At 36.8% G+C, this 72,089-nt stretch overlaps 3 protein-coding genes across 8 annotated transcripts in view; 1 reads left to right on the top strand and 2 right to left on the bottom strand.

Moving 5' to 3' along the window:
• Nucleotides 1–22,549, top strand: part of slc25a37 (solute carrier family 25 member 37) — a 22,950-nt gene extending 401 nt beyond the window's left edge. Inside the window, exons 2-6 of one of the 5 annotated variants that reach the window (XR_014028946.1) lie at nucleotides 14,758–14,986; nucleotides 16,271–16,327; nucleotides 17,609–18,186; nucleotides 18,289–18,347; nucleotides 21,803–22,430. Coding sequence is in view for 1 of the 5 variants with exons in the window: in XM_081349084.1 (XP_081205210.1) it covers nucleotides 14,758–14,986; nucleotides 16,271–16,327; nucleotides 17,609–18,156 (834 nt within the window). In the remaining 4 variants the exon portion in view is untranslated. Of the gene's footprint in view, nucleotides 1–14,757; nucleotides 14,987–16,270; nucleotides 16,328–17,608; nucleotides 19,515–21,277 lie in introns of those variants that run through there. The other 4 variants (XR_014028947.1, XR_014028945.1, XR_014028948.1 and 1 more) reach the window with 4 other exon arrangements.
• Nucleotides 22,550–45,110: 22,561 nt separating this feature from the next.
• nkx3-1 (NK3 homeobox 1) lies at nucleotides 45,111–46,285 on the bottom strand. The gene is made up of 2 exons (XM_081348969.1): nucleotides 46,100–46,285; nucleotides 45,111–45,692 (listed from the first exon to the last, which is right to left on the bottom strand). The coding sequence occupies exons 1-2, from the start codon at nucleotides 46,197–46,199 to the stop codon at nucleotides 45,247–45,249; spliced, it is 546 nt and encodes a 181-aa protein (XP_081205095.1). The 5' UTR covers nucleotides 46,200–46,285; the 3' UTR covers nucleotides 45,111–45,246.
• A 20,132-nt stretch (nucleotides 46,286–66,417) lies between these two features.
• Nucleotides 66,418–71,745, bottom strand: nkx2.7 (NK2 transcription factor related 7). 2 transcript variants are annotated; one of them, XM_081348961.1, is made up of 2 exons: nucleotides 68,655–71,745; nucleotides 66,418–67,523 (listed from the first exon to the last, which is right to left on the bottom strand). In XM_081348961.1, the coding sequence occupies exons 1-2, from the start codon at nucleotides 68,989–68,991 to the stop codon at nucleotides 67,015–67,017; spliced, it is 846 nt and encodes a 281-aa protein (XP_081205087.1). In that variant the 5' UTR covers nucleotides 68,992–71,745; the 3' UTR covers nucleotides 66,418–67,014. The 2 variants fall into 2 exon arrangements, with proteins under 2 accessions (XP_081205087.1, XP_081205088.1); XM_081348962.1 differs by having other exon boundaries at nucleotides 68,673–71,745.
• Between the last annotated feature and the right edge of the window lie 344 nt (nucleotides 71,746–72,089).

Raw genomic sequence — 72,089 nt, 5'->3', positions numbered from 1 at the left:
AAGCGTACTTCTCAAACAAAAGTTAGAGTAGACCAGCATGGCAAACCTCTTGATGACTCAAACCTTCTCAAATCGTCTCAAAACAACAAACCAAGTTAAACCAGCACAGTCGGCCATGCTTTTTGCTGTGAGAATGACCACTTTACTACATTTCAGCAGTGAAAAGTTGCCTTTAGCATCAGTTGTTGTGTGTGCTTCACTGACAGCTGCTCTAATGACCTTCACTGATGTCTCTCTCTAAACTCAGGCTTTTCCAGTGTCAGGTAATGCACATGCTTAGAGCTTAGAGAATACAAATACTGTGTGTGCTACTATTGTGTTCAAACTCTCACAATAAAAGCTGCAAGTCATGCTCCTAATGCATTAATTCATGCATGAGTCATCTTTATCAACCTAGTAGAGACATTCCTTGTGAAAACAAGTGTGCTTGATTGTATCGTTTACTTCACAATAATAGTTTACTTCAAATCTTAAAAGTCACTCGCTGCCTTAAATTAAGTACAATCAAGTTGGATGTTTAAATAATTTCAACTTAAATCACATTAAACTTATACAAATAGTTGAAACTTGTATAACTTAAAAAGTTGAAAATTGCTTAACTTTGATGAGTTAAAGCAATGTAAAAACTTTTGCTGTCATAATTCTTTGCAGAGTATATAATTGTACTGAAATAAAAGGCTAATTAAAGAGAGTACACTTTAATGACTGTTTAAGTAGCCTACATTTTTAAAAAGTGCACTTTGTAATAGTGTTACATTAAAAGTTTTACCCTAAAGTACATTTTAAATCTTTATGTTTTGATAATCTTTTATTGTGCTTTAAAGAACGCAGTTTTAACTGTAGTGTGTTTTTCGATATTATATGTACAGTTCGTGTATTTTAAATGTACTACTAAATTGCAAATTCATAATTACAAATGTGTATTTTTTATACGTGTATACAAATAAGTGTATTTTAGTTTATTATAAATGCTTGTCGGTAAATTAACAATAGATGAAATTACATTTACAGATCTACTTCAACTAATTGTGTTTAATAATTCAAACTATAGTGCTTTTTCATTTAATTGCATGCAGTTAGGTGTCTGAAAACATTACATTCAACATTACTAGTAAGTTTTAGAAGTATGCTAAAGTGCACTTCCCCAAAGCCTTACCCTTGAGTAATCTGGGTGTATGTGGGTCACGACCATAATGCTGCTAGTTTATGGGCCTTTGCTGCGGCGTAAACTCACAACCTGTTAGTTAGCAGCCGCGAACTTTGAGCACTAGGCCACGGCGTCCTTGAAAAGAGGAAATTGATTTTAACTTAAAGGGATAGTTCACCCAAAAATACAAATTCTCTCATCATTTACTCGCCCTCAAATTGTTCTAAATGTGAATGAGTTTCTTTCTTCTGCTGAACACAAAAGAAGATATTTTGAAGAATACTGGTAATCAAATTCCATAGTATGAAAATAAAAAATACTATGGAAGTCAATGGGGACCAGAAACTGTTCGGACTTTCTTCAAAATATCTTCTTTTGTGTTCAGCCGAAGATAGGAACTCATACAGGTTCGGAACAACTTGAGGTTGAGTCAATGATGATAGAATTTTTATTTTGGGGGAATTGGTATTTTTGGGTTATTTTAGTTGTCCGGTCCGATTCATTATTTCATAGAGTTCTTTTTGAGAAACGAAAGGTGATCTTTGTTTCTCCCTTGTTGTGCATATTTCATCAGAGGTGACATTGTCGTCTCATGATGATGAGTGGAAATGCCAGGGTGTGTGTGTGTGTGTGTGTGTGAGTGCAGCGCTAATCTTCAGACTAGCCTCGGTCCGGCTTTAAATCAACAGTTCATTCAAACGCAAGCCTGCCAAGCCAGCTAGTTCACTGAACAAAACAGTCCTTTGCTTCCAGTTCTTTATTGTAGGTATTCTAGCCCTATCTCTTCACAAACTGGTACTTTGGGTACAAAAAGTGTCCTAACTTAGTCTTTTTGGGAAACTTGCGAGTGAAAGTGATCTGTCACGGTGCCAGATTGCTCTCTGCATCTATTCTGTGGGACTTGCGTAGGCTATTGTCATTGTTTCCTTAGTGGCTGCCAGATTTCACTTGCTCGCTCTACGCGACTGAGAGCCGCATACGGGTACGTGTCTGGAGAGCACATAGTCACAGAGACGCTTCTGATGCCTAACAAACCAGAGGCCCTGGACTTCACCTGGAAGGGATTTCTGCGCTGTAATTGGTTTGTGTGTTCATGGGTGTGTGTTAGCCCACGACAGACGCAGAGAAAGAAACTCGGTTAGAGATCACAGAGGGAGACGCCATTAGTAGGACAAAGGGTGAATCTTTCTCATGATGATGATTATGAATATAAGGAAATTATTATTTGTGACATTTAAGAAATTTAAGACATGAAATCAAAACTGACCAATTTTTCGTTATCAATTGTCCTTGTTTTCATTGTAAATAATTATTGCATGCTATTTAAAAAAACGAACAAAAATCTTTTATCATAATGATGTCTCTGCATCTGAAATAACCCCTCTCTTCATTTGATGTAACCGTCCTAAACCATATGGGCAATGAAAAATGTGATGTTTTTATAATAACAAATAATAAAAAATGACCAATTCAAATAAATGCATCCAAACTTTTCAACTTAACCTATAATTAATAAATTTTTTGGCTAAAGTATTCAAATATGTATTTCATACATACAATAATGCACCTCTACAATAATTAGCATGTTTTTAAAATTAAAATTATTTATATATATATATATATATATATATATATATATATATATATATATATATATATATATATATATATATATATATATATATATATATATATATATATATATATATATATATATATATATACACACACATACATAGTATATTTGTTTATGGTTAATTCAGGTTGTAAAATGTCATGTGGTGCAACTCTCCCAAACTTATGACATTTATAAATTGAAAATTCATGACTTAGAAAGCTATATTTAAAGCACTTTTCTTTTTTTTTCTTTTTTATGATTATGATGTGTACATTTGTATGTATTCGAGGTAGGGCTACTAAAATACTATCACAATTTTTATTGTAAATCGCATAGACGGATGTCTGTAACTGTTGGCAGCATCTCGCGAATGACACGGTGCTCTAAAAAACAAAAATCATTTATCATAATGATGTCTCTGCATATGAAATAACCCCTCTCTTCATTTGATGTAACCGTCCTAAACCATATGGGCAATGAAAAATGTAATGTTTTTAAAAAAATTATAAAAAATGACCAATTCAAATAAATGCATCACAACTTTTCAACTTAGCCTATAATTACCTATGAATTTTTGGCTAAAGTATTCAAATATGCATTTCATACATACGATAATGCACCTCTACAATAATTAGCATGTTTTTAATTTCTAAATTAAAATTATTTTTGATGTTTATAAATATATGTTTATGGTTAATTAAGGTTGTAAAATGTCATGTGGTGCAACTCTCCCAAACTTATGATATTTATAAATAAAAAATTCATGATTTTTGAAAATTCAAATTAAGGCATCCAAACTTTTCAACTTAGCCTATAATTACCAATGAATTATTTGGCTAAAGTATACAAATATGTATTTCATACACACAATAATGCACCTCTACAATAATTAGCATGTTTTTAATTTCTAAATTAAAATTATTTTTGATGTTTATAAATATATGTTTATGGTTAATTAAGGTTGTAAAATGTCATGTGGTGCAACTCTCCCAAACTTATGATATTTATAAATAAAAAATTCATGATTTTTGAAAATTCAAATTAAGGCATCCAAACTTTTCAACTTAGCCTATAATTACCAATGAATTATTTGGCTAAAGTATACAAATATGTATTTCATACACACAATAATGCACCTCTACAATAATTAGCATGTTTTTAATTAAAAAAAAATATATATATATATATTTTTGATGTACATATATATTTGTTTATGGTTAATTAAGGTTGTAAAATGTCATGTGGTGCAACTCTCCCAAACTTATGACATTTTATAGATTAAAAATTCATGATATTTGAAAATTCATGACTTTGAAAGCTATATTTAAAGCACTTTTATTTATTTTTGTATGTATTCGAGGTAGGGCTACTAAAATACTATCACGATTTTTATCGCAATTTGCGTAAATCGTGTAGACTGATGTCTTTAACTGTTGGCAGCATCTCGCGAATGACACGGTGTTCTACGCGGCGCTCAAAGTAAAAAGTTTTACACAAAAGTTTTGCCACAGTGATAGTTTGACCGGTCTTACAAATTGCATGGCTCTATGATGCATCATCTCTCCTTTATCCAAAATATTCCCAAACTACGGATGTTGATTATTTTTAGGCCAAGTCCTTATCCTGCGGCCTGCGCTGAATTCCCCTTCCCTGTTCCTGTGCTTTCGTCCATGTCGTCACGGTAAACCCGCTCTGTTCGGTTCTCACGCTTGATTTCGGTGCGCTGCTTTCAGATTTCACATCGTCTAGAAATTGCTCATGCTCACATCACGATTTTATTACCATTTTGATTAATCGCTCGGCCCTAATTCGAGGTGCGAATGAATATGTTATTACCTTTAACGTTTAATTTAATTGTTATACCACATGACATTTTAAGAGTAATTGAATTTAAATTTTCTTTAAAACAAAGAGTGCTTTTCTAGGAAACTGGCACACTTTGAAAAAATCTTTCCTTCCTTTTAGAAAATTCTTCCTTCTCTTCACCGTATACACTTTAATGTGTCATTGACCCCAATACTCTCATATCATAGACTGTTTATTGAGTCAATAAAATCTCGTTTAATGTTCTTTTGCTCAAATATACAGCACTTGAGTTGTTGCATGTCTTCATTTTTAAAAGAGGAATTAAATAAATTTTGAGATCATTATGAAAGTAGGTTATATTCCTCTAACACTCCTAACAGAAGATTAAGACGTTTAATGATTCATGTGACAGGCCTGTAAATCATTTGTCAAACATCCAGAAAGCGATTAAGCGTACAATACTTCCTCTAGCTTTTGTCTGTTGAAAGGGAACAAGGGACACCGAGATTTAGGCCCATATTAGCGATGGAAATGTTGATTAGTGACTGATTATTTTTTTTATTTGCTATTTTAAAGCTGACAAGTATGTTTTGAATACAAACTTAAATGTGATGTTGAAACAATTACCAAAACATGTTGCAATTCAGTGACTGGAGCACATGTTTGTAGTAACTCGGGCTGTTTTAGTGTTGCAATGATTCAGGCTTTGCAGTCAAACTGGAATTTCCAATGTGTGAGAGATTCTGGGGGACTTGCCAGCGTTACGAGGGTTGTCGCTTCCTAGAAGCACCTCTGAGGAGTGTTTCAGGACATGACATGCTTTTCCAAACATGACCTTTACTCACACACACACAGTCCTTGTGTATGTCTGATCAGTCACACTCTTAGGAAATAAGAATGGTGCACATAATGCATATTTTTCATAGTTTGAAATGAGGCGTCTCTCTCTCTCTCACTTCATTAAAGGCTGGCCATTTAAATCCTTATTCGGGACGATTTGCCCCATTTTGATCACTTCTGTCGACTTCAGTGCTTATATCCGAACTATAAACTTTTATCTTCTGTGATAATATGAATAAAAAATGTAGCCCAATTCCACAGGAAAACCACAGACTTGGCAACACGGTTTCTCTGGATCACCGGCAGCGCGAAACACATATTTGAATGTTTTGGCATGATTTTGTCCAAGGTTTATTAGGTATATTATTATCATTGTCATTTAGGAACAAGATCGAGTGGGTGTTTGAATCGAGATCACGATCGTCAAGATCATACATTTTCAACATGTTGGATATTTGCGATTTGAGATCGCTGCGGCCCCGATGTTCTCCCGAGCAGATTCATTCACTGCTAACACTCATCACACCACAGGAAAATCAGACAAGATTATCTATAGAACCATCAAGTTTATCGGGACTTTACCTAGGATTGTCAGAAGGGAAGAATTGGGCCCAAAATTGACCGGATTAGCCACTTTCACACTCCCTGATTTCTGGCTTCCGGAATGGCCCACGCCGGGTAAAAGCTTTTCCGGTTACAGCGATAGCCGAGCCTAGTAAGAACCAGATCGGGAATCGAAGTCTTCATATGAATTAAATATCATGAAAATGATTAGGAATGCACGATATATCGGCCGATGTATGTTCATTTTTAATGTTATCGTTATCGGCCCGATAAGAAAATTTGCCTGATGTATTAAAGCCAATAAATAATGGATTATTTCCTTCGGCTGAGACACTTCACTGTTCGCCATGATGGTTTTGAATTGCTTGAAAAATATGATTGGAATCACTTTAAAAAGGAAAATACAGTAAAGTGCAAAATTAGCAGTGCAAGTCCGTCATAAAGGCCACATACAATTTTAATGAGAACATTACAATTGTGTGATTGGGACATGACTTTTAATGGTGAGACTTTTGTTTTTGTAATCAGACTCTCAAAATGTATTTACAAATTTCGAATACCATGTAATGTAGTCTTTAACACCCACTTAAATGTGTCGTTAATCTGTAGTTTTTCCTTCACATTTAATCACTGAATGAATGACACTCTCTGCAAGACCTCGTGTTGTGAATGTGATGCATGTCCAGTAAGAGGCAGAGCGTGATTCAGAGAGATGCAGCAATACTAGAGAAACCGGAGGAATGACGGTGTTTTCCTCTCTAGACACTGACCCAAAATACACACATTACAACAATGCAAATGAACCACTTCTTTGTCCATCTTACGCACAACACAAGCTTTGTGCTCTTGTGTAAAGATTAAAAAAGGTTATTGTTTACATTGAAGTGTTGAGTTAACTGTCAGGCCTCCAGACTAATAGCATTGGTGCCACAATCTTCTATATATTGTTTTTTATCTATTACATTTTTATGATTGTATTGAATTAATACATGCAATTGCCAATAATATTGCATATTTTTTATCCCCATATGTGATCTCACATTTAATATTTTAATTTAGAGTTTTCAATCAGAGTTTATAGGCACCTGTTGGAATATTTTAAGGCAAATTAAAACAGCATTTATTTCTTATTTATTTTTTGCAATTAAATATCAGTAGAACCAAAGGACTTTTACATGGCTAACTAATAGCTCGGCCCATAACTCCGACTTTAAAGCTCTTGATTCTACCTTGTACTTGCTCTTTTGAATATCTTCCATAGTTCTTGCATATTATCCATAGTATAACTGTAGCAATTGTTTTGAAAAGTAGTATTGCAAACGTATAGAAAGATGATACAAATGTATTTCTGTAATAACATGTATTTGTATCCCCTTGCTCCACATGGATATTATATGCCATGTAATATATTATAATGTGTGCATGACCAGGGTACAAAACAATTAAGTTAAACTTTTTAATCAGAAGTTTTGGGTCAGTAACATTTTTGTAAATTAATATCTATAAAATCACTTATACTCACCAAGGCTTCATTTATTTGATTAAAAATACAGTGAACATTATTTTAGATATTATGTAGCTTATTAGCCATTATTATTTTTCCAATTTAAATGGTATATGGCCGATTTGCATATTCAATTATAATTTATATTTCCTGTATTTGGAAGTACAATGACTACAAATAAAACATGATTCAATTTCAATGACATGTGAAAGCTGATTTGAATGTTCAGCCTGACGGTGTTAATCAGTGTAGAACGGACCGACAGACGGGCGTGTGTGTGTGTGTGTGTGTGTGTGTGTGTGTGTGTGTGTGTGTGTGTGTGTGTGTGTGTGTGTGTGTGTGTGTGTGTGTGTGTGGTGTGTGTGGTGTGTGTGGTGTGTGTGGTGTGTGTGGTGTGTGTGGTGTGTGTGTGTGGTGTGTGTGGTGTGTGTGTGTGGTGTGTGTGTGTGTGTGTGTGGTGTGTGTGTGTGTGTGTGTGTGTCACTCCCCATGGGTGGGCCGGGGCAGAGGTCGTAATCTCACACATCCAGAAGGGTGTGAATGTACTAGAGTGTCTATTGCATTTGGGCTAGGTTGATTAACAGGCAGTTATGTGCACACTTACGGTACATAGGCCTACTCACATTCCTGTCGAGACTGTCACCTCACTGTTACAACAACAGGCGTTTGAGTTTAGCAGTTCAGTTTAAGCTTTCATATAATTTCAATTAATTACAGCTGCATAAAGCCAATAGAGAGACGCTTTGAATCGCTGCGTTTTCATTAGCCTACCTTCAAATTGCTCAAACTGAAATTGCGAATTGAAAATACACCCAATGGAAACATGCCAATTTCACAAAAAAAGTTTTCATGCTCGCATGAGGCGGTTTATCAGGCAATCCGGAAAAATGCAATGGAAACGTTTTTTCCGCATTGACAGGTCACCTGCTGTACGTAAAAGTCGACTATTCTTTAAAGATGACACGGTGTGTTTGGACAGAAGACGAGACAGAGTTCTTCATTAAAGTTACTCATAAAAGACAAAAGTTTGACGGGAATTCTGGATTCTAAACAACAAAGAAATGCCACAATTTCTCAAGATGGGAGGGAGAAATATGAGCCATTAATGCTGTGATAACACGCCTACGTCTTGATTTTTGGAAGGACTTATTGCGAGAGGAATAAAATTACATTTTAGTCGCATAACATCAGTCAATGGAAACGCCGTCATTTCCCAATAGTTTTTTTCAACATTTAGAAAATATCACAAAAGTTTTTCGCAAATCTGTAATGGAAACACGGCTAATGATGCAAGAAAAACATTTCGGTATCCCAGTAGCGGTGTAACGGTACACAGAAGTCACGATTCGATACGGGTTCGGTACAGTAGGAAAGATGGTCACACTTTAGTTTAGGGTCCAAATCTCACTATTGACTAACTTTTAACTATGACTTTTGCCTCAATAAACTCCTAATTACTGCTTAAAAATACCTTAGTTTAGGTATTTGGTGGATTAAGGGATGTTGAATATTATGTAGAATAAGGCATTAAAGGGTTAATTCACCTAAAAAATGAAAATTCTGTCAGTAATTACTCACCCTCATGTTGTTCCAACCCCGTAAGACCTTCGTTCATCTTCGGAACACAAATTAAGATATTTTTGATTAAATCTGAGAGCTGATCACTCCTCCATAGGCTTCTAAGTGATTGAAACTTGCTGGCCCGGAAAAGTTATTAAAGAGATCGTTAATATAGTCCAAGTGACTCCAGTGGCTCAATCTTCGCTCAATCAGTTGCTCAAGCGACGAGAATACTTTTTGTGCGCAAAAACAAACAAAAATAACGACTTTATTCTACTATTCATTTCCTTCTCTCTAGGCCTCGAGTTAGTTTACGTTGTGTTTTTGCGTAGCGCGTCTGTGTTGCACGTCATCACGTAGGCTCACTATTGGTTGACGCTTGTCATGTGATGCGTGATGATGTGCAACACAGACGCGCTACGCAAAAACACTACGTAAACTAACTCGAGGCCTTGAGAGAAGGAAATGAATAGTAGAATAATGTTGTTATTTTTGTTTGTTTTTGCTCACAAAACGTATTCTCGTCGCTTGATAAACTTAAGATTGAGCCACTGTAGTCACTTGGACTATATTAACGATCTCTTTAATAACTTTTCTGGGCCAGCAAGTTTCAATCACTTAGAAGTCTATGGAGGAGTGATCAGCTCTCAGATTTCATCAAAAATATCTTAATTTGTGTTCCGAAGATGAACGAAGGTCTTACGGGGTTGGAACAACATGAGGGTGAGTAATTACTGACAGAATTTTCATTTTTGGGTGAACCAACCCTTTAATATATGCTTTTATAAGTACTAATAAACACCAATATCCTAGTAATATGCATGTTATTGAGAATTGGACCATAAACTAAAGTGTTACTGGAAAAAGCAACAAATCCCCAAAGTTAGGTTTCTTTTCATTTATTTTGAACGGACAGCTAGTGCACTAGCGGCATTAAGTTCCCCTGAGGTAGTTGGTACAGTACAGCCTCCTCTAGTGTGTTTAAACACTCCAAGCTTAAGCTCAACCCTCCTATACTTAATCTTACGAGTTCCGCTCTGTTTCGTGCGCAGCCTTTCAAAGTATTCTTTGCCTAACGCTCCAGTAGTTTGAAAAGAGCTGGGTCAAATGCCATGCCAGGCTTGCCAGCTCGCCCTCGTTGCTCCGGCTGCCCAGCCGGCTTTAGTCCTGTTCCAGTTAACTGGGATTGTGACGGGGCCAGTTTTTCCACCTCCCTGCTAATCTGAAGCATCCTAACTCACCAAGACAAGTCTAACTGCTCAGCTGATTTCCTACATATCTGTACTGGTTTTGTTTCTCACATCACTCTGCCTTTATTTCATGTTCATATGTAATAATAAGTGGGAAAATGTACAATGAGTACATCCGTCATTGCTTTGTTTTGTGGACATACAGGAGTGTATTTGATCATGCCTTAATGTGCTATTTCGCTGCTGAAGTCGTGATTATTAGCTTGTCGTGTTCAAGTGCTTTGTTGTCTTGAGAGGGGTTCATGTCCAATTTCCGACTAGGAAACTCAAATTTATGTTTGTTTTGTCTCTGAGGAAGTGTAACCCATTGAGGTTTGGAGTTTCAAACGTATATTTTCATGGCGTTTTGTGTCTTTCTTGACTTAATTTGAGGAAACTACTCTGGCTCAGTGTTTTCTGTGGCATGTTAAGCTGTTCTTCTGCTTTTCATTCGCTAAAGCCCTCCAGAATGCACTCTTATTCCTAAAATAGATTTGTTTTTAACAACATTGCTCAGATTTCTTTTACAGAATCGTTTGAAATGGATCAGAATTTTCCACACAACACATCTAGGTTAATATTTTCCAGGAGATGTCTGTTATCCAGCTAGCTGTCGTGGTTTGATGACGGGGGTTTATATTGAGTAGTTTTGGGTTAATTAAAACTTGGGTGTTTGTATAGTTCTCTTGTTAAAGAAGAGCTAATGGAAAAGCTTTTGATTAGCTGTAATAACATCTTGCTCAAGGTAAGCTGTAACCGGTCTCACCGGTGTGTCTAGGGTTTAAGTTTAAGTGGTAGATTTGGATGGATAATGAGGAAAAATGTACTATATATAGACCTACTTCAATGACTCTGTCACTTCATCATGCATCATATGTGCGTTGCAGTCTAGCTGTCCTTTTTTGCCTAAAATATTTCAGAGGATATATATTGCAGTTGTATAGCGAAATTTGCTCACAAGCTGTATATTAGGGGTGTAACAGTTCAAATTACTCACGGTTCGGTTTTTATCACGGTTTCGGTACGGTTCGGTATGTTCAGGGTAAAAAAAGGACTACTGTCAAATAAAAATAAAGAAAATAAGAACAAATAATCAAACTACAAACAAAAGCACAAATACTAGGCTATAGAGCAAAGATAGAAATAAAATAAACAGTGCTTTTCAGCTTTTTCAGATTGTTGTAACAGTAGTTTTCAGGTACAGAAATTGAATGAAGTAATCAAATGCGAACATTACATATAATCTTCAGGGCCTGAATTTCATTTTGGAAATTGGGGGGGAAATCCCCCCTTAGGTGATTCTTATGGGGGGGGGGGATTTTTAATTTGAGGGGGGAGTTTTAGACTTTTTTTTTAATTACATTTATCTCGCCTAAATGTATGCTTACTCATTGCATTTTTACCATGGGGTCATTTTGTTCTTAAGAATTTACACAACTCAAGGTAGCTTGATTTCAATCTTTGAATTAAATTGAAAAAAGTAGCACAAATAAATAGCCTACAATAGAATAAAGATACCAATAAAGAGAAAAAAAGAGAAGTTTTTGCTTAGGTCTAAAACTAGTTTTCAGAAATACTACAGAGACTGAATAAAGTAATCAAATGTAAAATAACACTGGGTAGTATTTTAGTCCTGACTAAATTAAATAAATAGGCTATTAATCCTGATTCCTTAAAATGAAAGCTATGTTTTGTTGTTTTGACAAACAAATGAATGACAGACACGATACGGCTGCTGTCCCTTTAAGAGCTAGTGCACGGATCCTGTTTTGATTATACAGTCACATGCGCTTTATGCTTATTCAAGACATAACCGACTGTGTTTAGAGGATACTCAAGACCGAAATTGACATAATTTTCTTATGTTTTTGACTGTTAAAGCGATATAATCCACGAAAAATAACTTTTGTGACCCGCGAGCTGTATGTGAGGCGGCTTTACTCTATGTATGTGTGCAGAGAAAAACTATCTCTCAGACAGCGCGCAAGTACCGAAGAGTTTAAAATCGCGTGAATGTTTAAACTGGTGAGACTTAAAAAGACGTGCAAATGGTAAACTTTAGTTACTCATGATGCAATGCTGGCCCGATTATGCAAGTGACAATTCCGTCTATCCCGAGTCCGACTCCCGAAATGCGAGAGAGTATTATCGCCGCCTGCTGCGCGCTTAACGATTACCTTGTGCAACCCATTTAGAGAGACGAGAGATAAAAGACGCAGCGCCGCTGAATGTGAAATTGCGTCTCGCAGACAGATTTAAAATGACTGATTTGATTTTATAATCTGTGTGGATTCATTTACTAATACAACCAACATGCTGAAGTGAATCAATGTTTGCGGGAATTTCCCGCATTATAAATGGGAGACCTGCGGGAATGATAAAAAATATGCGCAATACCCGCAATCCCGCACTGAAATTCAAGCCCTGATCTTCATTGTATAAATTAGATATAGATTAATCATTATTTAAGTTTCAAAAGCTATGCAGTCAAGAGCAGTGAGTGATTTCCTTGTCTCTTGTTGTTTTATTAACATTAAAAACACAGACCGCAGGAATATTAGGTTGCTGTCACTTTAAGAGATAATGCACAGATCCAGTACACTGATACTGATACACATGTTGTCTTTCTCGACTGTTTACGTTCACTTAAGACATAACCTCCTATGTTTGCTAGGATCCTTGCCAAGACGGACATGTTGACATAATTTTTGTGTGAATTTGTCCGTTCAAGCGCAAGACTTGAAAGATAACTCAATATTTGCTCGCTGTCTGATGCACGGCTTTCTGTGCGCGTGCTTCAGATGAGTGCGCTTGAATGATTAAATTTGCAAGTCTTAAATTAGTTTAGTTTAAACACAGATAGCATAAGTGTTAGGGCTAGATTTTAAAATCGTTTTTTTTATTACAGAATCGATATTAATTCAAATTAAATTGCTTTATTTTGTCCTTGCTTATAGACGAGGTTGACAGACGTTAGCTACTTTCGTTTCAACTGAGGATGAAATGTGTCATTATTTTTGAGTTGTGAGTGACGTAATATCCCTTTCAAGTGGACACGTGAAAGCAACGTGAGACTGAACACACTGAAAAGCCCTCGAGCTACTCATATGCTGAGAGAGAGATAAGACAACAGAGCTGCACGATTCATCTTGAAAAGACTGCGATCTCGATTCAAACACCCACGCGATCTTCCATTTCGTCTGTCTATTAAACCTTTGACAAAATCATATCGCAACATTCAAAGCTGACCAGAGAGAGTAGTCATGAAACGGCAGTCTTTTCAACCTCATAGTATCATTATTTCTGTGATGCAATAGTTCAAATTATCATAGAAGTGCTGGGATAAAAGTTTAAAGTTCAAATATAAACACTGATGTCTACGATAGCGTTCAAAATAGAGTAAATCAGCTTTTGATAGAACTTGGTGCTTAAAATAACACATTTATCGATTACATTTTCATCACTAGGTGGCGACAAGTGACTGTTAAAAATGTATTTATTGAATCATTTATTATAGAGAATGTAGTACTGTATGATGCTGCTTCTGAAATAAGTCAGAAAGATGTGATGAACTGTTTTTATGACTCATCTTATACATCATGTTCAGTCAAGTGAATGATTTAACTTTTCCCCATGGTCTAGTGAAAAAAAAGGTCTAGTTGTTCATGTTTTTTGATCATCGGTGTTGTAATGTATTGAGAAGCCAGAATGATTATCCACCGACAGAAACATACATTAGCCGATCAGATTTAAGATGAACCGTGGTGCGAGGTTTTTTGTTTTTACACTGTGAACCGTTACACCCCTACTATATATTGTATCTGATTTGTGAATTGTACAGATAAATGAGCTATAATCAATAAATTTATTAAACTTCATTATTCATTAGTCAATTTTTCTGAATCAAAATTAATTTTTAAATTAATTACTTAAAAGTGTGTGACGCCTATACTCCCTCCAGAAGTATGGGTGGCACTAAACTGTGTGGTAATGTTAAACATGATGTTGCTCGTCTCTTCATGTCTGAGCGGGCGTTTTTTGGGCACAATAAACGGCAGTGTGTGTATCAGGCTTTATTCTGATAGTCAAAAGTCTGGCTCAGCTAAACTATGTGTGTTATGATGATTTGTGCCAATTCATTCACATTAAACAAAGCATGTTTTTATAGCGTTGTTTAATGTTGGGTAAGCAGAAAGATGGACGGCTTCTATCTTTGTCTACGTATTGTTGGTATTTCCTTCCATTTTTGTTAACAAATTTTGTTTCTGTCACGAAATATCTATTTTTGGGTGTCTCTGTAAATTATCTTTTTGTAAAACATTATGATATCAGATTTTTTTTAGATCAGAAGTCAGAATAGAAGAAACGGGAACCGATCTTTATGATTAGGTCTTGTTCCTGTTTGTAAATATATTTGTTTCTTTGCATATCAAATATTATTCCTTTTATGGTTGATTATCCTAATATCCTACTCTCTTTCTGTTCATAGACACGTATGCAGAGTTTACAGCCGAACCCAAATGCCCAGTACCGCAGCGTGTACGGAGCGCTGAAGAGGATTGTGCGGACTGAGGGCCTCCTTCGGCCCTTGAGGGGCCTCAATATCACTGTACTGGGGGCCGGTCCCGCACACGCGCTCTATTTCGCCTGCTACGAGCGAATCAAACGCAGCCTTAGTGACGTCATACAGAACGGCGGCAACAGCCACATTGCTAACGGTAGGAGAAGCGCTTCGTTTCCTGAAGTCTTTATGAGTGTCCATTAGGGATAATTGGTATTTTTGGGTTATTACAATACTCCAAGACATATGGTTAACAAAAATGTACTGTTGATTACAATGCTAAATTTGATATTACATAGTGTGTGTAAATGAATAGGCTTGGACTTGGTGCTGGAAACCCAACGCACAGGACAATAGAGACACCAGAATAACAATATTCATGGAGCTGAAAATACTGAATTATTGTAGATGAAAATGCGTGCACTCTGTCACTGACTAGATATATTTAAAATAATGTTGGCCAAATAATATTTGGCATTATCAGGACCACAAATATTCCCCTATTGAATTATTATACAGTATATTCAACATTATATAGTAGTTTATTGTTGACACTAAAATAGGGGTGTAACAATATATTGTGTCACAATATAGCGCAATACAAAAATGCAACAATATGTATCGTGGATAGTTCACCCAAAATAAAAATTACCCTGTGAGAAAAAATTGAAGTTTTCAGAGTCAGTACTACATTAAACTACAATATATTATGTTGTATATGATGTATAATAATGGGTGAATATTATGGGTCCTGATAATGCTTATGTTATAAGTCTTATGTTATCAGTAAAAGTGGCCTACATTATTTTAAATATATCTAGCCAGTGACAGAGTGCAAGCATATTCGTCTAAAATAATTCTGTATTTTCAGGTTCAGAATCATGAATATATTTATACTGGTGTCACCATTGTCCAAGCCTATTCATTTACACCCGCAATGTTATATCAAATTTAGCATTTAATCAACAGTACATTTTTTCTTAATCTTTTATTATATGTCTTGGAGTATCGCAATAATATCATATCGTGAGTTCAGTATCGTGATATGTATCGAATCGTGAAATTAGGGTATCGTTACACCCCTACACTAAAACTCTGAAAACTTGAATTTTTTCTCACACAGTAATGTTTATTTTGGGGCGAACTATACACAATATATATTGTCACTATCCACGATACATATTGTTGCATTTTTGTATTGCAATATATTGTGACATGATAACCTCTGTCCATTGAATGTCTATAGATTTCTGACTTTAGAACCAAAGAGCAAGGGATCGAGGGTTTATAATTCGAAAGGCTCAGGTCAGGGTTGTTTTTGGGAAATGAAAGGGAAAGTAGAGTGCTATCTTGTCTGGGGAAAAGAGACATGAGTTTCTGTTCTAGTTTTTCCACATGTTGTCACTTGATATGGTGAATTTTCTTCTCTTCTCCACTTCAGGTGTGGCAGGGAGTGTTGCTACTGTCCTCCATGATGGAATCATGAACCCAGCAGAAGGTATTCTTCTTCCACTGTCAATACCGTCAATAATAAATCTTATATTTTTGGTACTGTTATGAGCAGGACTTGACATTAACTTATTTGCTGTCCAGCAACTGTGGCTCCTGGTTTTCCAAAGTCACTAGCCACTCAGCAGCATTTTCACTGGCCACAATTTTGACATCGATACCATGGGGGAAAACTGCCATATAGAATTGGTTTAATATTATCTCATAATTTGGCAGAAGCTATATTAGACGGCTGTCACTTTAAGACCTGACGCACGGATCCATTATACTGTTACACATGCAGTTTTCTTTCTCAACTGTTAACGTTCACTTGAAACATAACTGACTGTGTTTACGTGAATCCTCGCCAAGATCAGCATTTTACACTCTCTTGAATTATATAGTTGGGTAATTATATTGTATATAATTTGCGGGTATCAGGAAACCACTATCAATATGCGCGTTATTGAAATCGCTTTTGATTGCGTGCTCGTTTTTTACTTTCACTTTCCAATTCACGATCACACGTAAGCCACTCACACTTGTATTGTAGTCTCACTTGTATTGTTCGTGGTCAAAAATTAGCACATTGGAAATTAATTGGAGACAATTTTCATCTAGTGGAAGCGTTTAGTACCAAATATATTTTTATTGAAAGCTAATTTTTTGAGATATCAACCTCAAATTTGGAAGACAGTTTGTTTAAATCTAAACAAGCTGCTATGGCTTTGATTTTCTCACAGTTTTAGAGTGAACTAGATATTTTATATAATAATTGAAAATGGTATTTTTGTGCATTTTTCATAACAATAAATGTAAAAAAAAGACCATACTGAAGTCTGTGCTCCAAAGCACTCAAGATTTATAACAATTTAATTTCAGGTCCATGCTCAAAAAAGTGAAGAAATGGATTATAACTACTGCATAAGTATAATTTAGTTCCATAAAATCCAATTAAAAACACAAAATATTAAATAAAAAAAACTCTATCGAACTAAAATAGTACAATCATTTCGTTAAAATAAAAAAAGCTGTCATTTTTGACTGACAAGCACCCAGTACCAGAGAGGAGTTAAGATATTAAATGATTAAATTGAACAAAACTAACTTTTTATCCACACTCGTACTCCTAAATACATTTTACACGTCACACACATCTATAGTTTACTAGTTATAACACATGAATGCTTGGTGTATTATTAACCATGGTTCATAACAGTTGGCATAGACTGCATTCTTCAGAGAGTTACATGAGTGTTTCGTTTATATACGTCTTTTTCTTCTCTGTTAGTGGTGAAGCAGAGGATGCAGATGTATAACTCTCCGTACCGAAGCCTGTACGACTGCGTGCTGACGATCAGCCGTAAGGAAGGACTGGCCGCCTTCTACCGCAGCTACAGCACTCAGCTGACCATGAACATCCCCTTCCAGGCCGTTCACTTCATCACGTACGAGTTCATGCAGGAACATTTCAACCCAGAGCGCCAGTACCGGCCCGAAACGCACATCGTGTCGGGAGCGGCGGCCGGAGCCGTGTCCGCTGCCATTACCACTCCTCTAGACGTGTGTAAGACGCTGCTGAACACGCAGGAGAACGTGGCGCTCAGCTCCGCGCATGTTAGCGGGCATCTCTCGGGGATGGTCAACGCGCTCAGGACAGTTTACCGGCTGGGAGGCGTTCCTGCGTTCTTTAAAGGCATCCAAGCTCGGGTCATTTATCAGATGCCGTCTACGGCCATCGCCTGGTCCGTCTACGAGTTCTTCAAGTACTTTCTGACCCAACACGAGCCACACATCCAGGAACTGGGGAGGAACACTCACAAGGCCAGTCCCACATGAGGCCCGACCCGGCCGATCCAAAGAGCGAGTGTGAGGATCATGTTGGAAGAGAGAGGGGGAATGTAGAGAAATGCAGTAGACACTCCAGTCTCGAACCTTTTAATTTATTGGAAGAGTTTAATGTTGTTACAGGAATGTATGGACGCTGCACACTACAGAACGTTTCTGTTAAACGTGACTGAAACGGAAAGGTAAAGATGTGTAGATGTCCTTTTGTATTCTCACCCACATTACATATTTATGATTGAGCGTGATGGTGTATGGATGCGCATCTATATTCATGTATGCGCTCATACTGTCTTCTCAAAACAAGTCCATTTGGACTTTATTGGCTCTTCTGGACTTTTCCATTTTTTAGGGGTTCAGGAGAGTTTAATTTTTATTTTAATTATTTTTAATAATTGAAGGCATTTCTAAATTTTGCTGCGCAATAATCAGACCAATTTTTATTTTTGTTTTTATTGCCTAATCATCTATAAAAGCTGCCTGGGTTTCAAACTTTTTTAAATTGGACACACTGCTCTTTTAAAAACCTTAATGTGATTATTAAGAACATCTTTATGTACTAGTCAGGGAAGATGGCATATTAAATTTGACTGAAATAAATCAAGGCTATTAGGAATGGAAGTACAGTTGGCAATTTTGGCCGCTATAATTTTTACAACATGAACAACAAACATTTAATTTACCCTGAAAAAGTCAGTTTTATTCATTTAGATGATCCAAATGTGATTTTATACTTTACATTTTTAAGAATTTGATTTCCAAAGAATGAATTGGATGCTAATTTAATTAAATCGCCTGATTTCATCACACTAAAGCACTTGGGATTTCTGAAACGTATAAGGATTCCTCTGCTAATGCATTCTGAATTACTTTTACTTTAGCAGTGAAAGTTGATTTTTTTTTTTCGTGTGATAACTTTTTCTTTTGTTGTTTTATGACATAATTGCCATCAATATATTTATATACATTGATATTTATATAGAATTTGAGACATGATCTATGCAGAGGGTTTCGCAGCTTTGGAAGGTCTTCAGCTTGTAAGACTAAAGCTAAAGCTGCAGTTGAAATCACAATTCCTTAATGAATTACAGATAAGGTTTCATAGCTGTTTTCCTCCCCTGGTGATCCATGTCAGTCTGGGACCAGGTTTATTCTGTTTCTTTTGTGTTCCGTCTCTGTGAATCTGGAGACTTATCAGAATAGAGCTTACCTTTTTTGCCAGAAATAGACCTTTACTCAGAGTAGATGTTATGAAACGCAAACAGGGTTGATATTAAGACATTGAAGGCGCAGGTTCTGCATATCGGGCCTCCATGAAATTCGTAATTAAAGATTTAAAGGGATAGTTCACCTATAAAATGTCCTCATTTACTCACCCTCATGTCGTTCCAAACCCAGAAGTCTTTCGTTCATCTTCGAAACACAAATAAAGATTTTTTTTGTCCATCCGTTGAAAGTCCACACAACCAACATTTTCTGGCTACAAAAACATCATAAAGACATCATCAAACTCTTCTGAAGATGCACAATCGCTTTATATGATGAACAGATTTAATTTGGGCACGTCAGGTCATATTTGATTAGAAGATTTGGATTAAAATGTTTGATTCACATGGATCACTTTTACAATGTCTTTATGAACTTCATGAAGCTTGAAGATTTGGGTTGTGCGGACTTTCAATGGAGGGACAAAAAAACGAAACTATTAGGGGTTGAACTACTTCAGGTTGTTTTAAAGTCGACATTTATGTGATCAAAGCAGAGTCGGCGTCTACTAGTCGCTGATGGCGTCATGAACAAATAAGATGAACCTCGATTTGAGACTCGAACGCGGGTTGCCTTGTGCACAGCTATGGCATATGACAGCGCTACATAACAGCTTTTTTTATTAGTTCTTTTGCCTTTGGGTCATTATATTTCCCCCAGATTTCTGCTCGTCCTAAATCAGATACAGATAAAGTAGCACAGTAAAGGTTACATTTAAATGAATGCATTGGTGAGAGAACGATTGTGTGTGAATTAATTCTCCCTGGCAGCGTCTCTCTACTAATAGTGAAGCTTTGAGTTTTAGTTACGATGAAATATATGCTAGAACTTTTCAGTTTCTAACCTATATTATTGATAAATCACAGAACAGTGATGACAATACATTTCTGTGAATGTTTCTGTGTGCGATCTGCACGTGATTTGTGCGCTTTTGTGTATGTGTGCGTAATGTAGAAGCAGTTTAGAATGACGATTAACTTTCCTGTACAATAAGCTGTCTAAAACGCGCATTCACGCGATGAATTGAGCATCCAGATGTTATAATCAAACAAATCTTGTGGAGCGCTCTCTGAATATACATTTATTTGTCATTTTAACTTAAACAGAGTGTAAAAGTGGACTTCAAAGATTTCTTATCCTGTAGCGCCCTCTATAGGCCACGATCAGCGACTAGTCGAGGTCAAGCTTACAGCTCATAGCAGAGCATTAAAGTCGACTAGCCGTTCAACCCCTATGGTTAGAATATGGGTGAATAAATGACAGAATTAAATTGTTTGGGGGTAAACTAACTTTTTAAAAAATTAAAAAAAAATTGTAAGACTTTGCTAATTTCTTTTTACACGCATTTGTTCTGCTTGAATTTCCTGAGTGAGGCCCAATATGTTGGTTTAATAGTTTTCGTTCCTGGCAAATGACATATAGCACATGCTCTTAAAGGGATAGTTCACCCAAATATTAAAATTGTCATCATTTGCCAACTTGTATGAGGTTCTTTCTTTTGTTGAACACACAACATATTTTGAAGAATGTCGGTAATCAAACAGTTGACGGTAGCCAACTAGTAGTTTTTTCCTACTATAGAAGTCAACGGCTACCGTTCACTGTCTAGCTTCCAACATTCTTCAAAATATCTTTTGTGTTCATCAGAAGAATGAAACTCACACAGGTTTGGAACAACTTGAGGGCGAGTAAATGATGACAGAGTTTACATTTTCTGGTGTACTATCCCTTTAAGGGCGTTGCACTGGAATCACGCACAATAATCAAGCAAGTGAAGGAATAGATTTGTAAATAGTGTATAGTATTTGTAAGAGTTCTTCATTTTGAATATATTTGATTTGACTTTTAGCTCTTGACTGAGATGACGTCCTGTTATTGGAGCCACAGATGAAACGCACACCAAAAGCCCCTTCAGCCTTAGATATCACAGCGCCAGTGCTTTATTTTGCACATCACCAAACATTTGCAAAGGACTGTCCACATCTCTGTAACCTGTGCGGCGTACGGGACGGTGTGTGTGAGAGTGTTTCTGCTCTTCTAGCTGTGTGGTCTGTGCCTTTCCTGTGTCCTCTCTCACTTCCGGTTCCCTTGGACTTTTGTCCTTCTGTTTGTTTCAGCTCAGGAGGATTGGACATTCCTTAATGCCGGTCCAATGAGAGTTTTGTTTGTTTGCCTTTGATTAAATGCTTATTGGTTTAGTGCTTCATTTGCTTGTGTGTTTCCAGACCACTATTTTTAACTATAGCATCTAGGAACCAAAGAAATTGACTCATTCACTCACAACATTACCATTACAGTATAGCTTTATATATGACTAACTGTTGGAGGTGTTGAGATTGTGATGTGTTTTAGGTTTTCCTTTTCTTGTTTTTAGGATGCGTAGTCGGTTCATTACGACTGAGAAGATGGATGTGCTCATATTAGTCATAATGGGCCTGTTTGGCCTTTTATTTGATTGACCAAGGACAAATTTCCGTTACCCTTTGGCTGGCTCCATGTTGTACGGTGGAAACCCCATGGGTTTGTTTCCTCTGGGACCAGCATTTTTGAATGCTTCGTATCTGTAATTGCTCTGCAAACTAGCTGTTTTAAAATACACATTGTATTTGACTCAGTATTTCATTTCCCTCATGTTAAAAGTTTTGCATTTGGGTGGAATATTAATAACATTCCGTTGGTTTTGTGTATGTTGATCTCGCCTGATCATCACTACGTATACCATGCATTGAGAAAACAGATGTACCGATGTCATATCCTGATATTTGCCACATTAATTGTGCTGCAGTATTGCTCAATATGCAACATAAACGCATTCATGTCCCGGCCGCTTTGTGCGCACATTGCAGAAGAAGTGGGAGGATTTTTGATAAAGATAGTGCCATCTAGTGTACGCAAGTTTGTTTTTTACTGCAATGAAAATGAAAAATGTAGAAACTGATTGGTGGAAATGCTGCTACAGTTTGGAACACTGGAGCTGAAATAAAATGCACAATGATCAAATGATGTAAATGCGTCTTTTTAAGTAAAACGAAGTTTGAACCATTGTATGAATGTATTGCTATGTGTGAGTTGATTGGAAGGCTCATTTTATGTCCTGTTAATAAAAAATAATTAAATTCAGAAACAAAATGAATTTAAATAGACTATATGCAACACGTTATTATTAATATCTTATTTTTTTCTATTTGAATGAAATAGTTATTTGGCTGAAGTTCATTTTAAAATTCAATTTCTATATTTAAAAAATATATAGTTAAACTATTATAACCTGTGGACATGTCCACAGTGCACTTATGACATGATTTTATGGTAGGTGATGCTGTCATTTGTTGAAACTTTTTTTATTTATTTTTATTAATATAATTTTATAAAATAAGTCAATGCATTAATCCTTACCCTGATTCACTATGATATGCCTATTATATTTTAGACCTGTTTTGGGATGGTTTTCGCGCACATGCGTCACTCGCCCGTATGTCTCCATATCCGTAAATAGAGAAAAGATGCTCCGGCTACTTTTGAAGTTTCTGGTGTCCAGTGGCAGAGGTTTGTCACAACTAGCAAGAAATTAAGGTTGACATGGAGCAGTTAAATCTCCAACCTCCGGGGAATCACCCGTTTAAAACAAACACCGAAGAGAGGAGAAGAGAACGAGACAGAGCTCGTAATTAAAACCAGAAACAACATTGGCTTGGCTTTTGGGAGATGACGAGAACTGAGGGATTTGAAATGTTGTAAAAGCGACACAGAGTCAGAGATGATGGTGTTTTTATTACTCAACAGGTGAGTAAGGTGTTTTATTGAATTGATTAATTGTCCTATGGAGGCAGAGTTCGTTGTAAAGCATTATATTGCAAAGGGTCATATTCATCCGCACAGTCACGCAGAGCCGAAGCACAACCAAAACAGTGTTCTTCCGCAAACATGCATGAAGTTTTGTTTTTTAACCGCTAGAGCCAAAGGTACATCGTGCACCTTAATAATAACCCAAATAATTATGAATGAACAATTTCCGCAAAACAATTATCAACAATTATAAAATCCATCAAACAAAAACGGCAAAGGTGACAAGTATAATAGACTAGGCATAACATAAATAATAACCCAAATAATTATGAATGAACAATTACCGCAAAATAGTTATCAACAATTATAAAATCCATCAAACAAAAATGGCAAAGGTGACAAGTATAATAGACTATAACATACATAATAACCCACATAATTATGAATAAACAATTACCGCAAAACAGTTATCAACAATTATAAAATCCATCAAACAATAATGGCAAAGGTGACAAGTATAATAGACATACATTATCTGTGACAATCTGACATTTATGAAAACTAATATTCTGAGAACACTTTAAACACTTTGGATTTATTGTTTTCACTTCATCCAAAAGCGGCTACATGATGATATTGACATTTTTGTTTGGTCACAAAAATCCAATGTAAATGATTCTTGTTTATATTTCTGATGAAAATTATTCTTATTTAAAAATGGTTTAAGAACTAGATGTTAATAAACATCCAAATGCTGCCATAGAAAAACACATTTGTGTAATTGGACGTTACCCGTGTGACAACTAGCCCCGGTCTCTGTCAGAATCACTAGCTGTGCAGTGAGGCTCCTCCATGTTGTCAGAAGGTGGCGCTGTTGTCCAGAGTATATGGGAGTGAAGCTGGCTTTATCAAACATACAATCAAACAATGTTTGTCATGTATCTAGTCTAATACTTTATTAAAACCTCAATCTTTTTAACATGTCATCAATTCAAGTCATTCTACATAGGCTACTCTAGTAAATTATCATACATGTTTAATGATTATTTTAGGCTACATTACTTTCAGTTTATTTATTAAATGTTGTTCTGGCATCTGTATGTAAAATTCAGAAATTAAGCACATGGATTTGCATCTGAAAAGTCTCTTCTTTTATAACTTTTGAACTCTTTGATCAAGAAATGTGAAATCATTGCTGTGAATTTCAGACCAATGTTATTTTAGTAACATTAATATCCTGTATTATAATTTTTGATAATATTTAGATTTTTTTTTTCTGTTTTAATTTTAATTTTCAAAGTTTTACTAACTTTGTTATTTTTTGTCCTTTTTATTCATTTTCAGGAAACTTTGTAATAAGGTACATTAGTTAACGAGTTAATACATTAACTAACATGAACTAACAATGAGTAATACATTTGTTACAGTATTTATTCATCTTTGATAATGTTAGTTAATAAAAATACAAATGTTCTTTCATGTTAGTTTAGGAACATTAAATAATATTACACACATTTTGAAATTTAGATATTAATATAAGTATTTTGCACTGTTAGTTCATGTAAGTGTTACATTAGTTTTTTATGTCTATATAGTCTTTAATTAAGGTATAGTTTTTAGTTTTAGTTTTAGTTTTATTTTAGTACTTATTTAGATTTTTATTAGATTTTTTAGGCTATATATTATTTTATTTCAAGTAGGCTAATTATTATAAAAAAAAATTTTCATGGTTTACTTAGTTAATGTTAATAACCCTGTTATCACACCCATCTAACTATTAGATGTCTTGGCATTTTGGATTGTGCCAAAAAAACTAAACAAAAAAACATTGATATTAAATAAATGCGACTTTATATCTCCCGAATGTGACTTTAGTTGTGATAGTGTAACTTGCAATTGTGACTTTTATACATTTATTTTTAAAACCTACCTTTTTTTTACTCTGAGGTAGAAACAGGCCTCCATAAAATTAGGTAACTCAGCTTAACACTTTCTGATAATATGGCATAAAGTCATGCATCTGTCTTAATATGTATATGTAAGTGGTCAGGTAGTCTAGCTGCATCTCTTCAGTGGCCGTTCTTGAGCGATCCTGTCGGGAAACAACATCAAACTGTGGCACAACATGTCTGAGGACACGTACACACTCCCCACACACGGCTCTGTGCTTGCTTATCCTTTTTGTTTTCTCTTGTCTGAGATGAGGGTTTATCTGGGAGGTATAAAAAGATAGTCCTCCATCATCCTGTGCTGAAATGTCCTCATAACCCTTCCCAATCGCTTCATCTGCACACGGTTGTTCCTAAATCACTGATAAGACCGGTCAAGGGTCCATCCAGGTCTTAAGTGTGTGTACTGTACATGCACACACAAAACAAAGACACGCACAACTCTCCAAACATCACATCCATTCCTGAGGTTTTAGTCACAAGTACACTGTGGATATTGGGAAAATCTGAAGTTAAGATCTGACTACCATGATACTTACAGAAATCATTATGCTTACTAAACTGAGATTGGACAGTTGTGATGTTTCTGTGTGGTTTCTGTGTGTCAGCGGCGGAGTAACTTTGAGGATGTGCTGTTGAGCATTGTCTTATCGGTTTGGGCAAATTTGTCACGGCATATTGGAGAGCCGACAATGACCGTCTTTGTGGAGGAGTTGGACGTGTTCATCGCTGCGGCGGAGGAGATTCTGTTTGTTTTGCCAAGCCTCAATGGAGGTCATAACGGTCTTACGACCACACTGATCGCTCAATCTTAAGAGCCAATCAGATCAACAGATGATACTGATAGAATTTAGGGTTCCTAAATTCACTTTAGTCGCATTACATTTATTTTTAAGAACAGAGCTTTAGAAACATAACTATATAGTGGCTGTCAAAAGTTTGGAGTAACAACGATTTTTTCATCGCTCACCAATGCTTTGTTTATATAATGCAGTCAAAATGCTGATATTGTGAAATATTATTACAAACTATAAAAACCTATTTTATGTGTGAATTTATTGTAAAATGTCATTTATTCCTGATATGCAAAGCTGAATTTTTCAGCATCATTACTCCAGTCTTTATTGTCACATGATCCTTCTGAAATCTATTATGATGATTTCTAGTAACTAATTTCTAATTTCTAATTAATAACTCTAATATACTGCATTTTCAGCTTTGTCATTACAGGAATACATAGGAACATAACCGAACTAGAGAAATGAAACAGAACAGAATATTAAATATAGGAGTCCTTTTTTATTTGAAATCATTGAACCACTCACATATTCACCAATGATTGAACATATGCCCTAACATGGCACAACTTACCCCAAATAGGTGTATTTATGTCACTTAAAAAAAAAAGAAAAGAACAAAAAGTCATATTTCAATGGACCTGCGTTATAGATGCTTTTCTTGCAATTTGAGCTCCAAAAAAACTTTGGTAACACTTAAGTTTAGGGTCCAATTCTCACTAATAACTAGTTGCTTATTAGTATGCATATTACTAGGAAATCGTCTGTTTAGTACTTATAAAGCACATATTAATTTCTTATTCTGCATGACCATATTTTACATCCCTTAATCCTACACAATACCTAAACTTAACAACTACTTTCACTATTAATAAGCAGTAATTAGGAGTTTATTGAGGCAAAAGTCATAGTTAATAGTGAGAATTGGACCCTAATCTAAAGTGTGGCTGAAAGTTAGCAGAGCTTAAACCCCACTCCCGCTATTTAATACAATTCAGAAAGTATTTGCAGTCTCGTATTGTTTTTGACTCGCATCCACTTCTGAAAGCGTCTAATAAATCACTGATCCGACTGTATTTTGAAGAGCTGGTTTGACGACGTGTTTGTGGACGACGCTCCTACTGTCAGTTTAGAAGACAAAGAGTTATCTACAATCGCTTGGGCTTCTGTTATTGTTCCTTGTGTTGGTTGGGCAAGATCGGTGTCTAAGTGTGCTCACCAATAAAGCATTTAGTCTTACGTACATATATACAGAGAAAAGGGTGGAGTGAAATACATTCAGGGAGTTGTATTAGTGCTCATTATAGTTTCAAAAGCACTCTGAACAACAGCTGTCAGAAGATTTGATGGGTAATGACAGCTTGTCTGATCTCATGACATCAGTCCTCCACATACCCAATACATTTTTGCTGTAGAGAATAGATTTTGATGGAGTTTGGCAACAGCTGTGTTGAGAGGCCAACATCTGAATGCCACAACGCATAGGTAATACAGTGAAATATCGTTGATCATAAAACTGATCATTAAATAATGTTGTTCAATAAAATAGAAAAAATAAATGGCATAGATTTATTTTCTTGATGTACAGTATAATGGTTATATTACTACTGTCCATATTATACACATTACATGTTAATATAATTATTTGTTTATATTAATATTAGTAGAACTAAATGGGTTAGTTCACCCCAAAATGAAAATTCAGTCATTTTTTACTCACCCTCGTGTCTTTCCAAACCCGTACGACTTTTGTTCATCTTCAGAACTCAAATTAAGATCTTTTTGATTAAATCTGAGAGATTTCTGTCCCTCCATTGACAGCTATGAAACTACTATTTTGACATAAAGATATTGTGGTAAAACTAATCCATATGGACTGAGTGGTTTAGTGATGAACAGATTTAATTTAGGCTTTTATTCACATATAAACATTCATCGACGCATGAGGTTCATTCTCATGTTACGCAGCACATTTGAGCTTCAGCAAGAACCAATGAGGTTCATTTTCGTGTTACGCATCACGTTTGAGCTTCAGCAAGAACCAATGAGGTTCATTCTCGTGTTACGCATCACGTTTGAGCTTCAGCAAGAACCAATGAGGTTCATTCTCGTGTTACTCATCACGTTTGAGCTTCAACAAGAACCAATGAGGTTCATTCTCGTGTTACGCATCACGTTTGAGCTTCAGCAAGAACCAATGAGGTTCATTCTCGTGTTACGCATCACGTTTGAGCTTCAGCAAGAACCAATGAGGTTCATTCTCGTGTTACTCATCACGTTTGAGCTTCAACAAGAACCAATGAGGTTCATTCTCGTGTTACGCATCACGTTTGAGCTTCAGCAAGAACCAATGAGGTTCATTCTCGTGTTACGCATCACGTTTGAGCTTCAGCAAGAACCAATGAGGTTCATTCTCGTGTTACTCATCACGTTTAAGCTTCAACAAGAACCAATGAGGTTCATTCTCGTGTTACGCATACACGTTTGAGCTTCAGCAAGAACCAATGAGGTTCATTCTCGTGTTACGCAACACGTTTGAGCCTCTGCGAGAACCAATGAGGTTCATTCTCGTGTTACTCATCACGTTTGAGCTTCAGCAAGAACCAATGAGGTTCATTCTCGTGTTACACATCACGTTTGAGCTTCAGCAAGAACCAATGAGGTTCATTCTCGTGTTACGCATCACGTTTGAGCTTCAGCAAGAACCAATGAGGTTCATTCTCGTGTTACGCATCACGTTTGAGCTTCAGCAAGAACCAATGAGGTTCATTCTCGTGTTACGCAACACGTTTGAGCCTCTGCGAGAACCAATGAGGTTCATTCTCGTGTTACTCATCACGTTTGAGCTTCAGCAAGAACCAATGAGGTTCATTCTCGTGTTACTCATCACGTTTGAGCTTCAGCAAGAACCAATGAGGTTCATTCTCGTGTTACTCATCACGTTTGAGCTTCAACAAGAACCAATGAGGTTCATTCTCGTGTTACTCATCACGTTTGAGCTTCAACAAGAACCAATGAGGTTCATTCTCGTGTTACGCAACACGTTTGAGCCTCTGCGAGAACCAATGAGGTTCATTCTCGTGTTACTCATCACGTTTGAGCTTCAGCAAGAACCAATGAGGTTCATTCTCGTGTTACTCATCACGTTTGAGCTTCAGCAAGAACCAATGAGGTTCATTCTCGTGTTACTCATCACGTTTGAGCTTCAGCAAGAACCAATGAGGTTCATTCTCGTGTTACGCATCACGTTTGAGCTTCAGCAAAAACCAATGAGGTTCATTCCCGTGTTACGCATCACGTTTGAGCTTCAGCAAGAACCAATGAGGTTCATTCTCGTGTTACGCATCACGTTTGAGCTTCAACAAGAACCAATGAGGTTCATTCTCGTGTTACGCATCACGTTTGAGCTTCAGCAAGAACCAATGAGGTTCATTCTCGTGTTACGCATCACGTTTGAGCTTCAGCAAGAACCAATGAGGTTCATTCTCGTGTTACGCATCACGTTTGAGCTTCAACAAGAACCAATGAGGTTCATTCTCGTGTTACGCATCACATTTGAGCTTCAGCAAGAACCAATGAGGTTCATTCTCGTGTTACGCATCACGTTTGAGCTTCAGCAAGAACCAATGAGGTTCATTCTCGTGTTACGCATCACGTTTGAGCTTCAGCAAGAACCAATGAGGTTCATTCTTGTGTTACGCATCACGTCTGAGCTTCAGCAAGAACCAATGAGGTTCATTCTCGTGTAACGCATCACGTTTGAGCTTCAGCAAGAACCAATGAGGTTCATTCTCGTGTTACGCATCACGTTTGAGCTTCAGCAAGAACCAATGAGGTTCATTCTCGTGTTACGCATCACGTTTGAGCTTCAGCAAGAACCAATGAGGTTCATTCTTGTGTTACGCATCACGTCTGAGCTTCAGCAAGAACCAATGAGGTTCATTCTCGTGTAACGCATCACGTTTGAGCTTCAGCAAGAACCAATGAGGTTCATTCTCGTGTTACGCATCACATTTGAGCTTCAGCAAGAACCAATGAGGTTCATTCTCGTGTAACGCATCACGTTTGAGCTTCAGCAAGAACCAATGAGGTTCATTCTCGTGTTACGCATCACGTTTGAGCTTCAGCAAGAACCAATGAGGTTCATTCTCGTGTAACGCATCACGTTTGAGCTTCAGCAAGAACCAATGAGGTTCATTCTCGTGTAACGCATCACGTTTGAGCTTCAGCAAGAACCAATGAGGTTCATTCTCGTGTTACGCATCACGTTTGAGCTTCAGCAAGAACCAATGAGGATGAGGTTCATTCTTGTGTTACGCATCACGTTTGAACTTCAGCAAGAACCAATTAAGTTAATTCTCGTGTTACGCATCACGTTTGAGCTTCAGCAAGAACCAATTAAGTTCATTCTCATGTTACGCATCACGTCTGAGCTTCAGCAAGAACCAATGAGGTTCATTCTCGTGTTACGCATCACGTTTGAGCTTCTGCAAGAACCAATGAGGTTCATTCTCGTGTAACGCATCACGTTTGAGCTTCAGCAAGAACCAATGAGGTTCATTCTCGTGTTACACATCACGTTTGAGCTTCAGCAAGAACCAATGAGGTTCATTCTCGTGTAACGCATCACGTTTGAGCTTCAGCAAGAACCAATGAGGTTCATTCTCGTGTTACACATCACGTTTGAGCTTCAGCAAGAACCAATGAGGTTCATTCTCGTGTTACGCATCACGTTTGAGCTTCAGCAAGAACCAATGAGGTTCATTCTCGTGTTACGCATCACATTTGAGCTTCAGCAAGAACCAATGAGGTTCATTCTCGTTTTACGCATCACGTTTGAACTTCAGCAAGAACCAATGAGGTTCATTCTCGTGTTACGCATCACATTTGAGCTTCAGCAAGAACCAATGAGGTTCATTCTCGTGTTACGCATCACATTTGAGCTTCAGCAAGAACCAATGAGGTTCATTCTTGTGTTGAGGTTTGTACTCTCCCATCAAGCAGGTTCGGTTGAGCTTCTGTTTATGTTCGCTGATCAATGTTTAAATGTGAATAAAAGCCTAATTTAAATCTGTTCATCATATAAAGCGATCGAGTCTCTTCAAATGCTCAATTCATTTGGATTAGTTTTACAATCTGTTTATGAACTTTTTAAAAGGTCAAAGTGGTATTTGCGTAGCTGTCAATGGAGAGACAGAAAGCTCTCAGATTTCAACAAAAAGAACTTCATTTGTGTCCCGAAGACGAATGAAAGTCTTATGGGTTTGGAACGACATGAGGGTGAGAAATTAATGACCGAATTTAAATTTTTGGGTGAACTAACCCTTTAAATACATCTTTATATTCCATTTCATCATTACATTTATTGTCTTTAGTCTACTGCTGAATGTACTGACAAACATTTATTATGGTAAACTAAAATAAACTTGAATGTTATTTCGATTTATGTCTTTTCATTTGCCATTATTACAAAGTGAACTTAAGTGTATCGAGAAACAGTCATGAAAGTGGGCTCTCTCCAAGTACACTTTTATTTCATAAAATTTTATTATCTACATGTACAGTTTTATAAAAAAATATACTTAAAGATGTGCAGTACACTACAAGTTCACATTCAATACAATTAAGCACACTTCTTTTCCACAAGGGAAGGTTAAAGGACTTTGGGGACCAGACTCCAAAAAAGACTAAATTGATCATAAAACCATTATAAATGTAGGTGTATATTAAAGCAAGAAGCCGGTTAGTCCATAAAAATATGTATTTTACTGTTTAGACAGTAATATTGATGTAATGAGGTCACTGGTTTTGTAGAATAATTTACAAAGGCTTTGAACGCGGCTCAACCAATCAGAATCAAGGACCGGAACTATCTGTTTTATAATATGGCATTTTCAAGAGGCGTCAACAACATGTTTGCTTTTGTGTTCCATGGTAGAAAGAAAGACATATGAAGAGTGAATTAATGATGGGCGGATGTTCACTTTTCGCTGAGCTTTCCCTTTAAGATGATAATACAATGCAAATGACGTTCTACACTCTTGGTAAAGAATTTAGAATTTTACAAAAAAGATTCTGACTCAACTCAAATTAACAGATTTTTAATGTATAAATTTAAGTGAAATCAAGAAACTCATGGTTGTGAAACATTCAGAATAACCAACCTGATCTCATAAGAAACTCACTATTTTTTGAGGTGGCAATTTTGTATGAATTCGTACGATATGAAATATAAGATTTTCAGAAAAAAAATAAGCAAGAAGGCCCACCACTATGAATAAGATCATACCAATTCGCCAAAACGTAAAATGGTTACAAATTGCCTTGAGAGTGTGGTAACGTCACCGCTGCATTAGTTTGGTGGCTCCTAATTCCTTTATTCCTTTCCCAAACCCAACTGAAATCTCTCCTACTTTAACTTCCTGGAGAGCATCCATATCGGTCATGCGTCTGATTAATACCCGTGTCTGTTCCACGCTGCTAAATGGCCTGTAACAGGGTTCCTGGTTGGAGCAATACGTGAATCAGTCATGATAAAGCCGACAGTCAGAGACCCATGTCTGTGTTCCCCTAGCTCTCTGACCCTGCCTGGGCATGATTGGTCACTCTTGATGGGGTCAAAGGTCAGGGCTGGTGTGATCCTGTGACTGCTCTTCCCTGAGAGGGTCAGTCAGGGCACATACAATCACACACCAACACAGTCTCATACTCATACTTACATGTCTGCTATGTTTAAAATTGGCAGGCTGTAAACTATCTTTTATCAGTATTAAGCCGGAATTTTGTCCATTTTGTCTGTCTTAAGCTGAAGAATGACACAAACATGTGATCCTCACGCTTGGTTGTACTCCAATGCATCCATTGTACACAAGCTCTCTTAGTGAACAAAGATAGAGAGATTTTTAGCAGTATGGCTGTCATAGCTTAGGGTTCATGAAGCATGTGTAGCAATGGGAAAGTCTTCCAGGTAGGCTATACTGGTCTCACCTGATAGCGTCTTTGTTGAGATAAAGATCATCTTGTCAATCACCAACCACTTGTTCAATGAAAATGATAAAAAAAAAAAAAAAAAAAAAAAAACTGAAAGTAGAGCCTACTGGGAGGTTATTTTTGGTATTTGCTAAGGTGAGCAACTATTGTTCATACTGTTTCAAGTTCGGAATTTTAACAAACTCTTAAGTATTGAAACCAGCTAAGAACACCCTAGTAACCCACTTGCAACCACCGAGAATACCAAATGAACATCCCTAACAACTGTACAGAACACCCTAGTAACCCACTTGCAACCACCGAGAATACCAAATGAACATCCCTAACAACCGTACAGAACACCCTAGTAACCCACTTGCAACCACCGAGAATACCAAATGAACATCCCTAACAACCGTACAGAACACCATAGGAACCCCTTAGCAACCACCCAGAAATCCATAGGAAGCCCCTAGAAACCATCAGAGCACCATAGGACCCCCCTAGCAACCAGCCAAAACACCCTATTAACCCCGTAGCCTAGCAACCACCCATAACACCCTAGAAACCCACTAGCAACCACCCAGAAATACCTAGGAACCCCATAGCAACCACCCATTACACTTTAAAAGGTGCCAGTAAGCAATCCCCTAGCAACCACCCAAAACACCACAGAAACCCCCTAGCAACCACCAATAACACTCTAGAAACACCCTAGGAACAACCACACAACACACCATAGAAACCCCATAGCAAACCCCAAGATCACTGTAGAAAACCCCTAGCAACCACCCATTACCCCCTAGATACCCCATAGCAACCACCCAGAGCACCCTATGGACCCCTTAGCAACCACCCAGAGTACCATAGGAAATTCCTCTCATGCAACCATGCATAACACCCTAGAAACCCCATTGTAACCACCAATAACACCACCCAGAGCACCATAGGAACCCCCTAGCAACCACCCATAACTTCCTAGAAACCCTAACCATGCATAACACTCTAGAAGGTGCCAGTTAGCAACCCCCTAGCAACCACCCAGAACACCATAGAAACCCTCTAGCAACCAGCTCTAACACCCTAGGAGGGGTCAGTAAGAAAATAGCAACCTCCCAGAACACCATAGAAACTGTTGGAGAATTTCCTTGATTCATGTCTAAGTATGATGTAATGAAAATGACAAGCATGACAAAATGGGTCTGAGAAAGGATGAGAGAATGGAAAATAACCAGTATGCATCAGCAAATGCAAAGTGTCAAAATACAGTATGAAACAGAGCACCATTGTGTGAGGTTTGACCAATAGAGAAGACATGTCTAACTGTGCCAAGGTCACCAGGCGTGACAGAGGGGAAGAGATAGATTTGAGGGTGCCCATTGGGCACCTAGCGATAAGAAAAAATATAAGACATGAACACTGGCCATTGTAACTTCAGATGTCCGGACGGCCGGCCGGCTTCTCCTTTGTTGTTTTGTACAATAAAGTAAATTCTTCTGACCTGGAGTCTCGACTCTGAGAAACTTCTTTGAGACCTGAACCAAAAAGAACTATGAATTCGCCACAACATAATCCCCTAGCATTCTGGTGCTGAGTTTTACATGTGCAAAAGCAGCACTTTCATGCAGCAGAGATGACCAAGGTGCAAGTGGTCATCAGTCGGTTCTGTCAAGCGTCTGCTTAAAGCAAACTTGACTTTCTCATGTTCAGATAAGCATTTGATTTTCTCTCTGAACTGATTTTCTCTCCATCAGGACAGGTGATGTGAGAATGAATGTGTTCGCACTGTTGACAGTCAGGTCAGGTGTGGTTCCCTGGAAAGACATCGAATAACCATCATTGGAAATAATGATGCCTCACCCAATCACTGAATAGAGCTTCATACGAGGTGAGGATGACCTGATTGTTTTCATAGAGGGTGTGTGTGCTAAAAGTAAAGTATATCAACAATGAGGCAACAATCAAATTGTGGTGGTCATGTGACGTGTTTCTTGAATTACTTTTGAAGGTGTGATCAAAGAACAACAAACAACAGAATGTTATCCAAAATCAGACAGGAAATTTCCATCAATAAAATAATAATAAATCGCTTTCAGAAACCTGAATTTACCATCCTCTCCTGCCAGAACCAGACCCAACACCTCACGCTGCTGACTCTTATCAGTTTGTTTACAGGTTTCTGTCTTCATCTTTCACACTCAACATGAAGGCTCTGTCACGAAACAAAAAAACTAGAAATCAGAGGAACCTGATCAAGTTTGTTAGCTGATGACCACTGATCAAAGTCTTAGGCACTTCAGATGCTTCACAAAAAAAAAAAATGTTTTAAGACAGTTACAGTTTTATAATACAGTTATTGAACTTTTTGGCCTAAACTTGCCTACCATTTTATTGGGTGGTTTTAGAGGGAATTTGGACATTTTTTGACAGGCATAAACCAGCTAAGACAGGGGTGCCCAATCCTGCTCCTGCCGATCGACTGTCCTGCACAGTTCATCTCCAACCCTAATCAAACACACTTGAGGCAACCAATTAAGGTCTTCAGGATCACTTGAAAATTAAAGGCAGGTGTGTTTGATTAGGGTTGGGGATGAACTGTGCAGGACAGTCGGTCGGCAGGAGTAGGATTGGGCACCCCTGAGCTAAGAACACCATAGGATAGCTAGCAACAACCTAGAATACCATAGGAACAACCATCACAACCGCACGGAACACCCTAAGAACCCACTAGCAACCAACCGGAACACCATAGGAACCCCTTAGCAACCAACCGGAACACCATAGGAACCCCTTAGCAACCACCCAGAAATCCCAAGAAACCTCGTAGCTACCACCCACAACATTCTAGAAGGTGCCAGTAAGCAACCCTCTAGCAACCACCCAAAACACCATAGAACCCCCCCTAGCAACCACCCAGAGCACCCTAGGAACCAGCTAGAACACTCTAGATCAGAAGATGCGAGGAAGCAACCCCCAGCAGTCATGAATGCTTTTAGCGTGTCAGCAGGAAGTATATTTTCTATGAACAAGGAGTTCAACAACAGAAAGTATGGCCCACATTGAGATCTGATCTCACTATCATCGAGTCAATCTGGGATTACATGAGACAATCAGTTGTAAAGGCAGCCTAAATCTGTAGAAGAAATGTGGCATATATAATTACATATCATACATAATGTTCGTCCAACATTTATAATGTTAAAAATGATCTATATTTGAAATGCTGTTTTTCAGACCTTTCTATTCATCAAATATTTCTGAAAAAAATTATGTATCACAGTTTTACAAAATATTATATATATATATATATATATATATAATGTTTTGTAAAACTGTGATACATATTTTTTTTCAGAATTATATATATATATATACAAATATAAACAAATTAATATATGTATACAGTATATATATATATTAATTTGTTTATTTAATTATTTATTTTCGAACGTGACCATTCTCATCGAAATATTCGTGCTTCCCAAAGCTGGCATCACTACAAGATCTGCCATTTTGCCCCCGAGATTTTTATCTGTCTCTAATTGTATTGCAAACAGACATTACTCAGAGCTTGAACCCGCAGATGTTACGGATGTGAATAACGGAAACAACAACAAGATGTCTTAATCCCCACTCAGAGCAAGCCACACTCCCCTCAGAAGCACTGTCACTCTCCTGATAATGGCTGGGTATGAACCTGTGCTAGACAGAGAGGGAGGTGAACCGGCTTTATCAGGGTTTCCAACACTTTTAATCCTTTAATGATGGAGCCAAAGTGGCTGAGACACTGGATCAGTTGGACCCAAAGGTTATAATCCTGTTTACCCCTAAACGGAGACTACAGCATCTTCCTCCCAAAGGCCGTTGCTTAGAGAACCACCACACTGAGGAAAGAGATCAGGGGAAATGATCTGAAAGCTTGTTGTTGACTGGGCAAGGTGAGACATTGGAAGTCAGTTAGTCAGTCAATCCATTAGTCGTGAATTGGTTGCAAGAACTTGATGCAACTACTAATGTGTCGAAAGATAGTTTTAGCTCGATACCATGCAATTCTGGTGGAAACCGCACCTACATGTACACCCAAAGGAAAATCGCTGAAATGTTTCTCTTTCACGTCACAAGAGATGTGGACTCGGGAGAGTGGAGATCTTAATTATGCTTCTTTGATGTAAAATACCTTGTCTCAGATGTTTCCCCTAAAATGAAAACATACTAGAGCTATAAAATGAATGGGTTACACTTTATACTAAGTATACAGTAACAAAGCACTTAATCGTTTATAGTTAATTAGTGAATGAGAGTGAGTTCTTCATTCATTTTCGCTGTAAATAAGTGTTATTGATTAATTAGCTCATAAAGAGTTAGATATTCCTAACAACTTATTAACCATAAATAGTTCTTACTGTAGATTAGATCATGGAAAATGTCATTAAGTGCTTTAAACCAATTGGTCTTTATTAACTTGAGTTCCTTAAAATGTTTGCTTAAAATGCTTAATAATTTGTATTGTACAAACTGTAATCCAAACTGTAACTGATGTATTTTAACAGTGATCTTATGAGTATTTGTATGTATTTCATATCTTCAACATTACGTTATTTTTTATTTTTGAGTGGCTGTTTAGCATTGGGGATTGGCTTAATGTATGTTTAAACATTTTAAGCAACCCATAATGTACTTAATTAATGACATTAATGGTATTCCGTGATCTAATCTAAAGTGAGAACTATTTACATTTATCTAATATTATCTAACTCTTTATAAACGAGATAACTAAACAATAATAGTTTGTTGATTACAGTGACAACGAATGAAGAACTACCTATTTGTATAAAGTCTATTAATGTATTAATTACAGTTTATAAACCATTAATTAACTAAACTAATAGTTTGCAACTGATTTGTAAATACTTTATCAATGTATACTTATTATAAAGTGTTACAAATGAATGTGGATAGAATATATCTGTATTTACCTACACAAACATCTCCATTTGGTCTCCATTTAATCTCATTGAGGAAACTGTGTGATGCTTCTTCTTCTTCTTCTTCATCAATCCTGAAACATTTATCACTGTTTTCCACAAAAATATTAAGCAGCACAACTGTTTTCAATATTGATAATAATCAGAAATGTTTCTTGAGCAGTAAATCATAATTTTAGAATGATTTCTGAAGGATCATGTGACACTGAAGACTGGAGAGTTTTTCAGATTCAACTTTGATCACAGGAATAAATTACATTTTACAATATATTCACATAAAACAGCTATTTTAAATTATAACAATATTTTACAATACTACTGTTTTTACTGTATTTTTGAATAAGAATACATTCAGCCCGGATGAGCATGAAAGACTTTCCAATGAAAATACTGTCATGTGGATATTGTGATAAAGATGTCATAGTCTATTTAAACAAAAGTCCCCCTGTAGTCAATAATTTTATCCCTTAAAACTCATCTTTGATCACCAAAATTACATATTTAAATGTTTTTTTCCAGTAAAAAAAATTCTTCATGCCCTAAAATAGCTTGAATGTAACTCTACACCCTTGCTTCATTTAGTATATGCGGTTTTATGAATATGCTAATTAGCCCCGCCTCCACTCACTCACACCAGCTCACAGATTCACTCAGCCAACTTACTGAGGCAAACGCTGCACAATGGTATCGCTCTTTACTACGCCGGACACATAACAATAATTAATATGATTAGCTTTTTGCTTGACTATGTTATCAAACCGAAATAATGTGTTGCTAATGTTACACAAACCATGTTCCCGTTCGCCATCTCAGTCTGCCTTCTAACAATAATCAGAAACGCTTTAAACATCTCAGAACGAAAGTGGAGAAAGGCAAATAGTTCATCATAACATCATAATATACATCATACACCTGCCATATTGCTAAATCTACCCGATTTTTTAGGCTGTATCAACAAAAAGAAATATACCGGGATAACCTTTGTGACATCAGAAACACCAGCGTGTTCAAACCGCATTTTTGAGACTTGTTTGTCTTATTTCACTGCAGTTGTAAGGAGAAAACACTCAGCAATGGTGTTGACTTAAGAATTTGCACATGCTTTGTTTAAATAATATATAAAATGTATGGAATTCTGTTCAGAGTACCAAATTCACAATGCCTCATATTCAAGCCACAAGGTTGTTTGACCTGTTTAAAGCCCAAAATGGAGCTGTAAATATGGTGGAATAAGTTTCAACAGACAGACAGCTCCACCCGTACTTGCGTGAGAGAGCAGTCTAGTTTGATTGGCAGGTATTGGATGAGGTTGCTGAGTCACGATCAAAAGCTTTGTTCGTTCTCCGTCACACCTGGGGGGGTCACACGCTCCACCCACCCTGACCTCCACCTGTAGAGGATCAGAAAGAGCGCTTAACAGACTCCTCTATACCTCAGCGTGAGCTTTACCAGGACACCAAACACTTCAAATACATATTTCCCATTCGCTTTTGTCTGAATCAGATTACCATGCTATTCTCTAATAATCTTGCAATGCAGGTTTGCATGAAGAGGTTTGAAAGGTAATAAATTATGTACTGTACTCAAGTGCCTAATTATTGGGTAAGAACATTTACATAATGCATTTTGACAAGTAGAAAAAAATTATAATTAAGGTGTGGCTTGACAGCAAGTTCATCAGAGAGTAAAAACGAACTGACATGAGTGACACAGGCCTGGACAAGTACTGTGGTCCTGCTATTGTCAAATTAAAGAAAAGTTTAACCAAAAATTGAAATTCTCGAATTATTTACTTACCGTCATGCTTTGTTTTTTAATATTTTTCTTTAATAGTGATTGTCTTAGACTTTAATAGAATAGTGACCATTTCTGTCAAGCTCCAGAAAGGGCAAACGACACTATAAAAATATGATATACAGCTCCTAGTCTATAGTTTAAAGTATGATATGATAGTTTTGTGTGATTTGTGATTTCATTATTCACTGAAGATCTTCCCCTCTGGCTTTCAGCTTTCAAACTTCATTATTCCTTCCATATATTCACATAAATATAAGCTGTGAGTTTAGTACACACGCAAGAATCAGTGGTGAAAAGCCTGGTGTGCCTGTTTTAATCTAAACAAGGACATTAATGAGATTTCAGAGATGCTGGAAGATTATCAGTGAATAACGACTTAACATTTTTTATTCTTGAAACTACAAAATAACTAAGTCTAACTAACTACACAACTCCAGAAGAAATGCAACATAGAAAATGAGTCATATGGACAATTATTTATTGATTTATTGTGAGCAGTGGAATGTTCTTGCATGTAAAACAGCTGTAGGGAGACTCTTCAGAAATGATCCTTTTGTCTTTCACAGAAGAAAGGAAGAAAGTAATTCTGGTTTTTGAGTTTTCTGAGCGAACTATCCCTTTAGCTGTCAGTCAAAATTGTATTGCATTATACATTTTGCAAGGTTCACTGTAAACTCTAACGCTCAAATAATTAATTGGTTTGAGTAGGACAAACTTAAATTAAACTAATTAGTTCAGTCAAATTAACTTTTATGAGTATTTAGCACTTTCTTTTTCTTTCAAGTTCACAGAACTGATATATTTTAAGTAAACTGAACTGTTTCATTGTTTTGAGTTTTATGAAATGATTTATTTTAATTTACACAAACTTAAGTTTAACTGAAACGGCTGGGATGTCTATTTCCCAGCATGCTTTGCCGATGACACTTGAATGGGAGAGTAAATGCTAAAATTAAGTGTAATATAATGTGTTTTTTTTTGTGCAAGATTAATGTTAAGTGGGAGATTGAGTATTGATTAATGTTTTGTTATGCTAATTTAGAAGAATTTCTGTTAATGTTGGTTTTAGGATAGTTACCATCATGGTGACAAGTGGTGCATGCGGCTTGATTTGAGAGCAAATAAAATCTTTATTTTGTTGCACTCATACAGCAAATGCTGTATAACATACTATTGTTAGCATGATAACATAATAGTATGTTAGCAAAGTAGCTTGTTAAAACTATAAGTTAATACTAATGAAAGTGTTCACATTGAGATTACATGAAGGTTTTAAGTTAAATGTATGAAATAGTGTACTCTGATTTTAATTGTTCTTAACTTGAAATGTTTAAGTACAAACTTAAAATCTGCCTGTTCTGCTTACTTAAACTTCGAATTTCAAAACTTAAAAAATTGAGGCAATCGATTGAAATTTTTTGAGTTCTGCTAACTTATTCGGGTTTACAGTGTTTGCCTGTTTCTCTGTTGACAACAATAACGAAAGCGCACATTTCATTCTCTCTGCCAATTGAAAAACATATTTGAGAGAATGGAATTGAAGCCAATCCCACACATGTTTTCATGACATCACGACGAATTCCCCTGCGTTTGCGTGTACGATATGAGAAGTGCACTTTGATGGGTAATTTAGGTGTAACACAGAACATATTTTCGCAAAGTGAGGATATTGATACGAACAGACAGAAATGGATTGACACACAAAATTCCAGAGTTCCTCTGGAGCCAAGCCAAGTGGGTGGCATTAGATGAAGCCGTCTCTGTTTCGGAGAACCCCTGGATCCCGGCCCGCTCTTATCTCACAAACCAAAACAATGTCTTCACACAGATTACTATTATTAAGTGGCATGACATTGTTGTAGAGATAGAAATATGCGGGTGGATATGCCGTGGCTGGGTGGATCCGCAAGCTTCAACTGAAAGAAAAGGGACTAATCTAGAACAAGTTTGATGTCAAAGCCAGACTTCACCTGACAGGTTTGAGTTTTAGATGAAACTGGTTTCAATCATTTGACCAATGGGAAGTGGAGAATTCCTGCTATTTCATATTTGAAATACTAAAATCATTGCCATCAATCACTGAAAGAAACTGTTGCCAAATAGAAACATTCCTGCAGTAACATAAGTGTGAAGCTATGCAGTAAGGCAAGTAGAAAACATAAGGAAATTATTATTATTATATTACAGAATTGATTAAATGCTCATAAATGCTAAATAGCCATACAAACGGAAGTTATTGAAAGTTTTATAACTATACATGAACTATGGAGCTGTGTATATTTACCAGATGATTTATTAGGCACACCTGTTCAAATGTCTGTTAAAGCAAATACTGTATCTAATCAGCCAATCACATGGCAGCAACTAGTAGCCGTGGTGAAGACGATCTGCTGAAGCTCAATCTGAGCATCAAAATGAGGAAGAAAAGATTTAATTGTCTTTGAACATGGCATGACCAGACGAGCTGGTCTGAGTATTTCAGAAACTGCTGATCTATTGGGATTTTCACGCACAACCATCTCTAGGGTTCACAGAGAATGGTCTGAAAAAGAGAAAATATCCAGTGAGTGGCAGTTCTGTGGGTGAAAATGCTTTGTTGATGCCAGAGGTCAGAGGAGAACGGCCAGACTGGTTTCAGCTGATAGAAAGGCAACAGAAACTCAAATAAGCACTCGTTGCAACCAAGGTCTGCAGAAGAGCATCTCTGAATGTTAACGTCCAACCTTGAAGCACGAGAGCTCCAGCAGCAGAAGACACACACGAGAACAGAAACTGAGGCTTCACACAGACTCAACGAAACTGGACACGAGAAGATTGGAAAAACATCGCCTGATCTGATGAGTCTGGATTTCTGCTGCAACATTCAGATGGTCGTGTCAGATTTTGGCGTAAACAACATGAAAGCATGGATGATCCTGCCTTGTATCAGTGGTTATACCCTTATAACAATTGAGCATCACTTAAATGCCACAGTCTATACCTGAGTATTGTCCATCCCTTTATGACCACTTCTTCTGATGGCTCCTTCCAACACGCGTCACAAAGCTCAAATCATCTCAAACGGGTTTGTTTAACATGCCAATGAGTTCACTAAACTCAAACGGCCTCCAGATCTCAATCCAATAGAGCAGCTTTGGAATGATTTGGTAGATTCACATCATGGATGTGCAGCCGACAAATCTGCAGCAAATGTGCGATGCTATCATGTCGATATGGATCAAAATACCTGAGGAATGTTTCCAGCACCTTGTTGAAGAATTAAGGCAGTTCTGGGGTCCAATGAGTGTACATAAGTGAATATATAACCTACACTCCTGGACAAGAAAATGGGCCTAGCTAAAAATGGCAAAATATTTAGTGTTTTTTTTTTATTGTCTTAACCATTTTAATCTCAAATCACTGGTCAGGAAATTAGCAAGAATTGCACTAATACTGTAGATAAAGTAACTTCCAGGACTTGCAGAACTTGCTTTTTTACAGGAAGAAGAGTCAGTGTTGTTCCACTCAGTGTTAATGGCTTCAAACAGTTCATGAGTGGTTGAAAAATGTCTCCCAGTTCGTTTGAGTTTAATGTGAGACCAAATAGTCACTATAGGGGTCAAATCTGGACTCTGACCTGGCCAAAACATGAGCCGACTGGACTTGTTCTCAAGCCACTTCTTGGTTGTCTTTACAGTTTGGGCAGGAACGTTGTCTTGTTGAGAAATAACATCTGATCATTCCCTTTTAGACAACAACTTTTCATTTGTAGGAAGCAAGACTTCCTGCAATATTCTCATGTACTCCAAAGCATTAAATGAGCAATAAAAACCAATAAAGGCTCCCCACACAATGAGACTCTTCTTCATGCTTCACTGTGGATGCATTTATTATATTTCACAGAAGATTTCCGAAGACGTAGCTCTGGAGCACCACGATCCAACTCATTGTGATTCATCGCTCCACACACAACTTCCCATATTCTGACAAAAACTTTTTGATGTTTTTCTGAGACAGCAGTAGCTTTTTAAGTAGTGCATTCTCTTAAATTTGGCTAATTTCCTGACCAATAATAGGTGGTTAAGACAATTAAAAGTTAAGTGTTTAGCCTTTTTTTTTGCCCAAGATTGTAGCCGGAAGGCAAAAGGGTGTCCAATGAGTGTATATATATAGTTTAGTTTTATATAAGATATATAGTTTAAGTTTACACTGTTTAAGTTTACATTCAAATGACATCTCATTCAAAACTATTTAGCAAAAACTATTACGTTTTTGATGTTCTGGAGCGCAAACATACCTCATTTTAACACTCCTGTAACAAACACTTCCTCTTGCAATTCATGAAAAGCCACACACTTACTGAGACAAGTCTTTGTAGAAATAGCTAAAGAGGTCTGGTTATGCCCGAGAGCTCTTTAAAGACAGGTGACGGATGACATACATGGCAGTTACTTCCTGAAGAATAATTACATATTCACAGAATGTTGGGAATTTTGTGTGTAAACTTAGATTTTTCAGGTTGGGAGATCCTGTGGTCTCAGACTCAGAGCCCTTTGCAAACCTGTTCTCATGACTCACTGATTAGACCATCACTTTACAGGGTAAATCATGTCATCTTTCCTGGAGAAGCCTGTATCACTCAGACAACAGACCACCTCCGGTCGAGGCGGTTCAAGCCATTGCTCTGCTGAAGTCAACTTAAGTTGAATAGGAAAAGGATAGGGGCGCTTGAGATTGCTATCTCTTGTAGCAACGTTAAACTTCTGTGTTGAGCAGGCCCGCATGTTTTACAAAAAGATTCCTTCTCTTGATTTATCAGCTGGAATGGCTTGTGAACGGCAAGTGTACAGGCTGAAGTATAATTGCAGTCCTTGTTCAACAATGGGGCGCTTTTAGGAATTAGTTCTTATAGATAAGTGTGATGATTTCGAGATTTGAAAGAATAATGATGTATGCGAGAAAACTTTCACTGAAGTCCAAAGAAAGAAAAACTTTAGAAACACATAATACACTGAAATTACTTTGAGAACACATGAATTATCGGAGGCCATATATGAGCTTGCAACACACACTCAAGGCAATTTACTCTTTTGCAAATTAGTGGCTATAAAATGTAGGCCAATAAATGATAGGTTGCACTATTTTCCTTGAATATATATATAGAGAGAGAGATTTTTTTTTTTTTACTTAAGATTCATGTTCTAACAGTCTCTTGAGAGAGAGAAAAAAAAACAGTTTTCTTATAAAAGTATGCTAGGTCTGTTTAGCCAGATAAGAGATATATGCATTTCAAGAGTTTAAATGCAAGGTAAAGGTAAGTATATTTCTCTCTCAGTCCATGAAGGAAGCTCTTCTTAAATTAATTTTAAAAATGGGAATCAAGGTGTGGATGGAGTGAGGATGAATGAACAATTATCACTGGAGTTTGAAAAAAAATATTTTATTACACAGAATACAAAGCTGTACAATATTTAAAATAACACCATAATAATATAGAATATTATTCACAATAATCTGAGAACATTCCCAAAGTCCAGGTTAATTTCCCGGTCATCATCACAGTGCTGGTCTCCATGCTCTCAGTCCCTGCAAGTCATACACGAAAGGCCGGTATGGAAAGGATTTATTATAGACTGTCGCTAAAAGTGACGCTCTGAAATAGTCCTCTTCTGTAGCAGCCATAGCGGTCGCGTCTGATTTCTGAAAGTATTCCTTGCTGTGCTCGGTCGTTAACTGCCTCCGTTTGGTTTTATATCTCCTGTTCTGGAACCAGATTTTCACCTGAGTCTCCGTGAGGTGCAGCGCGCTCGCGAGGTGTGCGCGCTCAGGCGCGCTCAGGTATCGCTGACGACTGAACTTCTTCTCGAGCTCCAACACCTGCAGGTGCGTGAACGCGGCCCGCGAGCGCTTCTTCTTTACGCCACCCGGCGTCGCCTCCGTCGAAGACGATGTTTTATTATCCTCAGAGTTCAGACATAGGTCTACCGAGATATCTGCGGAATCTGTGAACGCAAGTACAAGATGTGAGGTAAAACTCATGTGTTCTTAATGGTAAACTGGTCTTCAGTATGACAGAAACCTGTGTGGCGAATGTGCAATGTATGGGTTACCTTTAACTAACTGCACACATGTTCGGTTTACCTAAACTACCTAGCTACCTAATTAATTTAGATGGATATGCAAATTCTATAAATGCCTAACTAACACTCTAAAAATGCTGGGTTGTTTCAGCCCATGTTTGGGTCAAATTCAACCATTGGGTTTACATTTTTAACCGTTGGTTTTGTCCATATTTGAGCCAAACATGAATTGAAACAACCCATCAGTTATAGAGTGAACTAACTAACTAATAAATGTACACAGATACAGAATATGCTGCAACTGCAAGGCTGTCTTTAAAGTACAATACCTGTTCGTCTGTCTGTTCTGTCGGCATCTTTTTGATCCTCTTTTAAGGATAAAATGTCCTCAATGAAAAACGACGTCAACTGCTTGTTTGAATCCGCCATCTATGTCGCCAAATTCCTGAATGAAGTCACGGATAAAGCGTCTTCCTCCTGTTGAGTGTTTGCACTTTCACTCTCCAGCTCTGCTTGACTTTAAATAGCGCGTGAGTGCTGTTGTCTTTTCTACTATTGGAGGAGCGCCCTGTGCTGACGTCATCGCCTCAAGCTCCTTGATGGCTAAAACAGACTCGTCTGCGCGGACCATCATTCTGTCAAACACCAGACACAAGTCTTAATACATTCTTCACACAGTGGCAGAGATATTTTATTCATGTTCTTTTTCAGCAGTCCTCCCCACTCATAATTTTAAGTATATTTATATGAAGCTAAGAAATGAGTAGGAAGGAAAGAAAATGAAACTATTCTTAGCCACTTATGAAGAGTTAAGTAATTGTTTATATATATATATATATATATATATATATATATATATACATATATATATATACATACATTTTTTGTATATTTTTGTAATATATTTCATTCTTTTAAATTGTACAATTTTATGTATATTTTTGTAATATATGTCATTCTTTTAAATTTTACAATTGTATGTATATTTTTATATAACATCTCATTCTATGAATATTATATATATATATATATATATATATATATATATATATATATATATATATACGCAATTTATATATACACAAAAACAAACAATTTTGTATATTTTTGTAATATATTTAATCCTATGAATATATATATATATATATATATATATATATATATATATATATATATATATAAATTGTGTGTGTGTATGTGTATATATATATATATTCATAGAATAAAATGTTAAAAATATACATAAAATTGTTTGTATATATATATATATATTCATAGAATGAAATGTTATATTATAAAAAAATTTTTGTATATTTTTGTTATATATTTCACTAATTATATATATATATATATATATATATATTAATAATATTCATAGAATAAAATGTTATATTATAAAAATATACATAAAATTGTTTGTATATACAGTATATATGTGTGTGTGTGTATATATATATATATATTTTTGAATTTTGTAATTCGTTATTATTTTGTAATTTCATTTTTTCATATATATATATGTGTGTATATATATATATATATATATATATATATATATATATATATAATTGTGTGTGTGTATGTGTATATATATATTCATAGAATAAATGTTAAAAATATACATAAAATTGTTTGTATATATATATATAATATTCATAGAATGAAATGTTATATTATAAAAAAAATTGTATATTTTTGTTATATATTTCATTAATTATATATATATATATATATATATATTAATAATATTCATAGAATAAAATGTTATATTATAAAAATATACATAAAATTGTTTGTATATATATATGTGTGTGTGTGTGTGTGTATATATATATATTTTTTTTTGTTATTATTTTGTAATTTCATTTTTTCATATATATATTTTTTCATATATATATATTTGTTTATTTGGTAACACTTTATTTTAAGGTGACGTACATGTTACATGTACTTACTAGTAATAACAGTGAATTAATTACAGGTAACTAACCCTAAACCAAACCCTAACTGCAACTCTATAGTAAGAACATGTAGTTATATTACTCGTTACTTATTTGAGTAAGCACAATGTAAGTACGTCACCTTAAAATAAAGTGTACCCGGTTATTTAAATTTCGCCTCAAACATGTAAGAAAACATCCCTGTTTAATAAATGCCAGAGAAAGAAACCTTTTTATTACTGTTACACTGAGCCGCTCTGCTCCTCGCTCTCAGTCAGTTGAGAATTTAGTGAGATTTATTGTGTAACTAGATATCAGTTTTAGTCTCTATCATCCCTGAATGTCAAGCTGAGGTAAGCCCTGGGTCCCGGGCACCGGGGTGTGTGTTCATCAGCACGAGGAGGCTCCTACAGACAGGCAGGGTCAGGGTGGGTGGCCCTCCCCATGGAGCTAATGACTTCAACACATTTGGTCTCGGCTCCTTCTCCTGACCCACACGTTGCTGTAAGGCTGTTTGTTTGTTGTGCCCCAGTGCTTCTGTGTGACCCCACAGTCCTGGGCAGAGGGGAGAGAAGGAGAAACACGGGCGGAGAGAGAGATGGAGGGAATGAGACGGGGAAAGAGGACGCTCTGGCCCCAGGAGAGCGGGGAGTTTGCTTGGAAAAACACAAAAGCTGAGAGTGACGAACGGTGCTATTGTCCACCGGCGTGACCTCCCACCAGAATCCTGCTGTCTATACTAGTTCACTCACTTAACTAGTCTGTGTCTGTACTGAGAGGCAATATATCCACTGTTTTATGAATATATGAAATATAAATGTGCTCTATAACAAATACAAGTAAATTGTTTAAGAGAATTAAAGGTAATTAGGGGTGTAACAATTTATCGTGTCACAATATATCGCTATACAAAAAATGCAACAACATGTATCATGGATTGTGACAATCTGTGAAAATTTGTGAGAAAAGATTGAAGTTTTCAGAGTTTTAGTGACAGTACTACATTGAACTACTGTATATAATGTTGAATATAATGTATAATGATGCAATGGGGGAATATTTGTGTGTCCTGATAATGCCAAATGTCTTGTTCCCAGTAAAAAGTGTCTTAAATTATTTTAAATATATCTAGTCAGTGACAGAGTTGTCTAAAATAATTCAGTATTTTCAGCTCCAGAATCATGAATATTGTTATTCTGGTGTCTCTATTGTTGGGTTTCCAGCACCAAGTCCAAACCTATTCATTTACACACACACTGTAATATCAAATTTAGCCTTTTAATCAACAGTACATTTTTTGTTAACCTTTTACCATATGTCTTGGAGTATTGCAATAATATCATATTGTGAGTTCACTATCGTGATATGTATTAAATCGTGACATGAAGCCATTGTTACACCCCTTATATATATATAATCCTATTATACACAGACTTTTTTTTCCTGTGGGGTTTTTATTTTTCAAAAGGAGAAAAGATTACGTTTTTTTTAAGGTTTACCTCATTTTAGCTGTTGTCATATAAACTTTGTATTTTAGATGTGTTTCATGATAGTGCTCACCTTGAATAATCTTGCTTTCTGTTTCCTATCTCTTTTATCACACACACACACACACACACACACACACACACACACACACACACACACACACACACACACACACACACACACACACACACACACACACACACACACACACACACAGTAGACTACCTGCATTGCTCATCTTTATTCTCTATACCTCTTTGATCAAGTCTTTTTCCTGTTTCGTGTATCTTCTGATGTCTATCTTAATTGCACAAACACATATTCAGTTCTTTATTTACACGGCGAGATTCAGAGACTATGTCATGCTTTGGCCACACAAAACAAGCAGTAGTAATTGGATGAGCATTTCTTGCGGCTTGTGTAATGCAACTCCTGGTTTCTCTCCTGACCCCTTGTCCTTACACTAACACAATGTGGAAGAGATGAGTAGCACCGTTTGCTTGTTTTGGGCCAGATGTGGGCTTGTTAGAATCTGACCCTGTCGACAGGAAGACATATGTCATACCTGCTATGTGGACTGGACATCTCACTGTCGACCTTTGTTAGGCGGCATCAACGTTTTGGCTCATTTTGTAGTACTTTACATTACTATCTAGAACCACAATAACATACAAAAGTTTGGGGGCAGTATTTTTTTATGTTTTTTGAAAGAAGTCTAATGCTTTTTAATCAAAAATGTAAAAAAGCAGTAATATTGCGAAAAATTATTGCAATGTAAAAACTATTTCTGTGATCAAAGCTGAATTTTCAGCATCATTACTCCAGTCTTCAATGTCACATGATCCTATAGAAATCATTCTAATATGATGATTTGCTGCTCAAGAAACATTTCTGATTATTATCAGTGTTGAATATAGTTGTGCTGCTCAATATTCCTGGATTCACTGATGAATAAAAAGTTTTCTTTATTGTCACTTTTGATCGATTTAATGCATCCTTGCTGAATAAATGTATTAATGTCTTCAAAAAATTTTTTTTTTATGTTATGTTACTGTGAACTAGGTTTTACGAAAATGTCAAACTCAAATTTATTGTGTTGAAACCAGAATTAGTTCTCATTATATTAGTGAACAATAATTATGGTATTGATAAAGATTTATTTTGTTTTATTATATTTTATCATTTCCCAAAAGAAATTTGGAATCCCCCATTTGGACAATTGAGGTAGTGTCAAATAGAAATATATATAAGTTAGCAAAATGGTGCCCTCTGGTGGCCTCAAATCCTCTTTTCGTTATAAATGTCACAATCCTATACTGTTTAGAATAGCAAGTTAGTAGTTTTTTGGAGTAATATTTAGTGTGGGAAAACTGAAGTGGTTAGAGTTTCATGATCCAATTAATATCCCAAAAGGACAATAGCCGTTGAATGCCTGTTATCTGTGTTTTGGAAGTGTATCATGGCAACTGTAGTAGTCAAACTTAAAACTCAAAAAACATGACATTATAATATGTAGTTGAGAAGAACGTGTCCTCACTAATTCCTGCCTTCAGGTTAGATTTCAGTTTTGACTGGGGTCTAGTTTGTGTTGGCTTGCACTCACATATGAAGTAATGAAGTCAGGGAAAAAGTTTGCACTTGCAGGTCTGTAGTTCAGTGATCAAAGTCTTAAAGGCATGTAAAGGTAAAGTGTGGGGGTTTTTCTTTAGATGTTAAAATAATTTCTTCCATCAGCTTTTCCGTCAGTTTAATGGGCTATATCTACAGACTATAACTTTAAATTATGTGTACACTGTAAGAGTAAAATCTGTTGAACAATGGAAAAGGTATTCTACTAGTTAAGTTTACAGACAGTTCCTTTAGCCTAAAACACAATGCATTTCGAGATGCAAATTATGGGTAAAACACCTGTGAATTTGTGAAATACAATGCCCTATTTTTAAAGACTTTTCTTAAACTGATTTCAACAGTGCTGCTATCATTGCTCTGTTTATTTTGCGCAGCTGACAAAGCTGTTTTTCTTTTGAAAAGCTGTTTTTATTGCTGACGTGTTACAGTATCACCCTGGTTCCATCAGGGTAGCGCCATGTTTAATTTTGACAGGATTAAAAATGAGTCTGTATAGTAAGGGAGAGAAGTACAGTGTGGTCAATGGGTTGTAGCCTACTGTTTTGTTTAAAACCATAACCGATTGTTCTGCTGACTAAACATCTTTCCGAAAGATGACAAAAACTCCATAAAACAGTTTTGAAAGTTGTGAAAATGACGTGAGGACGTTTATACAGTGCTTGCCATTGTAAAGTAAGTCTGTCCCTCACAGCATCATTTCCATCTAATATGGCGCATTAGCCTTTTCTTTGGCTTTTGGATTACTGCAGAAAATAAGCTCTGTGACCAACAAGTTTATGATTCTTACACGTTTAGTTCATCATGATAATCTTTACAAATCAACAGCTATTTTGAAGCCAGAGTACTGTCGGTAGAAGTAAAGTTTTAAACAAACGTTTGGAGCGTTCACGCCATGTCGGATAGGCTACCGTAATTCACGTCCATGTAACTCGTAATTCCAACATGTAGCTCCGACTTGATCCATGTGACCACTGTACCACATGACTGCTAGATTAATTTAGAATTTTGAATAACTCAGATTGTTGATAACTTGTAGGCTAATAACAGTAACTACATGGCGTGAACGCAACATTGAAACGAACGAAGTAGGCTATATCTTGACCTTGTGTGAACCACAGACTTTATTCCAAGCATTTAACCAAAAACTCATTAGTTGTGTCCCAAATGACTATGCACTAAGAACCTGTAGCCTAGGCTATTGAGAATGAGTATGGGTGCTTCTCAATTCTTATTTGTGCATCCTCGTTTCCTCTCCTCGCTTCCTTTCCTCGCGTCTCAGCTCCACCCCCTGTAGGATGCGAGGGAAGGCTGCAAGGAAAAGACGCGAGGACGGAGGGATCGAATGAAAGCTTTTTTTATACATTGGAATACTTGATCACTCGAGCGTCACTTCATCACGTCATCAGCAGCGCTCAGAGGATCTGCCCTCATGTTGTTGAAATTTGTTTATTTAAGAAATTCATAATAAATAATAATAAAGAAAGATACCCTGTTGAAATATGTGAGGTGTGTGGTTTATATAAACTGCAAAAGTAAAGTATAAATCAAAAATATTGTGACCGATGTGAAGGGGGAGGAGAATTTATACGTGCGTCACGTTTTAGTCGATAAAACTCTTCCGCATAGGATCCACCTGTGTATCCTCGCTCATGACTCCTCAGGAAGCCTCCTCACTCCTCGATCCTCGACTCCTCGCGGTGCAATTAGAGAATTGAGATGTCCTTCAAGATGGCTGTGCTCGATCGGTTTCCGGGTCATAGGATGGAGGACGGAGGAGAGAGGAGACGAGGAGGGATATAGAGAGCCTAAGTCCCACCCCTTCCGGTCGACCACCATGGGACCTTATTTCGGAAAAATATTGTATGGTAGTCAATGGCGAAAGACAACAAATATTTTGATCTCGTTTGAATTGTGCCCTGATTTACACATATGATGTTTGTCAATTTAAAAGATACATTTTAAAGTCAAGAAAGTCGCAGCTTGATGTAAAACTGCTGAGGTATAAGACTGTGAAAATACGTAATTACAAAGACTACAAACCCAGAAGGCGCACATGCGACGTCATACCTTTTCTCTCAATGAATGAAGCTAACTTTACTGAAGCTAACGTCTGTCATTTTTTCTATAGTCTTACATTATAATCGTAACGTTACGCCGTCATGCCTGAGTGTTTTGAGCCAGAATACACACATACGAGCAACGGATCTTGTGACGTACATAGTGCGAGACGAGAGATGTAGTTCATTGAGCGATTTTCACATAAAACTAAACGTTACTCTTCTGTTTTATGACAAACTGCGACTTTCTTGACTTTCATAATTACCTTTTAAATTGACAAACATCATATGTGTAGTTCAGGGCACAGTTCAGACGGAATAAAAAGATAAGTTATCTCTCGCCATTGACTTCCATACATATTTTTTCCGAAATAAGGTCCCATGAGCCGGAAGCGGAGGGGCGGGACTTAGGCTCTCTATAGAGAAGCACCCGAGATGTCGTCACGACACAGCGCCCCGCCCCCAGAGACCGCGTCTCCTCCCCTTTCCGCCATTTTGGGAGGATACCCGCGGCAGCACCGTGCATTGTTTGTATTGGTAGTAGAGTTGTCGCACTATTTTAGAATGCCTGGAAAACACTGCTGTGTAAAAAATCTACTCCAGTGTCTCACACGATTGTCGTGGAAACCGTAGGAACCATTTGTTACAGTTTTTTCGTTATAGCTGATGCCAAAAACCAAGTAATTAGCTATTTCCATATAAGTGCAAAGTGGTAAAGAGTCTAGGTCTCTGTTCCATTCAGCTGCAGGCAGCTCGTATGAGTCGACGTTTTTAATATCAGCCAGCTTATCTAAATACCTCTGTTTGACATTGGTAGTAAGTTTCTCCCTGTAAGGACCCTTTTCTTTTGCCACATTCTTATCCATTCCTTCTTAATTTTCGGGATTCATAAATTTTGGGGCATCTCGCCCGGGGGGCGGGGTTACGTTCTGCGTCACTTCTCTCATGCGGGTTCTCGTCGACCAGGGTCAGCGCGCACACAGGCAGGCACAGAACTAGCTAGCGAACCTAGGTCATAAATCTAATAAGTTATGTTTTTTACAACACGTTTTTTGATGGAAAAGTGATGTTTAATTTCCATAGTCTTTGTTTAGTGAACGAAAGCGAAATCAGGAATTGCGGTCTTTCAGTTTGTTTATCGTTGCCTAGCTACCAAGGGTTGTACAAGATGTGCTGTAGCCTTAATTATTTACAATGGCCAAGTCGCGTTTCATATTAACAGATGAATAGGCTTCGCTCAGTTTATTAAATACATCCAACCTGAAAATCACGGTAGGACTGTGCAAACAAAGTAGACTATCTGTCTAGCATTGCCATGTCAGTGTATTGATTCATTGTCCCATCATACATGGGTTTCTCGGCGACGTCATCACTGCTTGCGCACGCAACCAAGAGGCAAAAGACCCGCGGTCTTCGTACCGGAGTAAAGGGTTTAAGCTAGTAGCAAAGTGGTTTTGTTGTCGCTAAGTCAAAATGCCAAGGAGTTGTTGCGTAATTTATTTACATGCAGGCCTATCTGTTGTGTTTTATCTGCTCATTTAAATTATACGTGTTGTAAGTAATTCCAAATCTCGGCGAATGGAAGAGTGGGACAGAAGGAGGAAGTTGTATGTTATATTCTTTCTATTCATAATTTGACGAGCTGCACATGACCACATAGCACGTATATAGTTGTATGCATCAAGGGATTTGTACGCTCTAATCATTTCTCTTGTATACACACTTGGTGTCTGAATAAGATAATTATATATATCAGGCCATACAATTGCTGGCCACCTCTTGTCATCCACAATCCAAAGATCGTCATGTATTGCGCAGGGATCCGGTAAGATCTCACCATTGCTGAGATTAAGTTTTTTAATATTTATATATAGATTATAATCGCCACGGTCGGAGGTACTAATGGCTTCTCACATAATCCATCGTCAAATCTTTGATTTACAGTAAAGTAACGTTATATGTGTCATGAAATGTTGCAGGTCGTAAAGTAACGTAAACAAAGTTCACTTATATAAAAGCAAATTCGGGGTCTAGAGATGCTGCACTGCTAACATTGGCTATTACATTACTAACTTAGTCTAACATAATAATTCATACATGCATCACATTATGTCCGGATTTTGATTCGTAAACAGTTGGACGTTTTAAATATGAGACACAAACAAACAGATCCAACTCTGAAATTGCAGTTTATTATTGAGTCAACAAGAAATTACAAACAATGCGAAATCTACGTTAATTACAATGTTCTTTTACAGAACTCGGCATAACAGATAGCGGTTTTCTGCCTCCTGGATGCGCGCGCATCCGGTATAGTTTGTATACAAGAAACCCGTGTATTATAGTTTGTAAGAGACATTTCAGGTTGGATGTATTTAATAAACTGAGCGAAGCCTATTCATCTGTTAATATGAAACGCGACTTGGCCATTGTAATTAAGGCTACAGCACATCTTGTACAACCGAAATGGTTAGCGCTTTTCCCAAATATCACTTTTCATAAGGTATGGACAGTGCCAAACAAATTTTTGTTTCATAATAAAATAGAAGAAATCCATTTTAAAAATATTCACCGTTATTACCCTTGTAATAAATATCTAAGTAAATTTTACAGTAATATTTCCCCACTATGCTCTTTTTGCCAAGAGGAGGAAGAATCTATTTTACACTTATTTTACTAATGTTCTTATACTAAACAATTTTGGCTTCAAATTTCAGCTTCCATATTTCTTGCATTTCATCAGTTATGTAATATTTCTGTCAGTAAGGTTATTTTTCACTCTGATGTCTCTGAAAATAAAAAGCTAGATGATATATTAAACTTTTTCTGTATGATGGGAAAATACCACATCCACAAAGCAAGATACCTTAAATTCAAACCTAGTTGCAAAATTTTTGCTTATGATTTAGTTATTATTGTCTTCACTTCAAAAAATCCCCTCCAATAAAAAAGCTTTGAAAACATCCTGTATTATAGAACAAGTTTTATGTAAATTGTAATTGTATTTTATTTACTGTTATTATTTACTTTCATTTTCTCTGTATCCCCACATGTTCATGTTCATTGTTTTGTGTTATTTCCATTGTATTGATTTATATTGTAATGCAATAAAAAAAAAAAACATCTTGTACAACCCTTGGTAGCTAGGCAACGATAAACAAACTGAAAGACCGCGATTCCTGATTTCGCTTTCGTTCAAAACAAAGACTATGGAAATTAAACATCACTTTTCCATCAAAAACGTGTTGTAAAAAACATAACTTATTAGATTTATGACCTAGGTTCGCTAGCTAGTTCTGTGCCTGCCTGTGTGCGCGCTGACCCTGGTCGACGAGAACCCGCATTAGAGATGTGACGCAGGACGTAACCCCGCCCCCAGGGCGAGATGCCCCAAAATTTATGAGTCCCCTTAATTTTCTCGTAATTTCTATCCGTATATCCGTTACAATTTGTATCCGTCTCTGTATCGCTCTTACACTGTTGCCCCTAGCAACCGATAGCGTATCCTCCCAAAATGGTGGGTGGGCTCAATTCGTCACGTGACAGCAAGCTACCGTGACGCATGTCCTCATTCTCAATACAACAACGGAGAAAAAGAAAAAGCTTGCACTTGCAGGTCTGTAGTTCTTTGTGTAGATCAGTGATCAAAGTCTTAAACCAGTCACAACTGAACGGGACTAAATATAGGTGTAAACGGGGTCTAAAACGTCTTGAGCTTGTTCACTTTCAACCACTTCCAAAGGTAGTCAAAAACACATTCGATATGTTCTCATCATTCCTGATTTCTAGCGAACATTAGCTGCTGCTCTCCGTGTGTTTTCCCGTCGTCTCCGCTCGCGTTCATATGTGAATTGCGCATTTCGTCCATTAGATTGAAAGATCTGATAAAGTCCATACATTCGAATCAGAACAGAAGTGGATTAAAGTGGACAAAAGACTCGTTCCAAACCCGTATAAGACCTTCGATCATCTTCGGAACACAAATAAAGATCTTTTTGATGAAATCTGACAGATTTCTGTCCCTCCATTGCCAGTCCCAGAAAGTAGAGATTAAATCATCATTAAAGTAATTCATGTGACTCCAGTGGTTTAACCTCAATTTTATGAAGTGAGGTGAGTGCTTTGTTTGTGCAAAAAACAAAACAAAAAAAAAACAATTTACCACTTACAAAATATTAATCTTCAACCGGCGTTCACACAACTACGTCTGCTTTCGCATCATCAGCACAACATGCGTCGTGGTGCTCTCGTGAACGCGTTGGAGATTAATATTGTGTAAATACTACATCTGGGTGAGTAAATAATGACAGAATTTTCATTTTTTGGTGAACTATACCTTGAAACGTCCAACATTCCACATTTTTTTTCATTTAATTAAGTGCATCATCTGGATTTGTAAAATACACATTTTTTTCTTCTTTTTGACACTTTCAGTGTGAACACACTACTCACACTATTTATACACAGAATGGCATAGAATAGTGCATAAAAAATACTCGAATTAGGATGCCACTTATCTACTTTGGGACAATCGAACAGATGCTAATGGTGTAACTGGATCTTGCAAACAGCAGGGGGAGCCAAATGACAGCATTTTAAATCATAATGGAGCACAATTTCCTGAGGGGGCCATAGTCTCCACTGGAAGTAGGATTTCACTCTGTACTTTTGTTTATACTATTTAAACAGAGTGATTACATCATGACTTTCATGACCAGTTGTTTTAAACACACTCTTACCATACAGTTTTCTTGTTTTGTTCTATCATATGGGTCACACAGCTCATCTTTTAAGTGATAATCAGACCTTATTTGTTGAGTGTGTCATAGCAACATGAGATAATACTTGGCTTTGATGAGGTTCAGTCTTCAGAGATGTTTTTGCATGTGACATGACTGGTTGGGGCAGAAAAGCTGGCAGTTGAGACGCAGATAAAGCACAGATACAGACAGCAGGGTGAAAGCTTGAGTGACAGAACCTTCTCATTCCTGCTGGGGTGATCCCTGAACAAACAACCAGCGCTTAGCTTCAGGCAAGTGCCTGTTCTACAGTCCTGTTTGCCACACACACCACTGTAGCTGGGATTTTAAACAAACATGTCATGATATGATAATGTTATGTGTAGTGATTTTTTTAAGATATGTTTTTACTCCTTCACAAATACCTATACCAAAAATGTTCTAACAAGAACTTAGTGCTATAGGAATGCTATGCTGTCTAGTTTAGTGTTTAGTTTATAATTTCAAACAGGTTTGCTCTGGTTGCATTGAAGCTAAAAAAAGTGCATCCATTCATCATAAAGTGCTCCACACTCCTCTGGGGGTGGGGTGGTGGTGGTGGTGGTGGTGGTGGGGGGGGGCTAGGTTGAGTTTATGTTGGAAAAATATTAATATTTAACATGTAACAAAGTAAAATTCTAGCTTCCGGCCTTGCATTGTGCTATGTAGATAACGGTATAGGAAAATATACCGAAAATATAGATCTGACCAACACAATCACATTGCAATTTGTAAGTATTTTACATTTTGACAAATTAGTGGTTAATTCTTATGAATTCGTTTGATCCCATTCCCAGTTTGTGTAATGTGCGCAAAGTTAAAAGGAACGCTTTTCTCATCTAAATAAAAAAGCTTTGTGCAAAACATGTGCATGCATAATTCAGTTCTAAGCCTGTGAAGAAGTGCACTTGATGTATTGAATTTGCACTTGCAGTGTAGGCTACTTCAGATGTTAAAAGTATATATATATACTTACATACTTACATACATTACATAAAGGTTTAAATAGAAAAGCCATACTTAAGTTTACTATAAATGCTTTTAACATGCAGTTAAGTGTGCAAAAACATTACATTCAGTTTAAGATGAAGTAAGCGATTTATGAGAAACGTGAAATCAACCCAAACAAACACAACCCTCCCTTCATTGCTTGGCCCCCAAAATGCACGACCACACAATACAAGACGAGATGTCTCTTTATCATAGCAAAAGCTATGGAAAATAAAGCTTCATGGAAAATAAAGCTAAGATGATGAATGACAAGCCCTGCTGCTGATTGGCCCACTCTATCTCCTCCCCAACATGAGTGGACCGCCCCCTGCTGTTGATTGGCTCACTCTCTCTCCTCCCCAGCATGAGTGGACACGCCCCCTGCTGCTGATTGGCCCACTCTCTCTTCCCCAACATGAGTGGACACGCCCCCTGCTGCTGATTGGCTCTCTCTCCTCCCCATCATGAGTGGACACACCCCCTGCTGCTTATTGGCTAACTCTCTCTCCTCCCCTATCATGAGTGGACACACCCCCTACTGTTGATTGGCTGCAAGTGCTCAGTCGATCACTTTCAACAGCTGCTTTCAGAAATCGCTTACTGCACCTTTAAGTACATTCTTTTAAAGAATATTATTTCTGTAATAAGTATTCTTTTTGCCATTATGCCACAAGGTATGCCATTAAGTGTACTTCTTTTTCACCTGGAAAGACACAACTCTTATGTGAGCCCTACTTTTGCTGCTTCTATGGTTTTTGTGGCTTGAGTTAGTGTTGAATGTAACATTGGTTTAATAATGAATGACAGACCGTCTGCATTGCTTTCGCTGTGAACTAGAATAATAGTATCACTCGATCACACGGACAAGCAGAGCGGATTAGCTGGAGACACTTGTTCCCCATTAGATGGACTCAAGGGAGAGAACAAAAGGAGGCATTGTGTGCCAGAAAGGTGACCACATCTCTTCTGCACTACATGAATTACTCTTTCCCTTTAAGAAGAAGTCAAGGTGATATAATGTCTACACAGAGGTGTAAAATACTTGAGTAATTTTACTTGATTACTGTACTTAAGTATTATTTTGGGGGATTTTTACTTTACTTGAGTACAATTAAAAATCAGTACTTTTACTTTTACTTAATTACATTTTTTAAGAAAAAAAAGTACTTTTTACTCCTTACAATTTTATTTACAGTCAAAAAGTACTTCTTTTTTGGAGATCACTTCATTCTATTTTTCCTTGCTATTACCAAACCAATTGAATTGCGCTGATGCCTAGTTTAATTAAGTTTAGTGTCTAGTCTAATTTAATGAGATTTTTTTTTCACATTTCACCAAATTGGTCAGACATATTCATTGGTCCTTTGGAAGTGACGTCATGTCGCATCTATTACCACAATGCACAGCACGTTGACCTATAAATTAGAGAAATTATTACAGTCATTCTCAGGGGGACAATCCAGCAGCCGAAGAGCGTACCACCCCCGGGGGCCGCCATTGGCTAACAAGCCATCACCTGCTGTTAGCATTCCATTGACTTCCATTCATTTTGGTAGGAGTGTAACAGTTCACAAAATTCACGGTTCGGTTCGATACGATACACTTGTGTCACGGTTCGGTTCGGTACGGTTCGATACAGCAAAAAGAAAGAAATGCCAGAGAAATTTCCTTGATTCAATTTTTTTTTTTATTAAAACTAACATCATAAAGTATGATTTTTTTTTTTTACTTTGAGCAATTCTGGAGCTATAATTGACTGTTCTTAGGAGCATATAAAACCAAACAGCTCCTTGGAAAAAATGAAATTTAATATTGTAGTAGTTATAAACAAAGGTTTATTTTAGTTCAGATTAACATTTGAGGGCAGCAATTGTATTCATAATGTCAAAATAAAACCGACGTAATGGCATTGATTGGCATTCAATGGCATTGAAGGCATTGTAGCCTACTATTCCTGCCAAACTTCCATGGTTGCAGTTAGTGTTACTACAGTAAATCCATGGTAAATGTTGCAGATCTGTGGACACTGGATAGTTCATTCATGGCACAATGTTTCTTCCTGGTTTCCACATCAGCGCTGTTTGATCCGTTAATAACGGAGAAATGTGAATGTTTCTCACTAGATCTCGCAGCGATGTTATTACTTCTGTGGCGATTTTAAATGCTTTCTTTACTGGATCTCTTATTAGCGCTGTGTAGTAACAGTGTCGCATGATCACGATTGGCTCGCGCTGCTTTGGTCCAAACTGATAAACGGTCCTTCAACCACACAATAACAAGCAGTTTCGTTCCTCTTGCATTACGTTTGCCATTTGATGTTGGGAAATGTTGTGGTTGTGCCGGCGTCTCTTACATTATGAGCGCGCTTGCCACGTGCAACACGCCTACATTTGAAATAACGAAATTTTGGTCGGCAGGAAAAATGGTCCAACGAACCGAACCATTCTACGAATACGTGTATCGTTACACCCCTACATTTTGGCGTCACTTTGACAGCGAATAACTTTACATCTGAGGCGTTTGAAGACTCCATTTGTCCATTGTTTATGGTCCAAAATCAGCCACAGGATCAAGAGCACCAGTGAGCGAATTCTTTTCTTTTAGTGGTAAAAGCATGTTTAGTTGATTGTTTAAAGAATGTTGCATATAGGCATTAGATAGTAGTCTTATAGTTTGATAAATAAATACAATTAAATACAAACAGTTCTAAAGCAGGATAAAACCTTGTATGTGGTTCATTCACTTCATGATTTTAGAGATTAAAAGCTTAAATAAGAATCTCTAGTTTTCATTCTTGCTATTACTTTTACTTCTTTAATACTCAAGTACAATTTTAATGTGGTACTTTTTTACTTTTACTCGAGTACGATTCTGGCCAGATACTTTTACTTTTAATTGAGTAAAATTTTCCCTCAGTACTTGTACTTTCACTTGAGTAACATTTTTTAGTACTTTTTACACCTCTGTGTCTACACAGCTTGCTCTGGACTGAGGCATCAAAGAACCTTCACTCACTCTGGACCAAACCCTTCTCCATAAACACCACACTCATTGAGTACACTTCACAAAATCATTTTTACAAGATGCGGTTGGCGACTCCAAACAAAAAAATTTCATTCAGAGAGATCTTATTACATACTCTCTGGCAAGACACTTCAATTCAAATTCTGTCAGGCCAATTTTTGTATATTTGATGGTGGGATGAATTTGTGCCTTGATGCTGAATGACACAAAAATGGCAATGGCAGTCAGTTGCACATGTTTTAAATGTGATTTTTTAACATTGAGATGGTTAAAATGCAGTTTTGCCGGTATTCCATTCAGTTTGAGTACGTCTTGCAAGGGGACATGAGTGTGTTTATATATGGAGACAGTTGAGTGATGTCTCTTAAGTGTGGACAGATGTGTGGCGCAAGCATTGTTAGGGAGCATGAGAGTCTTTTTCTAGTCGTCTAGTCTTTATACTGACAAAATGTCCAAAACATCTCTTCTGATGTAATAAAAGCACAGTCAGTGTCCTCACAGACAGAAGATGATCTGTAGAGCTCTGGTAAATCTGGCATTTCGAGTCTGTTTAAATGCCGCCACTCTCTCTGTCCCGTTTGAAACTTTCTGTGTGCTTCAACAAGTTCCAGCAGTAGCTTCAGAGTTCTGTTGTTTTTCACATTCCTATTGTTAGTGATTTAACATTTGGATGCAGTTGTACTTTAGTACTAGAGTCAGTTGAGTTTATTCATGTCCTTTTAAACCTTGTTTTGTATTTTGACCCGGCAGGATTAGTGTAGGCTACAGTAGTAGAGAGATATATTACATTTTGTGAAACTTAAACATTTCTGTACAATGGGGTTTCAACATTTCATAAATAATTAGATGGAATGAAGTCGGCTTAACCTTTAGCCCTTCGGCCAGTTCCCACTTCCTTTAGAACCGTGGAACAAGTTTTTGTGTGTGTGTCTTTCAGAGTGACAAGACAGAAGTGAAGATCCAGGCCTCCCGTGTCTTAACCTTGTCTGTCACTGGCTCAGTAAGTCTCTAACCAGATCTCTTCCTGTAGAGCTGCTGTGCCACGCAGTGGACAATGACCCGACACACACACACACACACACACACACACACACACACACACACACACACACACACACACACACACACACACACACACACACACACACACACACACACACACACACACACTTATGGATGCATCTCTTATTGATTTGAATGCGTCTGCATGCTTGTAAACACAAGCTCATTCTCATATAAATGTTCAATACAATTGTATACACACAGAGACCCTGACAAACACACACACATACACACACACACACACACACACACACACACACACACACACACACACACACACACACACACACACACACACACACACACACACACACACACACACTTATCTGATCTCTTGAAGTGGTCATAGTCTCCACTCTGTCTGCCTGCTGCTAAATACTGCTCTTAGCTACGTATCAATCTGCTAAATGCTGCTCCGGGCCACATACTCTTCCCTTATCTGAACTCAGTGCTGACGAGACTCTTGAGAGCGTTTTCTATCTCTGCCTCGGTCCTATCCAACACAGTCTTAAACAGGAAATAAATTGGCCATTAAGATAGGACTGAAGTTACTCTCCCCCACCACTGTCTGTGAAATGTTTCTGATTGCTCATATTCTTGTCATTAGGACGCTAAGTGTCTCACAAACCATTTTAGACCTCAAAACTGAAGGTTAACACACTGTAATTACTAGAATTTTACTGTTACATGTTAAATATTAATATTTTTCTTACACAAACTCATAGCTTCGCTTCCGAAGGCGTTTATTAACCCCCCAGAGCAGTGTGGAGCACTTTTATGAAGGATGGATGCACTTTTTTGAGCTTCAAACTGATGGTTGCAATCCACTGCCATAATAAAGCTCGGAAGCCTCAGGCTGTTTATTAATATAACTCCGATTGTATTTGTCAGAAAGAAGAAAGTCATACACACCTGACTTGAGGGTGAGTAAATCATCAAGGGTATGTTTTAATTTTAAAGTGAACTACTCCTTTAAGTTGAGTTATGGTGTTAGAGTAAGATATAAGGCCACGATCAGACTGCCAGCAAAAATCCCATTTTTTGCGTATCCATATTTTATCCAGATAAAAAAAGTCTGGACATAAAAAAAAAAAAAAAAAAAAAAAACATGAAATATGCTTTGTTTTTCCGCCGAATCTGGTCCATAAGGAAGTGGTTTGAAATTCGATTCCAATCAGATATGTTTCCATCACCCTGTTTTTATGCCATTTTGAAGTAGCTATCGCATCAGAAACGAGGGATGGAAGTGCGAAAAAGAGTTAATGCGAATAATGGTGGATGGAAAAACATTTGCCGAATAAATTCTGACGTAGCGAACATTAAACCCACGTGACTAATCGGCTGTTTCCGCGGATGGTGTTTCATTTATTGTTGGTTATTAGGTTGATGGAAACCTAATTCGCATCTGTTTTTTTTTTTTGTTTTTTTGTTTTTTGGGAGATGGGAAATCAGTAAATTCAACTGGAAATAAATACTTGTTTAGAAAATATTAAGTCAAGTTTATTTATATAGCGCTTTTCACAACACAGGTTGTATCAAAGCAGCTTCACAGTAATAAAGTTAAGCACGATTTCAAAAATCTTTGCAATGCCCTAATATAGATGGTAGCCTATTAAATGTGGCACTGCACAAGAGCCTGAAAATCATTTTGTATTTTGCATGGATTGGACCACACAGTTTTGTTCTAATAAATAAAAAACATCACATAGGCATTAATTATTCATTTAACATGCTCCATTCTCAGCACAAACATTGCATATGTGTGTGTGTGTGTTCTCTGCATGAAATATGTCTCTGACATGGCTTCTTCTTAAATAAACCTTGGATGTCCTGTTGCTGTGTCTGACTCTGTCCTCTTTTCATTCTCAACTCCCCCCTATTTTTTTTTTTTTTTTTGGGGGGGGGGGAAATATTAGTGTGTGTATGTGCATGGGGGCGGTGCCAGCCCTCTAGACACGCCCCTGGGTACACCTACCCTACTACGTCATTACCAAAGCAACCCATGCAGGTTGGTTATGTTTGGACACAAATCTTATTTGATCACTTGCAAATAATAGTGCGGACAGTCTGCCTGAAAAGATCTGATCTGCCTGCTGTCACTTATAGCAGACTTTGCTATTACCTTCAAGAAATACGCTAGCGCCTGTAGGCTATACAATTTCTAAAATAAAATCTGTACGAAATTACATTAGGCTATATGCTTTTCTTATGCTGAAACCGCCCTGCTGAACAAACAGACAAACATCACAGAAGTTATTATGGTTTACACTAAAAAATACCATTACAAACCACAATGCTTTAACCATTAAAACCATCACCTAATGGTTTCAGTATCAGTGTTGCCACCTTGTATAAACTGTTGCTGCGTGTTGATTTTTTTCTCCGCGATTTGAAGGTTTGACATAGCCTTTTATTGTAATTATGAAAACATTGTTTATTGGCTAGTGATTTTCAAGACGAAATGTGTGTATAATGCATAACAGTGACGCCAAAATATGTCTATTTTAGGTAGGCCTACATGGGAGTGGCATATGTTAAGTTTTCATATTTGTAAGCTATAGGGTCACTGGGCGTGTTTTGAGCTATTTTTGATTGGCCCTTGGGCTGGTTTTGTTACACAGGCCTGGCACCCCTTGTCCTGGTGTGTGTTTTGGGCAATATTCCATTAGGATTTAATGGTTTTAACACACCACCAATAGGCAACAAATTAGTAGAGATCCCCAGGGACCATTACAGTTTTCATTAAAACCAATACAATTCCCATTATAAAAATGGAACCCATTACAAATTCTAAGGGTTTCTATTGTTATTTCAAGCAGGGCGCTAAATCGGCATATTTGTGAAGATTCTCCTGTAGAGTTGCTTTATCAGACAGGTCCTATCACTGGTGGCTCGCAGTCAGATTTCAGATCTCGAGACAAGGCTGAGAGAGTGCCGGCTTGTCTGCTCCTCTGTTTACTCTCAGCACTGCATCCTGGCTATCTGACTTATCACGACTCTTCAATTGTTGGATCTGTTTGGCTAATGTGAGTGTAATGACAAGCTCGTTGGAAAGCGTTAAGATTGGGAGATAATTGAATTGGTTTAGTTTACGACGTTACAGAGAATTGCAGCGTCTTGCTTAACTTTGGGTTTATCACTTTTTAATCGATTTGACTCACATTAAATCTTAAAATATATTTGTGTTGACTAATGTTAATTTGTAAAGTAAAAAAATGTTACAATAGGCCTACCTCTCAAATCCTATACAAAAATAAAAAAACAGAACCATCGTTAGGATATCAAGTTTTTTTTTTAAATGTTAGGCTAATAAAAAAATAAAATGTTTTTTCTTTCTTTCTTTCTTTCTTTCTTTCTTTCTTTCTTTCTTTCTTTCTTTCTTTCTTTCTTTCTTTCTTTCTTTCTTTCTTTCTTTCTTTCTTTCTTTCTTTCTTTCTTTCTTTCTTTCTTTCTTGCTACTCTATGTAATGACTAAATGACTGAATCAAGCTGACGTCATTGGGTTATACCAGCGGCTGCGAATAATAATATTAATATTAATAATAATAAAATTCAGATTAAAAAAATAACTCTGAAACTGAAAATGTTCACTTTGTACAGAGACCTGCGATAGGCTACATGTCTGCAACCTTTCTTGTTTCTTGTGTTACTTAGTAGTCCAAATAAATTCCCACACGTTGCATTAAAATTTGAATTTATTGAGTTATGTTCCAGAAATCCGCCGGTTTTTCTTTCGGTGTAAAGAAAAATCCACTTGAACTAGTTTAGCTGCTGGCTAATATTTTAAGGACAAACTATGGCCAAACAGTTATTAGAGCTAATCAAGTCATTCGAAAAATACAGTAAATTATATTGAAATGGATGTAGGCTGTAATCACTTTTTCAGATTTAATTTAACAGTCACATTTGAACTCACAGACACCAGCAGTATTTCTGTTTTCCTATTATGTTATGCTATGTTAAATCGTTTTTTTTCAGGGATACGCCAATAACAATCAGCACAGCCTCACGATAAAGTTAACATGTCTCAGATAAAATGTAGTCTTCTTGAAAAATCTCAAAATGGCTCTAAATACAAGCATGACAAAATACTGTTATTAAATATGTATTCTTTATTTGGTGTTGTTTGTTTTGTAAACCACTGATATAAAAACAAAAATATATATAAAATCAGACAACAATGACAGTGTTTTCTCCTCAGCGTTTTTCAGCAGTGCCACTCGGATAAATATAGTCTTAATCCAAAAATCTTCTCTTTTAGGACCGATGCCATTTCTCACCAAGTTCTGATCCCATCCACACTCCCCGTCGTCAGATTCATGTCCGCAAAGTGGTTCGGTATTTGACTTGTGTTGGCAAACGAGGGCACAGAGGTGAAGTTACAGTGGTACGGGTTATTTCCATAGCTGTTGTAATAGTTATTGTAGGGATACGATACAGTGACATTGTAAGGAGCTCCGTGACAGGGTTTTCCATCTCGCACCAGCACGGGCACCGCAACCCTCCGCGGGCCGGACAGCTCCAGGCTCCTGTCCTGTCGCTGTCTCTTACACTTGTACCTCCGGTTCTGGAACCATATTTTGACCTGTGTGGAGGTGAGCTTCAGGACATGAGCCAGGTGGTCTCGCTCGGGTGCGGACAGGTATCTCTGCTGCTTGAAGCGTCTTTCCAGCTCGAACACTTGAGTTTGAGAGAAGAGCACTCGAGGTTTCCTGCGCTGCCTCTGCTTTGGCTTCTCCCGGGGTGCTTCCTCTTTATAACTGGAGTCGTCAAATGGACACAGGCCTAAAAAATCAAATAATAATAATAAATTCCGCGTATAAATGTAATATGAAGAGGATCAATAAATACAACAACAAATAGGCTAGGGCTAAGAATCTATGTTTTAGGTCACACTTTAGATTAGGGTCCAATTCTCACTAATAAACAACTATTAACTACGACTTTTGCCTCAATAAACTCGAATTACGGCTTATTAAAAGTTGTACGTTTAGGTATTGGGTCATGCAGAATAAGACATTAATATTTGCTTTATAAGTAATAAACAGCCAATATCATAGTAATGTGCATGCTAATAAGCAATTTAATAATGAGAATTGGACCCTAAACTAAAGGGTTCCCATTTTTTTGGTTAATTCAGGATAGTTGAATTCTGCCTACAGAACTGATCAGTCGGTATACTGCAAAATAAAGTTGCTGCCTTATATTTTTAAGTACAATCAACTTGGATGTTTAAGTCATTTCAACTTGAATTACGTTAAACTGACTTAAAAAAATAGTGCAAACTTAACACCAGACTGTGATTTTTTTGGGGGGTTGTAACTAAAAATGTAAAACCAACTAAAAAACGTTGATTTCCTAAATCATTCAACTTGCAATGATTTGACAGTATATTATAGTTAACCCCTTGAAAGACCCCTTTTGAGCCCAAAACCCTTTCCTAAACCCGATATGTGCATAAAAGAAATGTACGGGTTTTTTTTCTCGATATTTACGCATTTATTTTAAAAATTCATCAAGTTGGATTGAATAACCATTAGATATTATTCATATTATGAATTAAGAATTTTAAATGAGTAAAAACATTTTGTATAAATCTTAAACGTAGCCTATATTTAAACATATTTATGTTTACGTTTATTTTGTTGTTTTTACTTTTACGTTGAATTTGTTAAACATTTATGAATACAAATCACATACATAAATCCATTCCCTTGTTGTTCCATAAAGATTTATACAAAATATTTTATGAAGCTCTCGTTTAACATTATTTATTCGTAATATGAATAGCCTAGGCAATTCTATTTAATGACATTTTGCTATTAATTGTTTTTTTTTTTTTTGAGTGCATCTATTGAAAGAAGACAATTGGAGCTATACATAATAACTATAAATATCCTACTTGTTAAATCATACTTGCTATAAATATCCTACTTGTGTCTTCGCCTGGGTCCATGTCCTCCTCGGCTGGAGACCCGCAGGAGCTTCTGAGCGTGTCGAACTCGTGTGAGTTGAGCTGACCCCCCGTGCCCGCGCCCGTGCCCGCGCCCGTGCCCGTGCCCGTGCCCGTGCTGTGGTTCTCGGGGCTGTAGAGCAGATCCAGGCTCCGGCTCAGGGTGCTCTGAATACACTGAAGCTGAAGCGAGTCTTGCTCGACACCCATCAGTGCGTGAGGGTTCAGAGCGTGTTGCTGTTCCAGTTTGAGGATGTCCTTCACCGAAAACGGAGTCGAGGTTACGGGACTCGGAAGCATCGCTCGACAGATGTGTGTGTGTGTGTGCTTGAAGAAAGGTGGAAGAAAGCTTCTTCGTTTCACCTGCTCAAACGCAAAGCGACATCAGTTGAGTTTGTAAAGTTCCTACAGATGTCCACAGGTAAGCAGAAGAATATGGTCCACTCTTCTTGACGTATCGCTGTTGTTTGACGTGTATCTCCTCTCAGAAGCAGCTCCAGATGAAGAATAGCCCCTGTCTTCCTCTTTCCGCTGTTGAAGAGCTCTTATCTAATACACAGCGTCCTTATCTCAGACTGACCCCTCCCATTCTGTGCGTCCCATCATCACCTGTCCGAACTCACACCAGCGTCAGCGTGTTTAAAAGTATCCGATATAGAGGATCGTTGAGATTGAAATGCCATTTAATGTGCAATTTAAAGGCGAGTCCACACTATTTTGTCGAGTGGGCTTACCTAAAGGTAATAACATTTAAATGACCGTTAACTTATTTCAATCAGTAGGCTATGACTTAATATGATTAAGCCTGACTAAAGGTTACAAAAACGAAGTTTAATGTATTAAAGGCTAGAAATAAATCCAGGTGGAAATGGAAAACGTGGAATGTGAGTCGGTTCATTTGGAATGTTAAAGAATGAAGGTGTTCTGGCTTATAGTCTCAACATTATTTTTGTTTTTAGTTGATTTAGTTGATACTATTAAGCCATTAATGTTAGAGTAACTGATATAGTGCAGTTTTACTAGACAAGCCTATAGCTGTTAGGCCTATATTTTTAATACTTTTCGATGAAACCTTAAGAAATTCAATTGGAATCACATGAGAACCATTCGAAATTCAGAGTTTCAAAACCCTTACAAATAACGATGTTATTTACATTCATTTGTGTGTCATATGGCTTTACGTTTCAGTCATTTTAATAATGCATTAATTTAAGCTGTTGTATTTAACGTAATATAGGCCAAGAAATCTGGTTAAATAACTTAATATTATACAAACATGTTAGTAATCACTGCAGTGTGCATATAGGTGCTCCCTCGAATGATTTTTTTGTTGGAGTTGGTCCAGGTTTGGCTGAGGGGTTTGCAGAGACTGGCAGTATAAATGATGTGCTAAGCAAGAATGTAAATATTAATGAATCTATGTTTGTTAGGGAAACTGATGAAAAAGAAATTATAGAGACTGTTAAAACATTTAAGAGTAAAAAGTCAACTGACTGGAATGGTATTGACATGTTCATCATAAAAAGTATTATTGGTTGTGTTGTTAAACCTCTAATGCATGTATGTAATCAATCTCTGAAAACTGGAGTCTTTCCAGAAAAAATGAAAATGGCAAAAGTGATACCAATATATAAGGCTGGTGAAAAACATACACTTTCAAACTACAGACCTGTTTCACTGCTCTCTCAATTTTCAAAAATATTAGAAAAAATATTCTCTAAAAGGCTCGATAACTTCATTATTAAACATAATATACTGTGTGATCAGCAATATGGTTTCAGGACTAATAGGACAACTTCACATGCACTTATCCAATTTGTGGAAGAAATAACAACAGCAATAGAACAAAAAAAATATGCAGTAGGGATATTCTTGGATCTTAAGAAAGCATTTGATACAGTAGACCACAATTTCTTGATTATGAAATTGCACAACTATGGAATTAGAGGGACTGCACTTTCCTGGTTAAATAGCTATTTACATAATCGACAACAATATGTTGAATTGCAAAACCATATTTCACAGTCAAAGAAAATTACCTGTGGGGTACCCCAGGGGTCAATGTTGGGACCATTGTTGTTTAACTTGTATATTAATAATGTATGGGAGGTGTCAAAAACACTGAAAACCATTTTATTTGCTGATGATACTAATTTAATCTGTTCTGGGGAAAATCTGGAGCAACTCTTGGATAAAGTGGAAAATGAATTACAAAAGATGAAGAGCTGGTGTGATGCAAATAAACTAACATTGAACTTAAGTAAAACTAAATTTATAATTTTTGGTAATCGTGCCACAACTTTAAACAAAAAGCTTATGATAAATGATATTGAAATAGAAAGAGTTAAAGAACTGAAATTTCTAGGAGTAATAATCGATGAAAAATTATGTTGGAAGCCACATATACATTATATTAAGGCTAAAATATCCAAATCAATTGCTATATTGTATAAAATCAATTACTTATTAAATCAACAAACATTGTACATGTTGTATTGTTCCTTCATACTTCCATACATTACTTACTGTCTGGAGGTATGGGGAAACACTTACAAAACCAACACTGAACCAATATTTATCCTACAAAAGAGAGCCTTAAGAATTGTAAATAAAACCACCTATAGAGCACCAACTACTCCACTATTTATTAAGTTAAAAGCACTAAAATTCAGAGATATTGTTGACTTCAAAACTGCACAAATTATGTATAAAGTAAATAATCCCCAGCTATCGAACAGTATACAAGGGTTGTTTCAAATGAGAGAGAGCAAATATCACTTAAGAGGAATATTTGTATTGAAAAAGAAACTTATAAGAACAAATTCTAAATATCACTGCATCACAAACAAAGGAGTTAATGTATGGAACAGCTGCAGTGAAGAGATGAAATCAAGTTTGACAATGAGTAATTTTAAAAGACTATTTAAACTAAATATATTAAACAAATATGAAAAGGACTTAAGGTGATAGTATAGTATACAGGTTCATTGGTCTATATATTAAGTCTAGTATGGAGAAGTTATTATTTGATTTGATAGATGGCAATGAAGAAGATAGATGAAAAAAAAAAAAAAGGAAAAAAAAAAGGGAATGTGTGCATATGCATATATGTATGCATCGGTATATGTGAATGCATGGGTTTATGTGTATAAGAGGTAGGTAGATGTATACGGTGTATGTAAAGATGTATGTATAAGAGAAGCATCAAATTGTTTTGTATTTAACTAAAGGATAAAGAAAAAAGAAATGGGGTAGGACCTGAAAAGTTTGTTATGAACTTCTTCCTACTCCTTTTGAACATGGGAATTTCTAATTTGAATTATTTACAATAATTTTGGAAGATTGTGCTGAGAAGTACATGACTTTATTTGGCTGTTATTTTAATTTTAATTGTATGT

Source organism: Scardinius erythrophthalmus (assembly GCF_964197995.2).
Source record: "Scardinius erythrophthalmus genome assembly, chromosome: 20".
In the NCBI taxonomy this organism is placed as follows: domain Eukaryota; kingdom Metazoa; phylum Chordata; class Actinopteri; order Cypriniformes; family Leuciscidae; genus Scardinius; species Scardinius erythrophthalmus.
This window is presented reverse-complemented; position numbering and strand designations above follow the sequence as displayed.

Bases quoted from the DNA above. Each gene is read 5' to 3' on its own strand.
- nkx3-1 (XM_081348969.1), bottom strand. From the start codon at position 46,199: ATGGCGGATTCAAACAAGCAGTTGACGTCGTTTTTCATTGAGGACATT. The intron at 45,693-46,099 runs GTATTGTACTTT...TTGCGTTCACAG, and splicing joins CAGAACAGACAGACGAACAG to ATTCCGCAGATATCTCGGTA.
- nkx2.7 (XM_081348961.1), bottom strand. From the start codon at position 68,991: ATGCTTCCGAGTCCCGTAACCTCGACTCCGTTTTCGGTGAAGGACATC. The intron at 67,524-68,654 runs GTATGATTTAAC...TTGATTTTTTAG, and splicing joins AAGTAGGATATTTATAGCAA to GCCTGTGTCCATTTGACGAC.